The 52,878-nt window shown below is 40.4% G+C and overlaps 2 protein-coding genes across 3 annotated transcripts in view; one reads left to right on the top strand and one right to left on the bottom strand.

Annotated features, from left to right (window-relative positions):
• The first annotated feature begins 7,800 nt into the window (after positions 1–7,800).
• On the top strand, positions 7,801–19,898 carry tm2d1 (TM2 domain containing 1). Its single transcript, XM_044362586.1, has 7 exons — positions 7,801–7,978; positions 11,014–11,092; positions 11,597–11,705; positions 11,996–12,087; positions 15,105–15,178; positions 18,151–18,271; positions 19,828–19,898. The coding sequence occupies exons 1-6, from the start codon at positions 7,829–7,831 to the stop codon at positions 18,259–18,261; spliced, it is 615 nt and encodes a 204-aa protein (XP_044218521.1). The 5' UTR covers positions 7,801–7,828; the 3' UTR covers positions 18,262–18,271; positions 19,828–19,898.
• A 31,106-nt stretch (positions 19,899–51,004) lies between these two features.
• Positions 51,005–52,878, bottom strand: part of nfia (nuclear factor I/A) — a gene marked incomplete at its 5' end in the record, with an annotated part of 48,613 nt that continues 46,739 nt past the window's right edge. For both annotated transcript variants that reach the window (XM_044360920.1, XM_044360919.1), the window contains 1 exon segment: positions 51,005–51,943. In XM_044360920.1, coding sequence (XP_044216855.1) covers positions 51,929–51,943 — 15 coding nt within the window.

Here is a 52,878-nt window from a genome sequence, read left to right as displayed (position 1 = left end):
TGTTCTTGTTTAGTGAGATTCTTAGTTTTATTTTATAAATTTGTCTCTATAGTTGTGTTCAAACTAAATGTTAAATTGTAGAAGCAACATGATTGATGAAATTTCACTCTGAGCTTCACAGAATGAGACAAAAACTCAAATGTTTCGACTGTTCGGCCTCAAATAAAACTCAATGTTCAGATTTCTGTGGTTGTAAATCACTTTTTGCAAACCAGTGAAAAAAAACTTTGCACAAGAAATTAAAAGTTTGAGAATCTGTAGAAAAGTTGAGAACGTTTAAATAACGTTTGTGTATAAATGATATGAACAGCTGAGGTTCTTCTTCTCTGGACGCAGCAGATCCTCTCTGCTTTATATCATCGTTATAACTCAACATCACTAAAAAGATCAGATCCAGCTGTTCACAGGAAGTCGGTCATAATCTCTTCCTGTTAAAAAAAAAACTTAGAGCAGCTTCAGGTTGAAGCAACAGAAACAAAGATCCAACAGTGATGAAGAGACAGATGGATAGAAAGAGAGAGAGAGAGAGAGAGAAAGGGGGGGGGGGGCGCCCTTATATACAAGGACGTTGTCGACAAAAAGAAAGACGTGGAGGGGAGAACGGAGCGTAGAGGCCGGGGGGTAAGTGGGGAGGAGAGAGGAAGAAAAAAAAAAAAAATCAATAGATTCCTCTGCAGGCTCTCTCTCTCTCTCTCTCTCTCTCTCTCTCTCTCTCTCTCTCTGAACAGGTAATGTATTAATGACCTTTACACTCATATTGTGGAAACTTATCAGTCTGCGGCTTATTTAGGCCAGGCTGACGGAGCAGGATCCCGAGCCATTTCATCAATACCGCCTCGACAAGGCCGTTACTCAAACCAAGACACTAGATATTAAAGCTTGATAGATCCGCAGAGAGCCCAGAGGAGGGAGGGAGGGAAAAGTCCCTGCTTCATATACCCTCCAACAGCTTCCCCCCCCCACCGACGCATTCATAGACTCAGCTCTGACCTTCGCAGCACTTAGAATATGAAGCCCGCCGTTGGTTATTGCCATTATCTTAATTTGGCCTGCAGATTGTTTATTGTAAAGGCTCCACGTCAGAAGGAGCTGGAGCTGCATACAGATAGGCGATGCAGTCCCCCCCCCCCCCCCCCCCCCCCCCCCCCCCCCCCAACCCAGCTGACAGGTCGGTTCGGACGGGAGGAGGCAGCGGCGGCGGCGTATCGATACCTGATAGGCTGTCAACACCTGGGGGGGCGGAGTCACACATGTCACAGATGAAGAGCTGCTGCGGGCTGATGGGAAACATTCCTCAGATGTTTGATACACTGATAAACACTGAGAGCAGACCAGAAGAAACTGGAAATATTCTGTTTACTAGACTCTAAAGACATGATTCATATTAATATTCTCCTCATCTCATCCAGATGTTCCTCAACTTACAATTTAATTTAACTGAGACGCTTTTTATCCAAACCGACGTTCATCTGAGAGCAGAATCTAATCAGAGAACACGAGTAAGTGATGTAATGATATCAGCTGATAATACGCAGCCCTAAACCTGTTTGTCTTGCTGTAATCATCAGAAGATCCCTTCATAACGACCTTACAGTGGAAGTGATGGATTTAAAAGTTGATCTGAAGCTAATATGAAGCTTCAAGTAGATATCTTTCAACGTTACAATCTTTTTGTTACTATACTCTGGTGTTTTGCTTTCTGACATCAACCTCTCTAAATGATTATTGAGTATATCTGGGCTGGAAGCTGGTTTTACATGTCTGAGACCATTAAAGCAGCTATAATCAATATTTATAAAGGAGCGAGTGAAAAAAATTCTTATATTCATAAATGCAAAGAATCAATTTTTGTGATGAAGCTTGTTAATTAAAAGGTGTGAAAAACAACTGTGAGGTCAGTGCAGCGACACGCTGGAGTTTATTGTCGTCCTGAGAGACCTGAACGCGGCAGGTGAAGCTGTTTCCTCTAGAATTTGTTTCAGGCTCGGCGGTACGACGAGACACTCCCAAACGCAAATGATTATTGATTTCTGAATGAATGGATATTTGGCATCAAAGAAAAGATTCTTTTGGCCCTGTGGTGCACCAGGCCTGCACAATTACAGGAGAAACACTGGACTTTATAAAAAAATGGACGTAGCCACCGTGAGCCGTCGTGACGTCACTCGTTGGTTTGTGGACTTGTGTCTTGAAGCCTCGAGTTTGATATTTTGATCGTCACCATCTTGGATTTTTGAAGCCAGAAGCTGACCCTGACGCTAGCTGCTAGCTTGGTTAGCACGGTGCATTTACAGCATGGATGTATGAAGAGAACTGGATACAGCGTCGGAGGCCCCGTTCATTCCTATGAAAGTTGCTCAGTGGCGCATGAAGCAAAAAAAAAAAAAAAAAAAATCGACTTCCCGGTATGAAAGTACCCGGATCTTCTGCATAGAGCGAGCGCACTAGTGACTTCCACTGGTCGAGTCGGCTACTTCCGTCTATGGTTAACTGTGATAATGCTAATGCTAATTTTCACTAGAGAAAAACAGGCTTAAAACCATTAAAACAAAATGAACTTACTGGAAAAACTGAACATCGACTCCTCAGAGGATCTTTAGTTCAACCAAACACTGAACAAGAACAATTAACTTTAATGAACTGAAAACACACTGAAACAGCAGCCATGTTTATATTATCTAACCAATGCTGTCGCCGTGGCAGCAACCTGTCAGTAACAACGTAGCCACGCCCTAAAGCATACACCGCTTTATCGTCTGATTTAAATTAAATGGGACCATAATTCACAAAATGAACATCAAGCTGTGTTGAAGAAGACGTGAAACTAGTGACTGAGACCATAAAACTCACCAGGAAACTGTTTACTGAGGTAATAAATCAAGAGAGAAGTAGGGTCATTTTCTAATAAACGTCAATACAATCAGCCTTCTTTGTGCAGCCGGTGGAGTCGCCCCCTGCTGGCCGTTAGAGAGGACGCAGGTTCCACACCGGCTTCACCTCTCAGACCCGGAGCTTCCTGCCTGGTTTCTCACCTGGTGTCGCAGCTGTTTGATGGAGTGCTGCAGGGTCAGGATGTGGGTGAATAAGGGACTCTGCAGGGTCTCTCTCAGGTTCCCCAGTGTGTCGCTGTGGGTCCATTCCTCCCTCTGCACCAGTTTGGCCTGGAGACGCTCCAGAGCTCCCAGTACCTGCTGACGCTCTGCGGAGGACACTGAGGACAAACACACACACACACAGAGAGGACGTGTTCGTACTGTAGAAGCAGCGACACACATGTAAACACACACAGCGTACATGTAGCGTCTGTACAAACAGCTGAGAGGATTTACCTGTCGGGACATTTTCAAACATTGTCGTCCCTCCTCCTCCTCTTCTTCTTCTGTCTTCTTCGTCTGTCGTTCTGGATCAAACTGAACATAAAAATAACATGATTTCATATTTATTTCAAACACCCACAAACTAAAAGAGCAGCTGCTGATAAAGGCTGAGAAACAAGAAGGAAAATTAGATATATAAATATATAAAATCTGTTCCTGGCAAGAGTCTCCAGCAGCCAAACATCACACTGAGCCAAATGTTACTTACATTTAGACTCCATTCAATACTCGCTTGCTGTTCACATTGATAAACAATAACATCAGCAGCCGACGTCTTTTTAACTTTTACAAAACGTTTGTTTTGATAATTCAGCACACAAAGAGATCCATAAAAGCACCAATTTATTACAATTAAATCTCTAATTAAAAACCTGGTTTACATTGACTGTTGTTGGACAAAGTTTATTAGAATTACAGGAATTAGACTCTTCAATTAGAGCTTTTTGTTGAATCAGATGTTGTTGCTGTAAAATCAAGTTGTTAACAGCTCCACCAAATAGTGATTTTTCCCTCTAAACTTCTCACATGCTTTCATTTCAATAAATGTTCAAATGATCCAATATTTCAGCAAAAATCAAAGATTAGAGAAAAAGTCCAAAAACTGAAAACAGATTTGTGTATCAGAACTTTGTTTTTTCTTCTTTCCTCTCCCATTAATCATCTCACCACCCCTCAGATTTATCTGCTGACCCTTTGGAGGGGCCCGACCCCTAGGTTGGGAACCACTGGACTAAACTAGCTAACTGTATATAAAGTAGTGTAAACTAGCTCCACCTCCAGCAGCTACAACAGTAACATGCTGCTCTAACACTGATGCTTCACTATTAATAATCTAATGATGTCATATATAATAATATATCAGTCAGAGGGACCAAACCACTACTTTTACTGCAATACTTTAACTACATCAAGCTCATAATACTTATGTACTTTTACTGTAGTAGGATTTTTACTTGTAATAAAGAATTTGTACATTAGTATATTAGTACTTTTACTGCAGTAAAGTATCTGAGTACTTCTTCCATCACTGGTTTTACCTGCAGGTAGTTCACCTACTGATTTATGTGACATTTGAAAAAGAAATAAATGAAGTTGAACTGACAGAAACCTTCTCAGGTGTGTTTCTGCGCTTCAGGTGAAACTCATCTTATCAGACTGTTGTTAGCTTAGCATGTAGCTCGGCAGAAGCGGGCGGGGTCAGACGGACCTTATCAGCACACGCAGGTGGACAAAACAAACAAAAACGCAACATTCCCGAAGTTTTCCATCAACCAGGAAAGACAGAAACTAAACTTTAATCTCATTAACAGGCTGAAATCTGCGAGTGTGCGTAGGGGCGGCTCACCTGTACACTCACCTGTGACACCAGGAAGTGAAACTGGGCAGCTTTAGAGGGGAGGGGGGGGGCACAATAAACTGAATTTAATCAAGAAAAACATCCACGAAGTGTGTTTATTTCATACAGAAGCGATTAGACCCTTAAATAAGTGAGAGATTAACGGCAGGTTCAACTCGCAACAGGTGCATCAAACTTTAAAAACAGGAGAAAACGCTTCAACCAGCTGGAAACACGCAATATTCACTCCGTCTCAACAGTAAACTGAGCTTCACTGTGTTTTTATGAGTGTTAACAAGAGTTTAAGTAACATTTAACAACTTTTTTCCTCCGTCAGCTTCACAACTTTCACAGCAACACAGCCGCTAGCCGTTAGCATGCTAACTGCTGTTAAAACGCGTCTTTAAACGAGTCGTTTCATCAAGTTTCAAACAGACAAACAGTCGCACAGTTTGTCGGCATGTCAGTGATGAATTCATGCAGCACAGAGACATAAAAACACAGTTTAACTGGTGTAAAACTCACATGAACTGGATCCAGTCTGGCACCAGTGTCGCTTTAATGGTGCGTTCGAGCGCTGTCGGAAATATTAACAACAACTGAATAGTGATTTTGAGGCGCATTCACGTGCTCTTAGGGAATGTTTTAACCGTAATATCAGTGGTTGCCAACCTTTTTGACCTGTGAAAATAAAGCGAAGTCTACCTGGGATGTAGTGTCTATCAGTTAAGTTACTGATCATTGTCTTGATTAATCGGTTAATCATTTTTGTCCATAAATTGAATGAAAAAAAATAGTGAAAAATATCCGTTAAAGTTTCCCACAGTCCAAGGTTACATCTTCAAATGTCTGTTTTTTCATCTAACAGCCCAAAACCCAAAGATATTCAGTTTATCATCATGTTCAACAAAGAAAAGCAATAAATCATCACTTTTGGGGAGCTGAAACCATCTTATTTTTTTACATTTTTGCTTAAAAAAATGACAAAAACGATTATTCAGTTATCAAAATAGTTGCTGATTAATCGTCTGCCGATCAACTAATCAATTACTCGACTAACTTGCAGCTCTAGAAAGAGGATTTTTTGTTTCATTTGAATAACATTTAGAGTTTTGAGGAGGTAAAACACAGAAATCCACGAGAAATAAAACAGAAACTAGAAGAAAAATCAGTTTTGTGTCCAAAATGTTTTTTTCTGTATCACATCCTGTCCAATCATCCAGCGACCCCTCTGAATAATACAGTGACCCTTTGCGGGGATCCTGACCCTCAGGTTGAGAACCACTGCCTTACATTTTTACATTTGCTGTAAAAACTGTAAACACTTTTAATGTGACCCAGAACACACAAACATGGAAACATTTCAGCTTTTACACATTTATTTCTGTAGAGAATGTTTGACTCATATTTATTCACAAATTAAAAAAAAAAAACATTCAAAAATATTGTTGCTATCTTCACATTTAATATAATCAAAATAAAATTGTTTTGTTCTCCTGTTTTATGTGACATTAGATCATTATATTGTGTGATTGTAAATGTAAGGACTAATCACATTTATCTGTGATTGATGAGATATTCAATATGTGCTTCAGATATTTGATATAGAGATTAATGATGAAGGAAACTGTCAGAATATGAACAGAGTTTAAAAAGCAGCAGAAATAATATGAACATGCAGAGTGAGACACTGCAGACCTGCTGCTGTTAAACACTGACGAACATCAGATGATTATTAAAACTGTGTCGGAGTTTAATCAGTTTGTTTTGAGGCTGAAATATTGGTAGTTTCTAAGATATAGTTTCATCCATTTTTCATCCAACAATTCAGTTTTTTCCACTGTGTAATAAACATTAATACACAGAATATTATCTTGTTTGCACAACTTCTCATCCTGTGGAAACAAGATCATTTAGAAAATTCCGATTCGGTTCACTGTGAATATCAAGCTGTGAGATTCTTGCTCCTTCAGTCTGGGGAATGTTTAACTGGAAGTTCATGAAATGTAAGAAAATGGCCTCAAAATTTAAAATAATTCTGAATAAAAAGAGAAAAAGAAGAGTCACATTATCTGAGGTGGATCCTTATTTCTCTTCACAGAATCACATCACATCTGTGCACGATGACTCGTATTAAAACCTTTCGGTGTTTGAACTCAAGAGTTTTTATTGGCAGCTTCAATGATTCTTTCAAAAATTGCTTATTTAATCAATCTTGTCCCATCGTATTTTGTATTAATGGTTTAGCCCATTGTTATTATGTTCCAGTCATATTTTTATCTTTTTATTTGCACAAACATGAGACTGCATGAAATCCAATAGAAATAATGAAAAAAAAGATTTGACTCTATTTTTTAAAAGAAACCTCAATCTTCAGTCAACAATAGTGCACGGAACTGAAAAGGAGGTTTTTTTGGATTTAAAAAACACTCACAAGAAGATTTAAAACTATGATATGTTTAATTATAGTAATAAAACATGAAGAAACATACATAACACACACATACACACAGTTTCTCTCCCTCTCTTTGTTACACACTTACTCACCCCACCAAACACACACACACGCTCCTCACTATTAGACAATATTTATATTTTTATCAGAAGTATTTATCACTTACGTGCAACACTGCTCCTCAATTTGCAATATAATGTATATTTGAATATATTTTAATTTGTTTCTCTCTTCTGTTTCTCTTCTCTCCTTTTTATAAAAGAAAAATAATTGTACATATTTTATCATATTGTCTAATAGCAACTAGAGCTCGAAGAAGCCGAATTTCACCGCAGTTGCATCTGCTGTGTTGCTGCTGTGTGACAATAAAACCTCTTCAGTCTCTTGAAAGCAATAAATAAATAAGGGGGAAAAATCCCCTGCAGCTTTGTCTAACACATTTTTATCCTTTTAAAATCCAATAAAGGCAACATTGCAAACACCAAAAAGTGATAAAATTTGTCTTCAATTGTATTTATTTGGTAAATCTTTATTTACATTATTTCTACTTTTTTTTTTTTTTTTATCTTATTATTATTTTTAAAATAGCAACATGACTTCTGAGTTACTATTTTCCGGTCGGTCTTGAACGCAGCAGTGAGTCACGTGACAGAAGCAGACATGGCGGCCTCCCGGAGATGGCTGGTCTGTTTACGTTCCGGGATCTGGAGCATCTTATTTTACTGTATTTACTCTCATTTAAAGGTGGTTCTGGCGGACGATGTGGAAAGCTGCGAGAACTTAAGACTCGGACAGTATCCTTTAAATCAAGTTTATTCACGTATTTGACATTTAAAGGCAAAAAACGCGCCTGATGACGCCGGTTAGCTGCGGCTAACGTTAGCTTTACGATGTTATTATGAGCTGAAACGTTTCATATATAAATATTAGTGATAGTTTGATATGAAATAATGCAGCTGTTATATCTTAAACATGTTTATGTGGATTATAATGGGCTACTGTTAAGATCAGAAGCTGTCTGTGTTCATAATGTTAGATTAGAAACTGCACAGCGTAATGAAGTCTGTCGATAAACAAACTGTTTCTCACATATTTATACATTAATAGTTACAATCAAAAGTTAAGGATCTGAATGTTTCTTTCACTGCTTTTCAATTGATTCTGTAGGTTTAGTTACAGGTTGTCTGTGTGAACAGAGGAAGACAAGAGACTTTATTACAGGACAAAGAGAATTAAAAACTACCAACACTTCACTTTTAATGCTTTTACATTAAAGGAACAATTCAGTCTTCAGATCCAGTGAACAAAAAAAACACAACTCAGCATTTAATAAATATTCATAGATAGTAAATAGTTTATTTTGAATTTAAAATATAATTGTAATGGTTATTTTTTTATTTTTGTTATAAGTCACATAATAGTAGAAAAAAACAATTATAAAAATGCAAATTTCAGTATCAACCTTTTACCACCACAAACAGGCTTTATGTGTGAACAGCTGTTTATTAATGTTGAAAAGATTCATGAATTGAGTTACAGTCTGTTTGTCTCCATATTCACAAGGATGCACCAACCTGACTTTTGTCAGCTGAAATGAATATCTGATATTTAGATAGAAGCGTATCAGCCAGTGTCCTCTCTGACATCCACAATATTTATAACATTAATCTATAATTTGCCTCTGAGAGATGAGTTTGCTGTTGTTTGGTGGCAGCGTGAAACCCCAACAGATCAGAGACTAATAAAAACTACACCGTGGAGCTCATTTAGCTCCATCAGACATATTTAAACCAGCTGTTGCTGTTCTCTGAAACTACATAACGTTTGTATAAACAGGCAGTATGACAAAGATAGGAGGAGTACCTGCACACTGAATTAGAACTTCTTTCACTTTATTTGTGACGTTTAGATCAACTGCAGCAGACAGACTCTGTTACTGTGATTCAGTGTTTATTGTCCTCGTATCTACTTCAGTTGTGTCTTGTGTCCAGCAGCTTCTGCACTGAGGTTTAGTGACTCAATACATAATAAACATAAAATACACTGTCAGTACCTAAAAAAAGTGACAAAAATAACCAAAAATATAGTATTTTAATAATTTTTTTATTATTTTCTGTAAAAAAATATATGTTCCTGACAAATAGAGGTGCAGCATAATACAGCAACACTGTACAGAAGGTAATATTTATATGTTTTTTGGGGTATTTTATGCCTTCAGTATCTGGTGACAGTAAAGAAGAGAAGACAGAGATATCGACCTGCTCCCAGAATCAGACTCCAGTTATTGTGGTTATGTTGCTTTCATCTTAACCAGTCGGCTACTGAAGCGTCAAATACACAAAATTTAATAGAATCCACTGACTGGAAGGAGGAATGAACGCACCGTTACATAAAGATCAACCAGCCACAACACAGAACGAGAAAACACATCAAATCTAAACGTCTGTGAAGGTTTCAGGATGTTTAAACGTTTACAAGAAAAGCTTCACATCAAAATCCTCATGAAGACCAGAGATGATACGTTTCAGTTAAATAACAAACCTGATAGTGAACTAACAGACCTGACAGTGAACTACAGACCTGATAGTGAACTAACAGACCTGATGGTGAACTAACAGACCTGATAGTGAACCAACAGACCTGATAGTGAACTAACAGACCTGATAGTGAACTAACAGACCTGATGGTGAACTACAGACCTGATAGTGAACTAACAGACCTGACAGTGAACTACAGACCTGATAGTGAACTAACAGACCTGATGGTGAACTACAGACCTGATAGTGAACTAACAGACCTGATGGTGAACTACAGACCTGATAGTGAACTAACAGACCTGACAGTGAACCAACAGATCTGATAGTGAACTACAGTCCTGATAGTGAACTACAGTCCTGATAGTGAACTAACAGACCCGATAGTGAACTCCAGACCTGATAGTGAACTAACAGTCCTGATAGTGAACTAACAGACCTGATAGTGAACCAACAGACCTGATAGTGAACTAACAGACCTGACGGTGAACTAACAGACCTGATGGTGAACTAACAGACCTGATAGTGAACTACAGACCTGATAGTGAACTAACAGACCTGACGGTGAACTTACAGTCCTGATAGTGAACTTACAGTCCTGATAGTGAACTTACAGACCTGATAGTGAACTAACAGTCCTGATAGTGAACTAACAGTCCTGATAGTGAACTTACAGACCTGATAGTGAACTTACAGTCCTGATAGTGAACTAACAGACCTGATAGTGAACTTACAGTCCTAATAGTAAACTAACAGACCTGATAGTGAACTTACAGTCCTGATAGTGAACTAACAGACCTGACGGTGAACTTACAGTCCTGATAGTGAACTTACAGTCCTGATAGTGAACTTACAGACCTGATAGTGAACTAACAGTCCTGATAGTGAACTAACAGTCCTGATAGTGAACTTACAGACCTGATAGTGAACTTACAGTCCTGATAGTGAACTAACAGACCTGATAGTGAACTTACAGTCCTAATAGTAAACTAACAGACCTGATAGTGAACTTACAGTCCTGATAGTGAACTAACAGACCTGATAGTGAACTAACAGACCTGATAGTGAACTAACAGTCCTGATAGTGAACTTACAGTCCTGATAGTGAACTAATAGACCTGACGGTGAACTAACAGACCTGACAGTGAACTGACAGACCTGATAGTGAACTTACAGTCCTGATAGTGAACTAACAGACCTGATAGTGAACTAACAGACCTGATAGTGAACTAACAGACCTGATAGTGAACCAACAGACTGTTAGTTTCCTCTGTTCTTGTCGGCTCAGACACTTTGGACTCCTTCACTCAGCTCATGTATCTCTGTAAACGTCCAAAGATAGATGAAGCCACTCAGGAGCCGGAGAACTGCAGGGACATGACGGCCTGGGGTGAGTACGTCATGTGACAGGATATGAAGCCTTTTTGGTGATTCTGGTGATTTTCACGTTGTCATAAGTTCAGCTGAAGCGTCCGACGGCTGTTTGTGACCAGAGAACGTTTGCAGAAAGAAACATTTCAGTGACTCGTGTTGGAAAAACTGAAAAACTCACTTCAACTAACTGACAGCTGAGAAGCTGATGAGCGGTTAAATGTAGTGTTAGATGTCTTTGTGTTTTATGTATCTAACATTCTGGTTGATGCATGTGATGACCTTTGACCTTCATGGTTTGAAATTTGACTGATTAAATAGATAAATGGAAATATTGATCAGAAATCTGTCTGCAAACCAACTTCTGTTCTCTCGATAATCAGACAATCAGACAGCTTCAGTAGTCTGCCTCATACAACGAATGTGTGTGTGTGTGTGTGTGTGTGTGTGTGTGTGTGTGTGTGTGTGTGTGTGTGTGTGTGTGTGTGTGTGTGTGTGTGTGCGTGTGTTTGTGTGTGTGTAGTGGAGTGCCTCCCAGCTGAGAACATCATCTGTCGACTCTCCAACGGGACGGAGTTCACGTTCAGCGGGAAGGAGGTGGGCTTCAACAAAACCATCCCCTGCAGGAACGTGTGAGTGCTCACAACACACACACACACACACACACACACACACACACACACACATACACACACACACACCCCAGCAGAGAGGATGTGAAGAGGATGAACAGCTGCATGGTTGAATTATCACATTTTTGTGACTTTATTTAAGAGGCTTTTGACTGTGTTTTGATAAATGTTAAAAATTATGCTTGTTATGGTTATTTCGATTGATTATAATTCTGATTTTTTTTTTTGATAATAATTGTGATAATAATTCCTTTTACCAATGAAAATAATAATTCTGTGTTTCCTCTCAGGAGCGGTTATTCCTACAAAGTAGCCGTGGCTTTATCTCTGTTCCTCGGCTGGCTGGGAGCCGACCGCTTCTACCTGGGATACCCTGCTCTAGGTACACACACACACGCACACACACACACACACACGCACGCACGCACGCACACACACACACACACACACACACACACACACACACACACACACACACACACACACAGGTCATACTGTCTGTGTGGACGCCTGTAGTCGTCACACTGTACTGGTGGGACGACAAACATTCCCTAAAACACCACTTTAAGGTTTATGTTTATATTCAGTTTTTCTCATCAAACCACTGCGTTTACATCACGGACGTTTTAACTGGACGCCACATTAAAAGATGGCGTCACACTCATTCCTGCGACTGAAAAAAAGAATCTGACACGTAGAGCTGCTTCCTAAAAGTCTCTGAGTCGATGCTTCAGTCGATAAACACGAGTCAACTCACATTTAGTCAGTTGAATCGCTGCTTTTTAATTTATTCACTGTTTAACAGCAGCAGGAAAAATGTATTTTGGGCATCATGTGACGGACAGGAAGTTGAAATTAGACTGTGTTAGGTTAGTTTACAGCCCGGCGCTGCTTCTGCAGGGCAGTTATTAGAGCTGATACAGCACCGCTGAGCCTCGCGGACAGTTACTCCCAGTGGTCACTGCAGTATTGCAGCAAATAATCGCCCTGCAGCCCAAAAAGCATTTTCCACACAGACCACCTCTGTAAAAGAGACGTCAGGAAACCTTCAACTGTAAACAAAGTCAGTAATGACTCTTTCTATTATGAAGTTTTGATCCATGGAGGTTTTATATTTGTAAAACTTTCCTCGAGCCGAGAAAAGCGATTTAAAGATTAGTGACGTCATCACGATGTAAAGTCTGTGGACCGGCGGGAGAAACACTACTGAGCCAGCTGCTTTGTTTCTCGGCTCGTTAGCGCCACCTGTAGATCAGTGGAACAGTGCGAGTCCATCGGCGGGAACGTTCAGTAGTTTGTGATGCTGTTGAACTGTTTCTGTTTATAATATTCACCTTAATTCATATAAATATAACACCTGCTAGTTTAATAATAAACCAACAGAACAATAAACAGCCTCCAAAATGAAAACGAATAAAATCACCTTTGTAAAATATATTAAATAAAAACTGAACATAATAACAATCAGAAGGGAGGATTTATAACAGGATGCTGCTTTAGTTTTATCTAAGTGTCTCTGTTCAACTGGTAAGTGATTCATATTAATAACATCTCTCATTTAGAGAATTAAGCAAACTCTAAATACTAAATACAAGAGCTGCCGTGATTAATCAATTAGATGATTGACAGAAAATTAATGGACAACCCATTTTGATAAGTGAATCATGACTGAGGCATTTTTTTTTACACACAAACAGTAAAGATGAACAGTTTCCAGCTCATGTGTGAATATTTTCTGGTTTTTCATCCTGTTGTACAATAATAAACTGATTATATTTGGATTTTGGACTCTGGGAAACCTTTTGGGTAATTTGCAGATATTTAACGGATATTTTTTTTGGATATTTTATAGAGACGTTGGTGCAATTTGGTACAAATTATAAGAAAAAACTGAACACAGTGTTAAGTTGGTTTAGTAAGTACCTGCTCATTATATTTAGGTTATAGGTAGTTGTTAATTTGCAAAAATTCTCAATAAATTAGATTCTTAATTCTTTAACTGACTGAAGTTTTGTGTATCAAACAATAAATTATCATATTAGTTTTCTTCATTTCATTTCATAGCTGCTGTGTAGCTGTTTATATTCAGGACATTTATTTTGAAGGGTTAAATAATCTGGTAGTGAACAGGAAATGTGCTCATTATAGAGTTTTAATAAACATGCTAATAAGCTAATATGCTAACATGTAATCTGACACACAAAACTACACAGAAAACTGAGTATTTTCTGTCAGTTAAAGAATTGTTAACAACTACATATGAACCCAAATATAATGAATAGTAATAATACCAATTAAACCAACTTAACACTTTTTACATGTTTTTTCTTATAATTTCTACCAAACTGCTCAACTGTCTCTGTAAAATGAACCGTTAGATTCCTGCAAACTAGTATGAAAATATTTAATATATTTTTATATTAAAAGAAGTGAAGTTATCAGTAGTTTTTTGGAAAGTATATATTTGTATTTAGAAGTTTGTTTCTTGGGTTTCTGTTTGAGGAAAGTGACGCCAGCTGAACACACTCAGCTCTGACTTCAGGACGTCTGAACGCTCTGATGAAAATAGGCGGCGTCGCCCTTTAACTGTTTCCACATTCTGCGGTTTTCAAATTGAACTGAATTAGTTTTTGTTTGTCACTGATCTGCACACAATGAGCCATAATAACCCAAAGAATAACAGTTATGATTAACACAACAAGGACGAGTTATTATCAGCAGCCTGAGCTCTCATCCTTCTCTTAATGAGACACCTGCAGCCACACAAAGGCTGAGTGTGTCTTTGTGTGTGTGTGTGTGTGTGTGTGTGTGTGTGTGTGTGCCAGAGGGTTTTTGGATGGACGACAGCTGCACTGACGAACACCTGGACTGACTTGGCACAGTTCGGTCCGGGTCGAGCCAAGCTGAGCCGAGCCAAGTCAGATTTATTTCTAAAAAAAATGATTTTACAGGCGAGACTGTTAACGAGCTTCACAGAACAAACAAACAACCAGATCATAAGATTTAACATTAGTTAGTTTTGTTTATTATCTTTTCTGGAAATGAATTATGTGTCCGTGAAAAATATAACAGCTGCAAAAGACATAACAGTTAAATATTTAACATATATAAAGTATCATCTCTCAATGATTTCCAGTGTTAATTACATCCACAATAACAACAAACATCATCTTTACTGTCAGTGTTTGTTTGTCTGGAGGATGACGTCAGAGGAAAAGTCATCATCATGTATGTTAATGGGGTGGACAAAATATTAGGAACACGACGACCTCAGTAATAAATATAAAGTAGAATTATTTCTGACAACGTCAACAACAACAACAACAACGTGTTTATTCATGCGAGTTCAGCATCGTTTTAAAATGTCTTTATTAAATATCGACTGTCTGTCTCTTTCAGGACTGTTGAAGTTCTGCACTGTTGGTTTCTGTGGAATCGGCACTCTGATCGACTTCATATTGATCGCCATGCAGGTGAGTCACACACACACACACTCATCGAGCCTGAGTCAGTCGGGTTGTTTCATCTCTGATCGCTCAACGTTTCCTCATAAAGAAATCTTTCAACCAATAGATGATGATCCCTTAAATATTTTAGCAATTAATTGATTTAATTGTTTAATCTATGAATGTCAGAAAAAAGTGAAAAGTGTCCATCACAGGGTTCCTTTACACGTCTTGTTTTTTCCAACCAACAGTCAGAAAAACCCAAAAACATCCAGATTACAGAGATTTAAAACAGAGAAGAAGAACAGCAAACAGATAATGATATTTTTGCTTGTTAAAGCTATAATATGTAACTATTCTGCATTAAAATGTCTAAAAACAACTAGACCTATATTATAAACTTTGTTGAGTTGTGTACTTACATTAAACTAAATGTTTCCAACAATTTTCAAATGCAGAGAAATCTGTAAATTTAATCACGGTAACGATCTGTTTCATTTGGTCGCCTGTCAGTGGCGTCGTACCTCCTCTACCTCCAAGAGTAAACATGCACTAGATAATACATCAGCGCTGTGGTTGTTCAACAGAAACTGTTATAAATTGACTTTTATTCTGTTTTAAGCCACATTTTTATGATAAACAAGATCTTGGTCGTTTTTAAATATATCTTTTAAGTTGTCAGAGAAACAAGTTGAGCAATCGTTAGCAGCAGCTACGTGAAACTGCTTTATTCAGTGTTCATATGGTTTTAATCCCCGTGTCTGTTTGAGACCTCCCAGTAAAAACATCCTGAACATTGAACACTGAAGGAATCCTAACCTGAAGACGCTGGTTGTTTAACAATGAAGACAACAACTCCCATGATCCCTTGCTGCTTAGACTGAGACCCCTAGAAATTACATATTGTACATTTAAAGGAATAGTTAGACATTTTGAGAAATATGCTTATTCACTGTCTTGATGAGAGTGAGATAAGAGGATCGATGTGTCTCATGTCTGTACGTATTTGACGCTACAGCTAACAGCTGGTTAGCGTAGCTTAGCATAAAGACTGTAAACAGCTGTCCTGCCTCCTGCCAGCATCTCTAAAGCTCACTGATTAACACGTTATATCTAAAAGTGTAAAAGCAGCAGTTGGCTGGTTGACGGAGGGTGATGTGTGTCCAACTATTCAGAAACATCCTCCGATAGTCAAGACAAAGTCTCTCAGCGGACGTTTCAACCACGTCTTCCTCTGTGGAGCGAACACGCTGTGATGTCATAGAGACATCCAAGTCACATGACTGAACATCCCATCAACTAATCAAACTCTATCTGCTGATGAAGACTGTGATGTGTGGTTGAAAGTTCCTGAAAAAAATAGTGAGCGGAACTTTAGCGAATCGTGTGTCAATTAATTTTCCGTCATTCAACTAACAGAATAATTTGAGCAGTTTGTGTCGATGAAACATTTTTTAATATATTTACAAAATAAAAATATAAATCTCAGTAAAAGCCGTGATGAAGATGAAGAAGAGGAGGAGATTCAGCGACGGCTTCCTCACACAGACACACTCAGGTTCTTGTTTCATGTCCTCTTTAAAAGTGACACCTGTGATGAAGAGTTCCTTGTTTCCCGGAGGATCCATTTCAGCGTGGCAGGCGGCGGCGGAGCCTCATATTTTAGCAGCTAACTGCTCGGCCGGGGGGGGGGCGGAGGGGGGGGGCGGCGAGGCTGATGAATAAACAGGCGTCGGCCTTCCTATTATTATTTACGCCCATCCATCCGGCAGCGGCGCGTCTCTCTGAGGTCTTCAGGATGAAGGATGTTTCTAGAAGTTTCTAATGGACTCTGAGAGCGCAGGAGACAGACGGATGGAGCGAAGGGAACCGGGAGGTGAAGGGACGAATCACTCCTTCCTGTTGAGGTGTTTTAGATAATAGAGGCCGGATATCCATCACAGGAAGGTGTGAAGGGGACCAGCGGGGACGGACGGACTGACGGACGGACTAATGATCCGTTAAAACCTGAACATGACGCGAGTCGTCAGTCGTGACTGACGGATCGGATTTTAAAACGTCTCTGTTCACAAGAATAAACTTGTCAGAAGAAACTAAACAAAAAAACTAATTATAACCAAAAATATGAAACAAATTAATTGCTTGAGTCACAATTCTACATCTTCTGACTGGAATATGAATATTTCCTGGTTGTGTCGTCCTGCAGCTTTAATGTTTTTGGACTGTTGGTCGAACAAAACAAAACGATTTCTCTGTTTTCTGACATTTGATCAATTAAACAAGAAAATTATTGGCAGATTATTCAATAATGAAAGTTTCAGTCCTACATAATATTATGTTTATAAGTTATTTACAGGTGTTTGAGTTTAATCTGGAAACAGTTTCAGTTTTGTGAAGATTGTGAGACGCAGATTAAAAAACTCAGTTAAGATTCTGTTGTTAAATTCAGCTCAAATAATTTTCTGCGAGAAGATAAAAACGGATAAATTCACAAACCGGAAGGTGTTGAGTCACAGCACCAAACATGACGACGGGTTTCAGATAATTCTGCTTTATTGTTTTGATTTTTAACAACATTTTCTTACATTTCATGAACAGTTTAAACTTTCACAGACTGTAAATTCATGTTTTTATGCTGGAGAAGCAAGAATTTCACAGCTTGACTTTCCCCCAAGAGGAAATAAATTAAAAAGGAATTTATTCTTAATTATCTTGTTTCCACAGGATCAGAACTTGTGCAAACAACATAATATTCAGCTTATTAAAACTCATTATTACACAGAGGAGACATCAGAAACCTGCATTCACAATATGAAACTATATTTTAGAAACTACCAGTTTTATTTGATGTTTGAGGTGTTTAAAACCAGATTACTGGATGTAAATGAAGTGTTAAAGTGTTAAAGTCTCTTTGTGTTTATCATCTTCATCCTGTCAGTGTGTGTTTGGCTGTTGATACTTTAACATCATCTTCATCATGATATTGTTTCCTCCTGCAGATCGTGGGTCCAGCCGACGGCTCCAACTACATCGTGGATTATTACGGCGCCCGACTGACCCGTCTGTCCATCACCAACCAGACGTTCAGGAAGCCTCACCTGCCTCAGTGAGCTGATCAACGTACGTCCAGAAAACACACATCTAACATCTGGACGTCATTCTGGAGACGCAGTTTGACTCCTGAAAGTCCTGAAAATCCCTCCTAAACATTCGTAGTTTGACTTTTTCTGGTAGTTTCTTAGCAGCAGGAGGCTGAGACATTAATCCTGAACATATTTACTGAAAATGTGTTTAATGAGGTGTCTGCTGTAAAGATAATTACTCTGATTGCAACCGAAAAAGGAATATAATGTAATAATAATTAGTTATTTATTGCAAATCTGTTTGTCAAAACCAGAGAAATGATGCTTCACTTCCTGAAACATGCTGGGACTTTATTTAAATATTCCACCTTCTATCAGTTTTCCATCAATTTTCTCACAGATTATTTCCTGAACTGCATGCTGGGTAAAAAAAAAAAAAAAAATCACCTGCAGTCAACAGTGTAACGTCCAGTTCACAGCACCAGTTCCACCAGTATAAGACCAGTCTCACAGAAAGGATGTTTTCATTCTCAGCTGTTTCTTCTTCGCTGTTCTGCTGCTCAGTAACACTTCCTGCTAGTTTTTCACATTAAAAGGGAAAACTGCAAGAATTTAAATGTGAAATTCTGGAGGAAGTGTTTCATTCATGGCAGTTTAACATGGAAATAATCTCAAATATAACATTGTCCCAAATCACTGATGTATATAAAAGACCTGGATACTATTTGAGAATTTATGATGTTTATTATTATTATTATTATTATTATTATTATTATAAAACTCCAGACAGACAGCTGCTGTTTCTACTTCCAGAACCATGAAATACTTCAAAATGTAAACAAATGAATAAAAGTATGAGAAAATATTATTTTACCAGCAAAGACTGGATCCAGAACAGTTGAGATGAGAGTTTATATCTCAGCAGCTGCGTCTCATCACACATATTATAAATCAATACTAGTGTTTATGTGTGTAAAATGTCCCAAACACTAAATATCTCACTGTTTAATAACCTGATTTAAATGATTCTTATCAAAATATGTTGTTAAAAGATTAATAATGATATTGTCAGTTTCAGGCTTATAGGCAAGTCAAGACAGAATATAAAAACAACACCAGTAAAAAGACGTTTAAATACAATTAAAAACTGTTAAATTTGGAAATAAAAAGAAGCTAAAATAGAATTAGATGTCTGATAAAAGAGGAGAATAAAAGTTACAGTTTAAAATATTCATCCTCAAATCTGGTTTAATGAAACGCTTTGATTTAAAAGAACTGAGAGTTACAGATGACTTTAACTTTACAGTTCAAGGTCACACACACTCACACACACTCACACTCACACTCACACACACACTCACACACACTCACACACACTCACACTCACACACTCACACACACACACACACACACTCTCTCCTCACTGGGGACGGACCAGTTAAATATCAGAGTAAAGTCAACGTTTGTCGGGTTTCTCTCTGAGGTTAAAGGGTCGTTTCCTCTCTGGTGGTTCCCGTCAGATGGTTTTTAGGTTTTGGAAGTAATTTTATTTATTTTATTTTGATGTTTTGTTCTCTTCCTGTTTCTCTTCAGGTCTCATTAAAACACAAAGACGACTTGTCGGAGCCGCTGAAGTTACATCGTCGATCATCAGCTGCTTCCATTTATTCAGTTAAAACATGTATAATAAAATATTTCACACCTTTCACATTCCTGCTGATCACTTTATAAATCAGGTTTTACACTGATTTCAGCAGTTACGGTTTCACTTTACTTTTATCTAAAGCTACTTTTGTTTCAGAGGATTTTTTTTGTTTTTGCAGATGTTAAGATGAAATTAATCTGACTAGTTCAGTCAGATTATTCACCAGTTTCCTGTGTGAGCTGTTTTTTGTTGTATTTAATGTCATTTTAATGTAATATATTATTATGATGTTTCACTGCTGCTGCTGTGTCTTTTAAGTTATGACGTTTTTTCCATGAAAAATTGACTTTGTAAATAAAGTTTTGTTTTTGTGTTTATCCACACGTGACTGTCGTTCTTCAACGTCACGGAGGAAGTGACGTGTTGTTTGTCTTCTGGACTTTTTGCACGATTTACAAACGTTTCACCATCAGTAACCTGTAACCTCCATCAGCTGTATACCCCCCCAATATGTCAATTATTGGGGTTAAAAATCACTTTTTCTGTTATCAGACAGGAACAGAAACAGTGTCTGATCCATCTCATGTTGAGTTTCAGCTTTTATCTTCTGTGGAAGATTCGATCCGAACTGTTATAAACATTCATCAAGCTTCTCGACACTAACGTGATGTAGATGTCGGCCATGACGGTTGTGAGATATGCCGCCATTGTCAGTAGGTGTGAATGTGTATATGTGTGGAAGCCAAGTGCTGTTAAGATGTTGACGTATTTTCTGTTATTATTCAGTATTTGAGGAGTCTAGAACAAATCTGCCTTCAGAGACATTAAAGTATATTTTATCTGCCTTTTTTTTCTTCAGAAACAACATTTAAGTTGGTTTCCTGTTTTAGGAAAACATTATAAATCTTTTTTTTAATCCAGATGGACAGAAGAGATTCTGTGTTGTTAAATGACCTGCTGGGGTTGCTTTGTTCTATGAGAGGAGTCTAATAATAAAATATGAGACATAACTGAGTTTGGTAAAATTCTGCCGCTGAACCAAAACACAGATGAATCATTTCACTCCTGTAACGCTGTCAGATGAGAATCGATGCAGCAGAACCAGAGATGTCGTCTTTTTTTATTCCTCACATTCTTCTTCCTTGTCAAAACCGGGGATCCTACATTACCCACAATGCACCTGTACAGATTGTGTTGTGTTATGCTAGTAATGGCTAATGTAGCCTGGAGCCGCTAGCCGCCGGCAGAGACGAGGAGCTGCAGACGTCACTGCTTTCTAACTCCACACCTCCACATTTCTTTACTTTTCAAACTTGTAGTCTTCATCCCCAACCGACGCTGTGACGTCATCAGTGACGTCATCAGTGACATCATCAGCTCTCTCTGGAGACACACAGGCTTTATATGACTTTTTACACAGAAACACCTGGAAAGCCAGTAAAAACTTTAAAGATGTGTTTTTCAAATTAAACGACAAAGTATGTTGTTGGTCCATAAACTCCAGAACATGTCAGTGTTTCCTGATCTGACAGCGATCAGCAGGAACACGTCACCGTTCACAACAATAGATCTGTATGATGTGACTGTTGTTAGGATGGTTAGGTTATAGGAACAGATCATTGTTTGGGTTGCAATCAATACTCTGATAAAGGTTTACTATGCAGGACTAAAAAATAACGTACAGACTCATACAAAAATAATCACTCTTTATCATCATTTATGACCCACAGGAAGTGTGTGTGTGTATCTGCAGAGACTGCCTGTATTTGGTTTGTTTCTGGCAGCGGGTGTGTAGCCACCAGCCAATCACAACACAAGATGTGAGGTCGGGACTCGTAGCGTAGCGACCAGGTAACATCTCTCCTCTGCTCTGCTCTCTGTCTGTGTGTCCTGGATGTATAAAGAGCAGCAGGTCTGTGTGTCTGTTGTGCCTCAGAGTGAAACCGCCACGAAACAATCAGAAAATGTATTGATCTGAGTCACTGCTTTGTTCTTGCCGGTACTGCTCGCTTTTTACATTCACTCTCTAGCTCGCTTGACCACCACTGCTCTCTCTCTCTCTCTCTCTCTCTCTCTCTCTCTCTAGGGGGGGAGGCAACTTTGAATGCTGTGTTTACGAACACCAACCTGACAAATCCTGCATAGTACACCTTTAAGGTTAGGGGACCTTCGTCAACATGGTTACCATAACAACCACTTAGTTACAGTAAAGATGCCTTTACATGGTTACCATAACAACCACTTGGTTATAGTAAAGATGCCTTTATAAAGTGTAAATTCATTACATTTCACACTGTGATATGACAGATGGCTCCAATAAAATCTGTGTCAGACTGAACGACATCAGACTGTGAGATGAATGTTGGTGAATCGATGGAAATAGAAAAGAGGAGATGAGAGCAGAAACTTCTTCTTTACTTTGGTTTGTGTGTGGATGTATTCAGGAGAACCAAGCAGCAACCTCCGGGGCTGAACAATGAAGCCAATGCGGAAGAGCCAAAAACCTGCATTCTCTCTAACGGCCAGCAGGGGGCGACTCCACTGTCTGCGAAAAGAAGTCTGATTATATGGAAGTCTATGAGAAAATGACCCCACTTCTCTCTTGATTTATTACCTCAGTGAACTGTTTCCTAACGAGTTCATGGTCTCAATCACTAGTTTCATGTCTTCTTCAATACAGCATGGTGTTCATTTTGTAAATTATGGCCCCATTTAGAGTAAAAAAGACGATAAAACAGCGTATGCTTTAGGGCGTGGCTACGTTGTGACTGACAAGTCGCTACCATGGCGACAATGTTGATTACGTAACGTAACCATTACGTATAGGCGAAGGTGCTGCTTGTTCAGCATTTGGAGTACATTTTGTTTTAACAGTTTTAGGCCTGTTTTTTGCTAGTTAGCATTAGCATGATCACTGTTAACCATTGATTGTAAATGCACCGTGCTAACAGAGTTAGCTAGCTAACGCTATGGTCAGCTACACCTTCTCGTCCAAATATGGTCACTTCTGGCCCAAAAATCAAACATGGCGACGGTCAAATTGCTACACGCCAGGCTTCAAAACAGCAGTTCACAAACCAACGGGTGACGACACGGTGACGACACGGTGACGACGTCCATATTTTTTACAGTCTATGAGGAGAACACAGGTTTTTTTCCTTTAAACTTTATTGCAAAACTGCGCTGCGACAAAATGTCACGCTGGCCAGTATATTTCATTTTATGTTGTATTCTGATTGGTTGGTTTGTTGATGTCACATTGTGAGAATTTGGTCTTAAATTTCTGACTCTGTGAGAGTTTTGACTCACGTTGTCTTTGGTCTCCAAACCTCCAAATCGTCCGTCGGTGGTCGAGTCTCACAGCGAGAGACGACCAAAGATTTCACCACGTTCCTCTCACGACTGTGTGTGATCCAGTGACCGTTGCTAAGTTTGGCGTGCGTCTCTTGTGTTGGTCAACTTTCATCTCAGAAAGAATAAAATCTAAAAATAAAGTGAACCTTTAGGAGCCGACGGGTTCAGACACTGAAGTGGCTGTTTGTTCTCGGTGGATGAGACTCGTTATTCCTGCGGCCGCTAGAGGGCGCCGTCACGTAAAAACTCATGTTGTTCTTGTGTTTTTTTGCTGAAACGACACGCTGTCGTCTCTCAGTCTCAGTTCTTCACCGGTTCAATCAGTGGTTGTTTTGTAATGTTTTTAACTTCCGCTGAGGTGGAGTTGAGAACAGTCGTGAGCAGCGAGCGTTTCCTTTGTTTAATTATTATTCAGAAACACTGAGAACCAGATACTGACTGTGTGTGTGTGTGTGTGTGTGTGTGTGTGTGTGTGTGTGTGTGTACTGTGTCTCTGTATTTTCATGTGGAGTTAGCAGCCATGTGGCTTTCATCAAAATTCAATTATCATACTGTACCACGCTTCACAGGACACACACACACACACACACACACACACACACACACTCACACACATTTTCTTTTGGAAATCATCTACAGTACATCCTGTCTCTCTCTCTCTCTCTCTCTCTCGTCTCTGTTCTTTTATTCCTCTCAGGAATAACTAATAATAAATAAAATTTAAATAAATCTTATTTCCATCAAACATGTCGGCGTGTTCATGTTTGTGTTTCTACTGCAGAAACTCAAGTACATCTATTCAAATACTGCACTTAACTGTAGTACAATTACCTCAAGATTGTACCTGAGTATTTCCATGTGATGCTACTTTCTACATCTCAGAGGGAAATATTGTACTTTCTACTCCACTACATTTATTTGACAGCTTTAGTTACTTTTCAGATGAAGATTTGACACAATGGATAATATAACAAGCTTTTAAAATACAACACATTGTTAAAGATGAAACCAGTGGTTTCCAACCTTTTTGGCTTTTGACGTCTTACAAAAAGCAGTGTGTAGTCGGGGTCACATTTCACATGTCTATGAGTTGTTAACAGCTCCACCAAATAGTGATTTTTCCCTCTAAACTTCTCACATGCTTTCATTTCAATAAATGTTCAAATGATCCAATATTTCAGCAAAAATCAAAGATTAGAGAAAAAGTCCAAAAACTGAAAACAGATTTGAAAACAGATAAACAGCAGGCGGCGCTAATTCTCTAGTTGATGCCGTTAAACTGCTGCAGAAGAAGAGAAACAACAAGATGACGTCATCAAAAGAGCGACAGTCAAAGCTCAAACGATGGAAAACGTGATGGAAATATGATATTTCTGTTAGTTTCATGTATTGATGTGAGGAAGGTTACAGTCTCCTCATCATCATCGCTCCACACAGATCTGATGTTTTCCAGCTGTTTACATTTGCTTTTTATCCACACATTATATATTAGCTATTTAGAGACTTTTTCTATTTTCTAGCATTTCCACTCAGGTTTTTTAATGCACAAATTAAAAATGTGAATAGAAACATGTGGATGGAAACACAGCTAGAGATATATTTGTAATCATGTTCTCATCAGGAGAAAGGAAATTATCTCCTGAGAGCTAAATGTGTTTTATAAAAAACTGTGGCTGAAGTTGGTGGTTTTCCAGCTCACTTCAACACATCTGGTGAACTTTAGAGGAACTGCAGCTGAACACACTTAAAACACCACTGAGGAGGCTGCTGATTGGTGGAAACAGTGAGAGTCGTGTTTACACATCAGACCTTCACACCTGAAATTAATATTTTTTGTCAAGTGTTTTTAAAAAGAAAAAAAAACAAAACAAAACATCACATTTCCTTGTCATGTTTTTTTTGTCATGTAGGTGCGTTCAGACAAAACATGTGAATAATAATCAATCCAGTTTACATTCAGGGAGGTTGATAGGAGGCTAAAACCCAACCACACACACACACACACACACACACACACACACACAGTGTCTGCGTGGGAAACACAGAGGGCATGAAATTACAGTTGCGTCGGTCGGAACGGAGTGCAGCAGGAAACTTTACCGATAAGGTGGAGGCTTCACGCAAACCTTCATCGAACTGTGTGTGTGTGTGTGTGTGTGTGTGTGTGTGTGTGTGTGTGTTGGAGGGGGGTCTACTAAATAAAGAAATCCCGGGGCTCTCTCTCTCTCTCTCTATAATCCCTGTATGTGTGTGTGTGTGTGTGTGTGTGTGTGTGTGTGTTAATTTGGACAGTCAGGCCTGGTGTGTCACCAGATAAGTCAGTTCAATATTCACACTCGGTCTGTCACTGGGTGGCACTCTGAGCTCAGTGTGTGTGTGTGTGTGTGTGTGTGTGTGTGGTTTAATTTTTACACATCATTTAAAAATTCTAATATTTGAAAATAAACAGTGATTCTGCTCTCACCAAATGATGAAAACTATTTTAAAAGGATTAGTCTGGTGATATTCTCTTATTTTCTTACTATCAATAAAAACACCCAAACCATATATCTTATTCCTCCGTTGTTCCAAAAACTATTAAAAACATGTCAGTGAGCCTCATCGCTGCACTGGGTGACATGCTCCTTCATCACCATGAACACACACTCTAGTTTATTTAGACTCAGTCACACACACACACACACACACACACCGTCCTGCTGCTAGAAACACTCACTAAAGAACCAAATGTGGATTCATCCGCCGCTGAAAATAGTCCCCAAGAAATGTTCTATTTCCTCCTGTTTGAGTAACTTTTTTCCTTTTTTTTTTTTAAAAGAAACATAAACACTGACACATTGTTGGTTTGGGTCTGCACATGGAATTTGTTGACAATAACAAAAATACAACCAAACTTAAAGGACACGTTCACAATGTTTCCAGTGTGTGTTAAACTAGCAGTCAGGTGTCCGTATGAACAGTGAAAGAGGTTTTCCTCACTGTAATCATTCCTCCTGTTCATACTGGATATTAAATGATCCAAAAATCCACAGTGTGTCCACACAGTCATTTAAAAGTCTCTGTGAAGCTTCTATTCAGCTTCATCAGTCTGAGTTAGTCATATCAAGTGGATATCTGACACATTTACAGTCTTTTTAGCATCAAATTCCCTCTTTGTGTTTCCTCGGACAGTGTTTCCCTGTTGAGCTGCAGGTGGAAGTATAGTAACAAAAAGAGGAACTTTGGCACTAAAAAGACTGTAACATTGAAAGATATCTACTTGATTTGACTCATTTGGACGCTGAAGCTTCATATTAGCTTCAGATAAACTTTTGTGGATTTTGTCCTCCATCACTTCCATTGTAAGGTCATTATGAAGGGATCTTCTAATGGTCAGTATGAACAGGAGGAATGATTACAGCAAGAAAAACAGCTTTAATGTTCATTTAGACTCCTGACCTTTAATATTTGTTATTGACTGAACATTCAAGAAGAAACCCTGTGTGTCTTTGAGTACATGCAGCACAAACGCATGTTTGAGTTTAATCTAGATACATTTTGATATATTTATATATTTTTGCTTGTATCTGTTCATGCAGTGACGTGATTTTCTGTTTGAATTCATGTATCACACCAACAAAAAGGAAAGAGAGAAATAAAGAAATAAGACAATAAAAGAAACATAAAGAAAGAAATAGGAAGAAAATAAAAGAGACTTTATTAGGTACATCCTACCAGGTTAGACCTTCAGAAATGCTTTAATTCTTCGTGGCATCGATTCAACAAGGTGCTGAAACATCTCCTGTTCCACCACATCCCAACGCTGCTCTACTGGACTGACATCTGGTGACTGTGGAGCCCATTTGAGTCTCATTGTCATGTTTAGGAAATCAGTTTAAGATGATTTGAGCTTTGTGATACGGTGCTTTATCCTCCTGAAAGCAGCCACGAGGAGACAGATACACTGAGGTCATAAGGGGACGGACATGGTCAACAACGATACTCAGGTAGACTGCGGTGTTGAAATGATGCTCAGGTGGTACTAAGGAGCCTAAAATTTGCCTAGAAAATATCCCCCACACCATTACACCATTACACCATTACACCACCATCACCACCATCACCAGCAGCACCAGCAGCAGCAGCAGCAGCAGCAGCAGCCTGAATCATTGATACATTGCAGTACGGATCCAGGCGTTCATGTTCTGACCCGACCATCTGAATGTTGCAGCAGAAATCAGGACTCATCAGAACGGTGACGTTTTTACATCTTCTATTGTCCAGTTTTGGTGAGTCTGTGCCGACTGTAGCCTCAGTTTTCCCGCTCTGGTCTTCTGCTGCTTCGAGGCTCCACGTGTCGCGTGTTCAGAGATGCTCTTCATGCGTACGTCTGTTGTAACGAGCGGTTATTTGAGTGACTGTTGTCTTTCTATCAGCGTGAACCAGTCTGGTTTTTGACCTCCTCTGACCTCTACCATCAACGAGGCATTTTCACCCAGAGAACTGCTGCTCTCCAGATATTTTCTCTTAAACCCCAGAGATGGTTGTGTGTGAAAATCCCAGTAGATCAGCAGTTTCTGAAACACTGAGACCAGCCCATCTGGCACCGACAACCAATCCCTCGGTCAAAGTCACTTAAATCACCTTTATTCCCCCATTCTGACGCTCGGTTTGAACATCAGCAGATCGTCTTGACAACGTCTACGTGCCTAAATGCATTGAGTTGCTGCCACGTGATTGGCTGATTAGATATTTGTGTTAATGAGCAGTTGAACAGGTGTAGCTAATAAAGCGGCTGTTACTGTATTTGTGTATGTGTGAGTTTGTTTGCTGTGTTTTTGTGGGAGACGTATTTAAAACCTTTGAACAGATAAAGTAAAAACTCTGATCAGCAGCGTTTGACAGATTACGTTTGGACGAACTGATCCGAAGTCTGTCGGCTGACAGACTCAGCGAGTCAGCCGGCTGTAAATCACAGGAAGTATAAAAGGATTCAGAGGAGAAATGAGGTGAGGAGAAAGAGAGGAGAGGAGAGGAGATGAAGAGAGATGAGAGGATGTTGAGGAGAGAGAGATGACACGAGATAACAAGAGAGAAGGAGGAGGAGGAGTGTAAGCTTCCTCCTCAGGGGAGACGTCGACCTGTCAGAGTAAATGTCTCCTCTGCAGGGAGATAAAATCATATTTAAAGATCAGAGCAGCTCTCTGTTTGAAGAACCTTGAAGGAGACGAAGGAGGAGGAGGAGGAGGAATGATTAGCTCTTCATCAGCAAACTCCTCCTGACATGTTCTGGACTTTTGAACAGCTCATCATGTCTCACATGAACGAGCTGTAATCAGAGTACAGCGAGGATTATATCAGGTACAAGTTACTGAGTCAGTGTTCAGTTTCCTCAGTGTGACGTTCTCAGTTTAACAGGTTTACATACCGGCAGGATCTGTGACATCACAACCAGTTTGGAGCCAGTCGTGGTCCAGTATGCAGCTTAGCCTCCAGTGAACAAACACTGAGGAAGAACTTTACAGTGAAGGAAAAAACATCCTGAAAACTTTAGAAATCAGCAATATTTATAGATTCAGAGATTCTGGATTCTTACATGAGAGAGACGCTCCTAAACTGTGTTACAGACGACCAGCAGACCTCAGTAGCGTCCTAAGCTAAGTTAAAACCAAGCAGCAACCTCTGGAGCTGTAAAATGAAGCCAAAAACTGCAGTTCCTTGAACGGCCAGCGAGTCAATCCCCATAGACCCCCATGTTAAAATACCAACTTTACAGCAGAAATAAACATGTTTACAGTCTGGTACAAACAACGGTTTTGGTCTCTGTAGCTAATTTCCTCTTTCATGACAACTGTACGGGGGGTGAATTTTATTATAACTCACCCGTTTAAGTTTTATTAAGCCGTAAAGTTCTGCATAATGAAGGACATGGCTGCTTTGAGTGACAGGTCCGCCAGCCGCTAGGTGGCTTGTTTCAGCCGTTCGGCCCCGCCTCTTTGCCTGTTTTTGATTGGCTGGGAGTTAGGCAGCGTCACGCACTGCCAAGATGGCGACGGCTGGAGCGGCTCGCTTTGAGCTTCAAAACCGCTCTTCAGAAACCAACGAGTGACGTCACGGTAACTACGTCCATATTTTTATACAGTCTATGGTTAAAACTAGCTTTTTAGCTTAGTTTTTAATTAACACAGCAGTTTTTGTTTTCTTTTTAATTGCTTTTTTAAATTTAATAACTTAATCAAGTGTTTAGCTTGTTTTTATTATTATACATGAATCTGTGTTGTTATTATTCTATTTTTTCTCTTGATTTTTAACTTATTCCTGTATTTTATTAGTGTATTAATCTTTGTTTTTATGTTAAGTACTTTGAATAGCTTCCACTGCATTAACTGTGATATGTAAATAAAATTTGGCAGATTTTTGATTGATCTTTTTCTCAAGGAAGAACACAGAACGAGTGATTTACTGAGCAGACGTGTTGCTGTAGGAGACAAAAACTTTACAACTCTTTAAAACTCAGTGTTTTGTCTCTGAGTTGATTCTGTGTGAGCAGAATCTCCTGGTAGTTATTATTATTACTGCAAAAAACAGCTGACACACTGATCAATCACCAACAAACATACAAACTGTCCCTCACACGCACGCACACACACACACACACACACACACACACACACACCTGCTGGAAGCCTGCTCCCATTGGCTGAGCCCTGCGGTGGGTGTGGTATTGATCAGAAACACCAGCAGCAATTATACGACTTCACACTGAGCCTGGAGCTCATCACTATTCACCGTGGAGAACACACACACACACACACACACACACACACAGTTTGTGCAGCTATCCTTGTTAGGACGTTGCATTGACTTCCATTCTTTGTGGACAGTCTAAACCAAACCTTAACCAGGACCTCAGAAATGATGTTTTGCCTCATTAGGACCGAGCTTTGGTCCCCATGACGACTACTGGTCCCGCCAAGGTCGGTGTTTATACTGGAAATGGTCCCAGTGAGGTAACACACACACACACACACACACACACACACACACACACACACACACACCACAGTGACTCTTTGATTAATGCTAATTTGTGTGTGGACGTGGAGCGCCTTAATCCTCTTCTCTAATTGGTCTTTCATTATGGCTGAGGGGGAATTGGGGGGGTGGAGTGGGGGAGGGTGTGTGGAGGGGGGGGGCGTGTCTGTGGCCCTTCGTTAAGGTGGTGTCACCGTGGTTACCGTGGCTCAGTGTGAATGGATGAGGCAGTCGGTAGGACGCCGAAACAGTCGACTAAATACAAACTAGGTAAAGTTACTGAGTGCAGGAAGTTGTGTGTCATAGTCGATCCGACCACCGGATGGCGCCACTGCGGAAAAAACATTAGTTCAACTCTAAGACATTTTACTCTGTTCTTTAGTGTAGATCTTTCATTTTTATTTCTTCTATCTTTCTGATGCTGCAGCCGTCGCCATCTTTTATGTGTACAGTTACCATGGTTACAGGTGTTGTAGATTGAGACAAGCAGCTAAAATGTCAGATAACTGCCAAATTTTAGACCAGATCCCGAGGTTATATAGCCACAGGTTTAGAGATGATACACATCACAGTAACTTCCAGCAATGATCTGATTCGCTGGTTAGTAGATGATGCAGCTGATAAACATCTTTCCCAACAGCCCAAAACGCTTATAATCCACAACAGAACGGCCCGATCCCGACCCGACACAGAACCCGACAGGTTCCAGTCACGTTACTAAACGCTGGTCAGATAACGTTAATGCAACATTAATATTTCTTTCACAAACATCTGCAGGGAGATTTACACCTTTCATGCATAGTGGTCGATACAGTGGACAGTGGACAGCCAACACAGTGGACTCTAGCGCGTCATCCCATACGCTGCCATCCACTGGCCAGCCTTTGTAAGTGCAACACAAATTTCTCAAAACCAAGATGGCCGCCCGCTGCCCGGAAATACTCAACAGCGCAGGAACATCTTGCCAATCCTTCTATAGTAACAGACCCTTGCAGGTAAATAAAATTTTGTAACATCAAGTAACAACTAAGGAGTAATACAATTGTTAAAATTTCCAAGCATTGATTTTATGTTGGGAGAAAATGACAATTAATCATCTGTCCACTGAGTTGGACAAAAAAAAATTAAGTTCAAATATTTTTTTTCATGCTTAAAGAGGAAAAAAATCCTGACTGAGGTTATCATAATTCATGCATGAAAGGGTTAAATGATTGACTTTAATCCTTCTGATTGTTCGCCTATAAACACAAAGACAAGCTAACGCTAACATCCACACAGCTCTTGATAACGTTACATTAACGTTAGCTTACCTTCAGATAAACGTCCATGTGTTGACAGCATGTTTGCACACTTTGTTCCAGCTGTTATATTCGCTGCTTCTTGTCTAATTTTCAGACAAATTGTGGATGAATTTATTTCCCTCCAAGAACTGCTAACATTAGCTTAGCTTTCTAGCAGAGACATATTTTCTCAAGTCATGTCAGTTTATTTATAGAGCACATTTAAAAACAACAAATGTTGACCAAAGTGTTTACAGAGAGACATGAGATGACTTTGTTACTGAAATATAAGATGCAGCTGATTGGTGCAACAGGTCAAACAGCTACGTCAGGTTGTGATGCTGCAGATGTCTGCAGGTCGATCTGCATTAAAACAGTAATTAGTTTCATCCATCTTTCATATTATCGTTTGTTTTTTTAGTTTTTTGATAAAAATGCTCATTTTCAGAAGTTACTTTTTATGAAGTTTTCATCTCGTTTTCATCATGGAAGATTTAACAATGACAGGAAGTTTGTTATTTCTTTATGAAAAAGGTGTTGAAACAAACGTTGACCTGCTTGTTTGAACCTGTGTGAGGATCATACAGATGCTCTGATCTGTTTTGCCTGCATATTCCTGCCTGTGTGAGTCTGTATATGTGTGTTTTCCTCTTAATGCCCCCCCCCCCTCTCCTCTATAATTTCCACAGCTCGCAGCACCGCCTGCAGCCATGTGTCCGTCAGGCGTGTCGTCACCTGGGGCCGATCGTTTCCCAGCAGCCTCAGGTTTCTCATTAACCCTGTACGTCCCGCCCCGCTCCGTCCCAGCGGCTCGTTATTCAGCGGCTGGTCCTGATTGTGGTGTTTACAGATGCCACCACTTAGAGGTTAACAGTGTTTCCTCACAGCAACAAGGAACAGAAGCTATTTGAGAAATGTGTAATATAGAGTAAAGTCAAGAGGTTGTGATCTGTAGCACAACAAGTTAGCGACGCTGTAAACAGAACCTCGTTCCTGCACATGCTCAGTAGCGTCTGCCTTACACAGAACTACTCTCCAGAGACTGAAAACGTGATGCTGTTATTAGTCTTTGGAGCCGTTTCTAAACAAACTAACATGACCAAACTCTTCATGATGAAGGAACTTGTGACCCAGTGCAGCGGTGAGACTCACTGACGGGTTTTTAATAAGATTTATCAGCTTTGATACAAACACAGTACTTGTTAGTAGATCAGTTCATTGTTGGTTTGGATCCAAACATGAAGACAAATATACAAATATAGAAAATCACCAGAATGATCCTTTAAAATCTACATTTACAGGGGAAACAATTCAATGACCTTGATGTGTTTTGTTATTTATTTTCCAGAGTTTCTCATTTAGCTTCCGTTGCTGTTTGATGCTGTTACATCAGACACGTTTCTTCTCCTCCGTGTCATGTTCTTTCATTTCTGCTTCTCCCCTCATCAAATTAATTCACAAATTCTGATCAATCGATCAGAATGAGGAGGCAGCTGCCGAGGAAAACCTCATTAAAACACTGATCAGTAAAATGTGTGCATGTGTGTGGTCATGCATGAGGGCCTGGTCTGCTGTGTGTGTTTGTGTGTTTGTGTGTGTGCTGATATTTTACTGAAGATTTAACAAGTTTCCCAAACGAGAGTCGATCCTGCGTCCAAACGTCCGTCCGTTTCAAACTCTTAAAGGAATATTACACTGAAAATCTTTCTTTCGAGTATCAAATCTCCTTAAACTCCTGCTTACGCTTCAACTGCTTTTAGTGCTTCTAATTATTTCAGCTGAAATGTTTACACCTTTCAGTGAATACAATACAACTGACACTTTACTCAACTGACGTGTTACGGTATCTCCTTTCAGCAAGTACACACCGACACTTCAACTACTTTCAGCTGACTTCCTGAAGCTGTTTTCTCATATGAACTCCTGCAGTTTCACACATGTAGCACACAGCAGGACATTGTCTGTGTCAGACCAAGCTGCAACCTCCGCGGCTGAAAAGTGAAGCCAAAAACCTGCATTCTCTCTAACGGCCAGCAGGGGGCGACTCCACTGTCTGCGGAAAGAAGTCTGATTGTATGGAAGTCTATGAGAAAATGCTCACTTGATTAATTACCTCAGTGAACTGTTTCCTGATGAGTTTATTGTCTAAATTGCTAGTTTCAAGTCTTCTTCAATACAGCATGATGTTCATCTTGTAATTTATGGTCCCATTTAGAGTAAAATAGACGATAAAGCAGCGTCTGCTTTAGGGCGTGGCTACGTTGTGACTGACAAGTCGCTACAACAGTGACAATGTCGCTTAAGTGAAGTAACCATTGCGTAGGGGCGTAGCTATTTCACAGTGTGTTTTCAATTTACTAAAGTTAACTGTAACATTGCTGTCGCCTAAAAACAGTCTTGCTTAGCGTTTGGTTGTAATAAAAGACCCATCAATGAGTCAGATGATCGTTTTTTCCGGTGAGTACATTTTGTTTTAACGGTTTTAGGCTTGTTTTTCGCTAGTGAAAATTAGCATTAGCATTAGCATTATCACTGTTAACCATAGATTGTAAATGCACCATGCTAACCAAGCTAGCAGCTAGCGCTATGGTCAGCTACACCCTCTTGTCCAAATATGGTCACTTCTGGCTCCAAAAATCAAACATGGTGACAGCCAAATCAAACACGGCGATGGTCAAATTGCTACACTCGTGGCTTCAAAATGGCAGTTCGCAAACCAATGGGTGACATCACGGTGACAACGTCCATATTCAGGTCATGATGCAAAAAATACGCTGCAGTTGTAATTCAGCGTTTTTAAGCTTTTCACCAGAAATTACACGGCTTTTATTTTAACGAGAAATCACAGGAAGTTGTCTCCGCCGTTAGCGCTAGCTTCACAGCAGAGCGTTCAGGTCCAGTCACACAATGCAGCTTAACTGGCCGCATAATAGCGACATCATCAACACGCCCACTCGCTCGCTGGGAATTCTCCCAGAAAATGACCTGCTGTATTCACACACGGGCTCGATCGGCTTTGTACCGTCGGCAGATAAAGTCTGTTTAATGTCCGGACGACTCATTTGGACGTTTGCGTTCTCACATTCAGCTCCTCTGGGTAATTTCAGGGTTGCAGAGCATGAATGAAAGATGCATAATACTGCTTTAAGACATCACACTACAACTGCTTGAAGTGCTTTAATGACCTTTCGGTTGCTTTCAGACATTTTACAGTATATTCTTTGAGTATTTACACTTCATCTGACACTTTCATACTGACACTTCCTTTCAGTGTGTACACTTCAGCTGTTATTTTTTACTGTTTTAAGTACTTCAACTGCTGTAAGTGCATCAACATCAACTGATAATTCAACTCCTTCAGGACATCTCACAGTATTTCCTTTCACCACTTACGCTTCAACTTCTATCAGTGCTTATACATAAACTGAGTTTGACTACTGTAAGTTCTTACACCTTAACTGCTTTTAATGCTCACATTTCATCTGATACTTCAACTACTTTCAACTGACATTCTACTTCTTTAAGAACTTACACTTCAACTGCTTTAAGCGCTTTTAGATCTAAAGACTTTCAGTGTCTTTCATCTTGCCGTATATTCTTTCAGCATTTACTCTTCATTGGAATCTTAAACTCATTTCAAGCATCAACACTTCAATAGCTTTTAATACATAGACTAATCTACTAATATTTTAACTTCTTTTAGACATTATTCAGAACTTACACAGCTTTCAGCACATACACTTCAACTGACTTCAACTGCTAATGCTTTTTTTTAGCTGAAATGTCCACATTTCAGTGCATTGACTGCAACCGACACTTTAACTCCTTTCAGTGCACACATTTCACTTTAACTGCTTTAAGTGCACAGAAATCAACTGATAATTCACTTCTTTTCAGACACGTCACATCATCTCCTTTCAGCACTTAAAATTCAACTGCATGAAGCGTGAAAACATCTAATGATCTTTCAATTCCTTTCAGGCATTTTACAGTTTATTCTTTGAGCACTTACACTTCAACTGATACTTAAACTCCTTTCAAGCCTCACAAATCAGCTACTTTAAGCGTTTTATATACTTAAGTATACGCATATATACTTCATCTGATAATTAAACTCATTTCAAGGCTTACACTTCAATAGCTTTTAGTGATATTTAAACTCTAAAGTGCTTTAACTTCAACTGTTGCTCCCTAACAATCATTATTATTATTATTATTATCATTATTATTATTATTATTATGACTTTCTGTCTGAGTTGCTGGGTGTGATCTTCTCTGAAGTTCAGAGTCTGACCTCCTGACCTTTAGCATGTTTGCTGCGGGGGCGTATCAGGTCACAGCTGTGTGTGTGTGTGTGTGTGTGTGTGTGTGTGTGTGTTGTGGAAAGCCGATGCTCGGTGTTTGGCGGCTGGCTGAATTATTCACGCTCCTCTGCGGTCGTCTCCCTCTCTGAAACCTGAGATGAGAAGGTGAGGCGGCTCCCACCCTCCACCCAGCACCCGGGGGAGAATCTGAGCTCAGCCGACAACAACACAACAGATACTGGGGGGGGGGGGGGGGGGGGGGGGGGGGTAGGAGGAGGGAGGTGTGAAAACTCACCAGGAGAGAGTTTTGAACCACTTTTATGAGGGACTTTAGATCACAAACAGGTGCAGAGTTACACTGACATCAGTCTGCTAATACAGGATGTTCAGCTGTCACCAGTCAGCTGCGTCTCTGTATGTTAGTTCATGAATCTCCGTCAGGCTGGAAACACAAACGCTTCAGTCTGAAGAACCTTCAAGTGACGGCCGCTAGATTCAAGAAGCCTTCACTTCTCTCTACAAACACTGAGTCAGTCACTGTTCTCAACGAGTCCTTGCTGGTCTCAATCTCTAAATTCAGGCCCTCTAATAAGTGTGCTGATGGTCATTTTGGAAATTATTGCTCTGTTAATAAGATTTTTATACTTATAGCAGCTTTAATGTCGGCCATGTGGGCGTTGATTGACAGCTGTCATTGACAGTTGGCTCCAGGACTCACACTGAGTCGGACTATTGTCGCATTATTTCACTAAGTTTAATGTTTCTGAATTACGATAGCTGGCCTGTTAGCACGTTACGTCCATCTATATATATATATATATATATATATATATATATATATATATATATATAGATGGACTATTGATCAGACTGATTTGTTTCCTAACAGGTGGAAAATGACCCACATACACATTCCAGACTGGATTAAAGTCACAGACCAGCACAGGTACCATAATAATATACAACTAATCAAAGAGGACGCTGTACTGCTGCTGAACAGAATTACGTTCGGGACAGTTTTTTAAAAAAAAGCATAACTACAATCGTCCCCTAACCTTAACCTTGTGGTTATTTTAATTTTAGAAAATTAAAAGTGTTACAATAAGTGTTCATGAATAAACTACCTTATGAAGGAGGTCTCCACACCGGGTCTCTAACTGGAGTCAGATCATAGACGACTGCGCTGACTACTGAGATAAAACTTTACTCATCACCTCACTGCAGACAGACCTTTGTGGAAAGGAAGAAGGGGATCAACAGGTGACGGAGAGTCTATTTAGGACCCCTGATAGATGTAACAGTGGAGCAGAGGAGAGATACTGAGATAACGATGTCACCGACCTGCAAACTGGTATCTGACATGTGTTTTTTTACTTGTTAAAATATTTGTATGAAACAAATATTGGTATAAAAGCCACTGTTTGTGCTTTGCTGAATAATGTATTTGTATTCGGGGCACACCGCTAGTCTCTAACCTTAACAAAGTGATCATTTTAACCCAAACCATCATCTTTAAACCTAACCAGACCTGAACCGCAGCGCCGTCACATCATTAAACATCATTCTTGTTTAACAGTGATGTGTGTGACGGTTTTATAAAACACAGACAGATGATGTCATCCGGCTGATTACAGCTGATAGGTGTTTTTGGGATCGATCTCCAGCTGTTCTTGTTGTCCTCCAGACCTCCTCGACTCGCTCCTGACATGGAATGTGCTTCAGTCTGTGTTTATCTGCTGTGTTGTAGAAATGGAGGAGGGAAAAACGCGTTCCAGAGATTTCCTCCGAGAGATCCTGAGAGGAGCGAGCTGCTGCTAATAGCTGTCAGAACGGACATAGTATATACAGTTCAGTAGAAGAGGGGCTGTGAGAAAATGTCAGAGGCTGAGCTGAAAACAGCTGATGAGGCGGTCAGTGTAAATAAACACATGTATGATTTATTATATGCAAAATCTATATGCGACTTGTAGAATGTCTCCGTCCTCCGTCGCAGGTCAGCGAGGAGACGCTCCACAGAAACAAAAAGAGGAGATCTGCTTCTAAACAGACTGTTAATCTGGAAGATATCAGCATGGAGAGAAGGATCGTTACAGTGACCCATGTCCACGTATATATAACAGCTCGTTAGTATTGTTATAAGACTTTTCCTTTAAGTACGTCATCATTTATTCACTCAGTCTGTTCACTTTTACTCACACAACAACTTTTACATCTCAGAAAACACAACACTTATTACAGGTATTTTGACTCGGTGGATGGAAACACACTCACTAAGATCCCAGAAGTCCTGGTGCTGTAGGAAGACACACACACACACACACACACACGTTTACTTAGGTCACTTTTGGGGATGTTAAATAGACTTTCATTCATTTCCTGGACCTACTCTAACTATAACCACTGACCCAAAAATTGGCTTTTTCCAAATTGGGGACACAGATTCTGTCCCAGCCGTCCCCAGTTAACTGACCTTTAGTTTGAAATTTGTCCCTGAAAATAGCCTATGACAGACACACACACACACACACACACACACACACACACACACACACACACACTTTGTGTCTTTGTGCTGACTTCAGCACTCTGAGCGCTGAGCGGCCGGATTAGACTGAGAGTGTTTCTGTTACACAGATCACACACACAGATTGAACAGTGGAAACTGCCAGATGCAGAGGTCTCACTCTGCCGGGGTTACAGGGAACATCACACAGCGGCAGACTTTGTTCACACAGGAGGTGGTGGGGGGGGGGGGTTTATTGGAGTTATATTGACAACATAAAGCTTACAGCAGCTCCTGACTTTCTGCTTTGAGAGGATCTCACACAAACAGAGGACAAATCAGTTCTGACATGAAGATGTCTGAGAGTATAACTCACAAACCAGCTCTTCAATCTGTAAAAATAAAAGACTTGTCTGAAAGAACATCATTATTAAGACCATATTCCTGTCCTTCAAGTGTTACTGATGGATGCTAACTGCATTTAGTTTTTCTGGTAACCACAGTACTGTGTGTAATATCAATGAAGTTCTATCTCATTTAAATTTAAATGAATATATATACATATACACACACACACACACACATATATATATATATATATATATATAAATAACGTTTGGATGAGTTATATAGAAAAATACAACTGTATATAGATTTTTGGGGGCATTTTATGCCTTTATTGGACAGTTTTTTAGATGACAGGTGACGACGTGCAACAAGGGTCAGCTGACAAAACTGCGATTAAACCACCAATCTAATTTAATCTAATCCTGTCCTCTCTAAACCCAACATCACCTGACTATTAATATCAAAGGTTTTGTTGCATATTAGGTAGAAATATGTAGAAAAAGGTAGAAAAAGGCTAACGTTAGCTGGGAGGCTAACTGGTTGTGCTTCCCGCCGGTCATGCTGCGGCTAACGCTCCGATATAATATATTATAATAAAATAACAATATTTTATTATTCATATCTTGTGCGCACAAGCCTACAGGATGTTAGAACCATGTTGTTCTTATGAGTTATTATCTTATGTGCAAAGAAAGATAACTTTAAAAATATATCATCTTTCAGGACTTCAGGGGCTCCGTATTGATCGCAGGCACCTGTCATCCAGAGTTTCACCTGTTGAATTTACCAATTAACAGATTTTTCTTTGTTCTGGAAATAAATATTGTTATATTAGAATAAAGGTTTTAGTTGGATAAATCTCACAACCACAATTTTGATTATTTTTGTACTTTTTCTCTGAGGCGGATGATTGAACCTGCAGCCTGGTGGAAAAACAACAAAAACACTCAACAGCTGAGTTTCACCACATTAACCGTGTTGTGGAGGGAAATGTGAGGATTTGGGATAAAACACAAATAAAATAAAAGCTTTTCAAATGTTTCTGAATAATCTCCCTTCACAGACATAAAAACATGAATACGACAGAAAAACAGCCACAGAGACGGTCGATAGAGCATTAGCGTCTTTATTTTTTTTTGTCGTTGTTGCATAGGAAATGCACATCTTTGCTTCCAGTAAATTGAGTCTGCGTGGACATGGAGTCACTAATGGGGCCGAGAGGGATGGGCCTACAGTTCACCAGTTAAACAGAAACAACAGTCGGAAAGGGAAGAAACAGAAAGAAAAAAAAAAAACAACAGAATGACAACAGAGTAAACTGACAGCAGTAAGTCAGAGAGGACAACAGAGACGTCAGTGCGAACTCACAGCGTCAGAACACAGAGGATGGACAACAGTGGCACCAGACACAACTAATGGAAACTAGTTAACATTGAACAGAAGTGTAACGCCAGTCGTGGACCGGTGGCGGCTCGGTGGCGGCGGCGGCGGCGGCAGCAGAAAACACCGCCCTGTTCCATAAAAGAGTTGTAGAGGCACAAGGTTTAAGTCAGTTCTGGGTGAGGATGGAGGTGAGAGGAGGTGATGATGATGATGATGATGACGGAGGAACCGAACAGGATGTGAGGGTGTGATATTTCGGGCAGTGAGGCAGGGGATTCTGGGATATGCGAGGGGCGGGCGTGATGATGTCAATGTGTGACTCAGACTGCAGCGGGAACGCGGCCCGCTCGGCGGCGCTCGGGACGGGGGGATAAAGATAAAGATAAAGCTCTCCTTCCTCGAGATTGTCTTGGGTTAGCTACAGTTAGCATCGCCTCCAGACGGCTGGGCGAAAGGCAACGAGAAACGCCTCCAGAAAGCTAATCGAGCTGATTGATTATCTATAACGGTGATCAGCTCCACTATTCAGAACATCGACAGGCTAGAAAACAAGTGGATGAGGGCAGTTCTGGGCCGTGTGTGTTATTAAAAAACGTATCCCTGGTTTGTTTCTTTATTTTAAACACAGTGATGTTAATATCTGATGCTTCCACTGTTCCTGCACGTCTGTTCACTACAGGTCATGAACATTAACGACCATTTTTCAAAGCACACTGTTGAGTTTTATACTTTTAAGCACAGTTATTTTATCCTCTTGGAATTATTATGAATTTAAATGACGACATGACAAAGAACTTCACGTCTCTTTTTACCTGTTAACGCGTCTATAAATGTTATTAAAGCATCATAATGGATTATTGAACTTCAGCGAGTTTCACATCTCTGAAATTAGTTAAAGAAATGTGAACAAATGGAATCAGACTTCATACTCGTCAGTAGAGACTGAACTCGTCTCCTAGAAATCACAAGTTACATTTTGAGAGAAGCGTCATGGCTGCCTGGATTATTAGAGCTGTATGTATCACAGGGAGGCGGTCGAAGTAGACGACACCAGAGACCAGAGTTCACGTCCTGCGTGTTTGTTTTAGCCAACAGAAGAAGCCTTTTGGTTGAGATTTTGCTAAAATGTAAAATAATATAAACTCGTCTCAGCTGGCGAGATCGCCATCTTTACCGAACCCTGACTGAAGGTTGAACGTTCCTCAGTATAAACATAAAAAAGTTGACTCATGCTTTAGTTGCTGTAAGTGTGTTTATCTAGTTAAACAAACTGTCTGATGTCACTTTGATTAAACCCAAATTAAATCGACAGTGTTATGTTGTCTTCATACCGTCTTCATTTGTCTGATAACGTGAACGTCCAGTTTGTCTCAGAACGTATTTGCTGTCACAGATTAGCAGCATATAAACCTCATTTCTAGGTGACAGAGTCATAAATGCATCTATAGCCAGAATATTAAAATGGCATCAAAAGTCTGATCAGCTTTTTCATTTTATAACTAATGTTTTGTTCAGATTGTTCCTGATTTTAATTAAAATGTTTTACAACTGCTTGTGTTTAGATAAGATTTAACATCTGAGGAGTTTTTCTTCTTTTGTTAAATTAAATTCTGTAGTTCTGATATATCGTATTATATCAGAACTAGTATTAAAACATTTTGAACCCGACCAGGGAGACGTGAAAACCACATGTGCAGCGTTTAAAACACCACAGCGTGCCTTGAAAAACGTTTAGCAGTGATGGAAAGGAGACAAAAAAAAAAAAAAATCATTGGCTGTGTCCTTTCAACAAAACAGTCTGCTCATCAACAAAGTTTGTCAACCCAAAGTTTTCTGCCCTAAAAGAGATGCACAAGTCGAAGAAGCTGTTTAGTTTCAAAGAGGCGAGCTGCATCGACAGGCCCGCGAGTCGAAAACAGAGAGAGAGGAGCCACTGGAGGTGAGCTAGACAAGCCAATCGACCCCAGCTGGCCTGGGACTGGGAGGGGGGGGGGGGGGGGCTGAGTCTCAGGTGCTGGCTACCTCTTTTTCTTTCTAGACCTTTCTCATCCTGGAGGAGCGGCGGCTCGTTTGAAGTCCTGCCGTGGGGAGACGCAGCGGAGCTCAATGAGGAAGAAGGAGGAGGAGGGGGGGGGGATTCTGTCCAGGATAGTGCTGAGCGCTGCAGAAAGACGCCATCGATTCAGTCTCCTGCAGGAAACCGCCAGGGGAGGAGGAGGAGGATTCACCCAGAGCCACGCAGAGATTTCTCAGCCTGCCGGTCAATGGATGCGAGGGGAGGGAGGTGGGGAGGTGAGGGGGGGCGGAGGGGGGGGTGCAGGCCAGCCAGGTGTTTGCTGATGTTAAAAGTTAGCCGGAGATTGTCGGATTGAAACCCCTGCGAGGCTGCGGCAGTCCGCTGAACCGCCCCGGGGGGGGGGGGGGGGGGGGGGGGGCAGTCATCATGGTGGCACACCCATCAGATCAATGACAATAAAACTGACACACAGTAGAAAACCCGCGGATGAGGTGCACGATGGCTGTTTTCATGTCGGGATGAAAGAGTCCCACGTGTGAGTGAGTATATGAGGAGATGGAGATGAAGATGGAGATGAAAGGGTTAAATAGAGGAAAAGGAAGTGAGCAGAAAAAGGTTTGAGGCGTACAGGGAGAGGTGAGAATCAGAAGAGAACCAAAACAGGGAACAGAACAATCTGGTTTTTGTAATTTTTTTTTTTTTTCTCATTTGTTGTCTTCGTAACAGCTTACTAGGCGATTATGGAGGAGCATGCAATTATATCTTATGATTATTGTACATTAGCTATAATCAGAGGGGCCTGACAGACAGCAAAGGCTACTGGTGTTCAGAAATTTCAACAATTACAAACAAGTATTGTATTCAGTATTCAGAAGAGCATTATAATACAGGTTTTCACAGGCACTACATTTGATCTTTTTCAATATATCATGTAATATGCTGGTTTGTTTTTATTTTTCATTTCTTTTTCAGGTTTTTCGTATAACTCGTTCGGTCCTTAAGAAGCTGGGATCTGGAAAACGGAAGGATTGACCGTAAAAGAAGGCAGAGGCTTGAAATTTCACAAAGTTAGATACCAGAGGTCCACGTGTGGGCGCGCGCGTGCGCCACGCCGTGCGCACACGTGGACGTTTTTGTTTTTAGTCAGTGCATAGTTCTCATGCAGATTAGACTGCTATGCTTTGATACGCCGTCAGGAAGCATGATAGTAAATTCAAATTGTCACATTTTCCAGATTACCTCCCCTTCACTGGCTTGATTTAACACTTAGCACCATGTAATGGTTTTGCAACAGGATAAATAAATATCTTTGCAAAGGAGCAGTGACACTGTAATTCATTACAGTTGAGCGCTGGAGAGCAGCTTCAGTGTTACCTGCCTCCTCGTCCAATGACTTTCCTTCATCTCTCTAAAGTGGTGCCATTTATACTCATTTCCCCCACCGGCTGGGGCAGGAAGAAGGATGTCTTCCTTCTGCTCTGTTCTCTGCCCGGATTTCATGCCGAATACAACAACAACAACAACAACGAGGGGAAACGGCGGCGCTTTTTTGTAGAGCGGATAAAAGCCGTTCCGAGGTGGATTTTCAGGTGTCACTGAAGCTCTCCTCGTCCCTCGTACGATTGTTCTATGAGTATCGTGTACTGCTATAATTCACATACTCAGGTCTCTAAAGTGATTGAAAGTACTTTATCTTGGGTGGATTAAAAATACCCTGGTCTAAGCCTGAAGAATTCTGCCCCTCTTCATGTCAAAGCCGGTCAAATTCGATTATTCCCGACCCCTTCCGAACCGCAGACTTGCACAGCGGTCCGGTCTGATGGATTTGTTTCACTGGGCTGGGATAATCGCTGCCCAGGAGAATTTGGACAAACATGAAGACAACAAAGGCGTTAGCCGTGAAAAGCCCAGCCTTCATTCAACCCTGTTTCCTGATGAAGCGGCAGAATTCCTTCAAGTCAAAATCCAAAAATCAACTTGTGGAGAGGAGGGTGGGGGGGGCGAGGGGGGCAGGGGGAGGGGAGGGAGGGGAGAGAGGAGAGGCGGATGTAAATACTTCTCTTCTGGAGTTTTTAGGACAGTCTTTGACTCCAGCTCTCTCTTTTTTTTTTTTTTTTCCTGCAGGATTCAGCAGCCGGTTAGAAGCTCAGAGGGGTTCGTTGGATTCATGATAAAATGTGAGAAAATGTCCCTGCTGGTGTGTGTTAGCATGTTGGTTCAGCTGGTTGGATGCAGCCTCTGGCCTTATGGGCTCATCGCTCGCTCTCTCAGCCTCAGCTTTGATTTGTGTGTCTGTGGTTTAGTTATGTGGAGGAGGAGAAGATGGTGTAATGAGCTTCACATTCAGCCTCCACCACCGCTTTCCAACACCCGGTGACCTTTGAAATCACACCACATCCTCCCTTCAAGGACTCCAGTTCCAGTGTGATTTGAGTCGATGCTGCTTCTCACATTCTTCCACCACTTTAATGTTCATTTTGACAGTTTTTATGCACATAAAATCCTCTCCGATGTTCCTCCTCTCAATCAAGAGCTTTTTCTCTGACATTATATGTTTTTCTCTGCTTTGTTGTTGCGCTGCAATGATTAGTCGATCGGCAGAAAATTAATCTGCAACTGTTTTGATTATCAAATAATCATTTTAGTCGTTTTTTTTTAAGCGACAATGACAAATATTTTCTGGTTGCAGCTTCTCAGATGCAAGGATTTGAAGCTTTGCTGCATCATAGTAAGTAAATTAAACATCTTTGGATTTTGGACTGTTGATTGGACATTTTAAAGGCAGACTCATGTATTCGATGGCTACATCATTCCACTAAATGGAAATATTCAAGATTCCTTTTCGTGATCTGGCATATTTAATATGTTTGGATCACCGCTAGAATTTAAAAACTAAATCTTTGGGTTTTGAACGATGTCCAGACAAACAGCTGTTTCCTGCTGTTCATCTCACGGGCTGACATTTGCTTCTCCGGGTTACAGGGAAGCAAACATACAAGAGTGTTCAGAGACTTGTACAGATTTTAAATATACAACCTTTTACGTGTCCAAACCCACCTCCCAACAGGGGTCGGACCAACCAATCAGCTTGCTTTATGCTCTGGTTGTTGTTATTTACATGGAGCACAGATCTATTTGCATTTATCCTCTCATGTCTAACACACATCTGACAGAACAGATCAATACAACTTTGATCAGTTTATTGGTAGAAAGATAATTGGCAACTGTTTTGATCAATTATTGATTGTTTAAGTCAAATTGCTTAACATTAGCTGGTTTCAGCCTCTGAAATGTGAGAATTTTCTGCTTTTCTTTCTTACCTAATAAATGTTGAGTTTATGACCGAGAACGACTTTTATCAGACGTTTTCAGGCCAAATAATCAATTAATCAATTAAACCAGAAAATCATCACCAGATTAATTGATAATGAAAACAGCCGTCTCCACTGGCTGCAGTTATGTGTGTCACTCTTAACGTCATTGATTGTGTATCGGGTCGTGAGTTCACAGCAGCGCACACAGACACCGCCGATTCGCTGATGATGTGCTGCTTTCTGTTGGAGATTTAATTGGTTTTTTCCTTGTACGCGTCATAACATTCAGCTCAGAATATTTATAGATTTAAAAAATACTAATATTATTTATGCTAAATTTAGTAAAACTGGGAGGAACATCATAAACAAGCAGAAACTCTGATCACACTGGAACCGTCCTGCATCCCGGTGACTCGTCGTTCCTCGGCTGATTATCTGCTGCATGTATGCGATGCTGTGATGAGCAGCAGTGGATGTGTGGATGGACGGAGATCAGAGTTGACCTCCAGGCTCAGGGAGTGCTGGGTGAGGAGGAGGAGGAAGAGGAGGAGGAGGAGGAGGAGGAAGAGGAGGAGGAGGAGGTGATCTTGTGGGGCCAGTGAAGAAAGAAACAGATGGAAAAGAAAAAGAATCATGTTGCATAATCAAGCTGTTTATTTTCCTGCATGGAATGGTGAACACAAAAAAAGATGCCTAGATGCATTTATAGTAGGGGCATCCTTTGGCTGGCTATGTCATTGTCTCCTGCCTAAAACTAAATTTTAAAATGCATAAAAAACGCTCACTTTTCTTACCAATTTTCCTCAGAATTACCTAGATTTAGCTTCATCAACACTGATGCAACAAATAACCTTCAAAACATACAGCATACTGTAACATCCATTTACAATGGTCTTATCACCACAGCGCCCTATACTTTTTAAGTACAGGAATATGCTATACCATCAACAGAGGAAATGTCCTTAAATACATACAAAAAAGGAAAGCAAATAAAGAAAAAAAATAAAGAAAATAAAGGAAACAGGAAAGTTTTCAACTTAAATCCAGTTCCCAGAAAACAAACCAAACCAGTTCTAGTAATGTGGCCTCGATACAAACAATCAGAAAATTCACAACACTAGTTTTTCCTCATTTAATCAATGTTACAAAAGTCCTGCATTATAAAATAGGGCAGCTTTAAAATCAGTGTAATTAATAAAACTATACAACATACAAACACGTCTCCCAGCTGCTCTGCCCGCCCGTCCTGAAAGAGCTAACTCTTCTCTGCGTCTCTTCGGCTGCTGTACCAGAACTAAATTACACACACAACACAAGAACAAAAAAACACACTGCCCAAACTATTGCTTTTATATTCTTTTTCATTTTTTCTTTCTTTAAAAAGGGTGCAATTTTGTCGTTATCTTACACACACACAGCCAAAAGTCGCTGATTAGATGCTAGGCTGTTTCACATTTGTGATTTGTGATTTGTGACACTTAAAAAAATGTCCGTGCAATTTTTTTTTTTTTATTCCCTTCGCTCATTTTTAAGCCCTGGAAGCTGTATTTTTTTTTTTTTTTTTTAAATATTTCATACTTTTTCACTATTGTCATTTATTTCATATTTAGTGCAGATAATTAATGAAGTAATGCCCAACTCATGGCTAAAGGGTAAGCAAGAACAGAGACAAAACAAACACTAAGAGGAAACACACAACCCACACAAGTGGAACTACTAAACCATCACAGCCGACGGCGTCGCATCGCTGTCCGTTAAATTTAATAGACGGACTGAACACAGAACGGGTAAACAATTTATTCACTAAAACCTCTGCCAAGCAGGGCGGGGCATGGTTAAAATTTTGGACGTCATTAAAAATGTGTTTTTGATAAACTGTTCTCTGTGCGATGGAGAAGAAGTTGGACTTGTTTAAGGCTTGCTTGTGACCAAAGAAATAGAAATCCATTAGGAAAGAGAGACCCGAATGTAGTATTGCGGCCGTCTGGTAATATCAAAAAACAGGAAGATAGGAAGGAAGGAAGTAGAGTTTCCCCGAGCGACGGCAGCTCAGCTTGGCTAGAACGTCCCTGCGGGGCTGGCTTCACCATTTTTAGGGACCGACCACGGAGCACGGCGCCAGTCACGTGCACGCCAACTTTGGTTGAAAAGTAAAGAAGAAAGAAAACTAAATAAACAATATAAGACAAAATAAGTCTAAGTGAGTGCAAGCAGGTATTGCATATTTTATGTCCTCATTATTCATTTCTGGCAACAAAAGTAGCACAATGAACAAACGGAAAAAATTAAAAACAGGAAGACTTGAAAAGAAAAAAGGTTTTGTTGTTCGGAGATTTGCAGCAACAGATGTGAATATCATCCCAGCAGACGAAGGTCGGGATGAAGGGGGCGGGTGGGGGGTGGGGGGGGGGGTCAACATGGTTAACTGAACTAACCTACCAGGTAGTGAGCAGCTATGAGCTCTGCTCCATCAAGATACTGGTATCACGAAATTTAGTGAAATGAGCACAACGTCTTGTGACAGTGACAGAGCGTTTCCCTCTATTTATTGTAGAGAATCATCTATAAAGTTATAAAGATATAAACCAGACGATGAAGCAAAGCACAGGATGATGGGATGATGATGATGTCATCGCATCACTACTAATTTATAATGTCAAAAAAAGTGTGAATTTACTCTTTTAGTGAAGTTTTAATGCTTAATATCTGGTTTAATTTGTTTATGATAGGCTAACCGCTAATTTAGCCCACTTTTCCATTCATGTTGACAACAAGGACAGCAATGTGGGCAAACATCTTGGAGAAATGTGCTGATGATCGACTGTCATAAAAACAATAATATCATTTTCTTGTTCTTCTCATTTAAGTCAAGCTGATGTGAATAACACAACTCAGACCAAACTTTTAACTGCTGAAATGCACCGTTAACTTAACTAAAAGTAACATGTTGGCTACAGTTAGCTAGTAAACTAAACAGTTAGCTATTAAACTGATCCATTACTGTAGCTAACCTGATTTCAACAGTTCTGAATCTTTATCTAACTAGAACCAAACTATTTTATCTGCTAAACTGAAGTATTAGCTAACTTGATTCAGATTGTTTTAGCTGCTAAACTGAGTATTTATCTAACCAGAACCAAACTATTTTACCTAAATCGTTAGCTAATCTTAGCTTAGATGCTAAACTCAACTGGTAGCAAACTTGACTTTTTTTGTTGATAAAACAATTTGGATAAAAGTAAGTGTTAGCTAACCAGAACCAAACTGTTTTAGCTGCTGAACTGAACTGTTGGGGACTAGTAAGTATTGTAATAATCTGGCCTTGAACATATTTCCATTTTAAACCAAACATTTTTAGCTAATAAACTGGATTGTTAGCTAACATTATACAAGGTGGTTTTGTTGCTATTGAACCGTTAACTAACTTGAATCAAATCCTTTTAGTTACTACACTGTTTGACTTAACTGTGAAATAGGACTATAAGATAATTTCAACCAAATTGTTAGCTAACTGTTTCATGTTCCTTATGTTTTTTTTTTTCATATGAGACTTTCATTGATAAACATCACATTTCTCCTGCAAACATTACATAACTTCAGACTTGGTGCTCACTTCACAAAATTTCACCAGACCGTGTTGCCATCTGTTAGCGGAGATCTGGAGGTGACTGACCTGATTGTAGCTGGTGTAGATTCACCTGTGAGGTCTCTGCTCAGCACTGCAGGTATATGGGGGGGTGGGGTGGGGGGGCAGAAAGTAGTGCAGCACAGGCCTGAGACCTCATAATACTGAGAGGTTATCAGTGAGTAATTCTGAAAATCACAGCGTTCCTCCTCGGCTTTTAACGTTTTGACGTTAATTGCTCCAGTTACTCACAAAATCGGAGGTGTGGAGGAAAATTAAGAAAAAAATAATATATATAAGGAAGAAAACAAGACTCTCCACATTGGATCTTGTGCAACCTCTCAGGACTGGACCGTAGCTCAAGGCACATTGATGAGGAACAATTGCTGTCGTGCAATTTCATAACATACTGATGATAAAAGAACATCTTGGAACTGAAAAGCGGAATTGCGGAATCTGTTGTTGGAGGAAAAGGAAGGAAGGAAGGAAGGAAGGAAGGAAGGAAGGAAGGAGAAATAAAAAGAATGGAGAGATGCCGAGAAGCGAAGAGAGCTGGTTGTTTGTGAAGGAGAGCGATAGAAAAAAGGCCTCAACAGGGCCAAACTAATAGACGGCTGCTGGCAAGTGCCCGATGTTGGGTTTACAATATAGTGTCTTTATCTCACTAACTACATCATCTATGGAAAAATTTGTCACTAACACTAGGAACATGCAGATTTTTTTGTTCTTTTTTTTGTAGCTTTTTCACTTAAATTCACTTTTGTTCGACGCTGGATGGTCGTAAGAGTGTGTATGTGTGTGTGTGTGTGTGTGCGTGCGTGCGTGTGTGTGTGTGTATATATATTTACTGTATATATATAGTATAGGAAAGGAAAAACAAAACTAAAGTTCAATAAAATGGTAAGTTGCATGTGAAGCGCTCGGCTGTCTATTTGTGGACGAAAGCTTCCAGAAAGTTACCCTCTGCTCTGCCTCTTTATAGCTAAACCACACCCCCTGATTACACACTCGCGGCCCATTGGCCAACTGCAGGAATAAGTGCTTTTGATTGGACGGAGCCTCTATGAGACCCCAGCCAATCATAGGGCAGCCCGTTAGCTGGGCGACACCCGTTAAAGATTATCTCGCCAACAGAAACCGGAGAAAACATGATTACGTTTCAGCTTAAATTCACTCAGTATATTTTCTCCTGATTTTGCCTCATGAGAAATTCAATTTGCTATTTTTCTTCTTTTAAGTAAAACAATGTGCTCATTAAAATAAGTTAATCGCTTAGCGTTTTTTTTTTTTTCTTCTTTCAAACAAAATGAAAAGCAGACTTAAGCTGCAAGAAATGCTTTAAAAAATTGATTGTTTAAAATGATATTCTTTTAAAGGGATTCTCGTTCTACCATGCTAACAGATTTACAAGATGAACAAACAACAAATAATAAACAATAAAAGTGAATACAGCTCCCCTTATTTCTCACAAGGCTATGGATTCTAGTTCAACGCTGTGTTGTTGTCTTTTGTACCCCAATATTTTAGAGTCCAAGAGGTGTGAGCGGACTAGGAAGAAAAATATATATTTATATATACTTTTCAACAACTGTTCTCAATGAGCTATCTTACAAAGATATTTAACTATCCAACAGCTAGCCAACAAAATTGCACTTTCCTCATGATCAATATTCCACTGGTAAAGTTTTAGTCTGTCTCCTGTCTGCCTGCTTCATTTCGGACACCAGAGTTTTCTGCCCATCCTTAGCATGCTGTAGCTTCACCCAGACTGGTGGATGGATAGAGGAGGAAGAGGAGGGGACCAGCTGAAATGACGGCTAAGAGAGAAAAATCAATGAGCCATGAAGCCAAAGTCTCCCAGATAAACGAGCTTGGATCCACCAGCGTCTGGTCGCAACACTTCGCATCAACAAACCCCTGCTTCCCCACGATTAAAACTCCCCCTCCACCTGACCCCCCCACCCCCTCCCCCCTCCCCTATCATAACCCACACCCCCACCCCTTGCATGAGTAGTTCATGTTATTACTGTGAAACAGGCAGGGCGTCTGTTTGTGCCCACACCACCTCCCTGTCAGGTCGGCTCTTTCCATTAAGCACTGGTCCATGTCCTTGGAAAGAGCCGTGTCGTCTTCCTCCATCCCCAAACTGCCACCAGCCAGGCGGGGGGGCGGGGGTCAAGTGGTGGGGGTGGAGTCCATCCCAGGAGGTGTGTGAGGGCTAAGGTGTGTGGGGGGGGGGGGGGTGGAGGGGTGTCAGCTGGTGGTATCTGAGCCAGGTAACACCTCCCCTCCCCCCCCCCCTCCCCTACTACGGCACATCCCGTCCTGTCCCACCACCCAAACCAACTCCATTAGGATCAACTGGGAGCGGTGGTGGGGTGGTGGGCACGGTGAGGGTGGGGCTTTGTACCGCTGCAAGTCCACTGGATACACACACTGCAAAGGATGATGGGAGAGTTTGTATGTAGGAAAGCTCTGTGATTCAGTCTTGCTGCATTCCCAAAAATTGAAGACTCAATCCCCCGACGAATTTCTGAATATCTCCGCCTGGTCTGGTTTGAGGGGGGGGGGGGGGGGGTGACAGGGTCTGGCACTAAATATGGACATGGACATATGAACCATATGTCTACAGAGAAGTCTATGACATACAGTTCACAGAGTGGGTGTTGAACACCGGCGTCGGGGTGCGTTTGATCCGCTGTAGCCATGCTGATGCTGCGGAGTCTGTGTATGGCGCTGGTGGGGGCAGAGTCAGGCGCAGAGTGGGAGGAAGGGGGGGGGGGGCTGTAGGGGCGGGGCAAGACAGGACTCTCTGTTGCAGCTGGCGCCAAAGGTCAAAGGTCGAGGAAGGGGCTGCAGCGATCTGTCGTATAGGTGGGTGGAGGGGGGGAGGGGCCTCTGGAGTCCTTATCCCAGGTACCACTGTGGAGAGAGACAGAAACAGATGTTAAGACGGACCAATCAGAGGACGTGACCGGACCCCAACCGGGTCTCCGGTCCAACCTGTTTAGTCCACCTTCAGGTCCAGGTCACGATGGGAGGAGACTACATGATAACACCTCGACCACGGACCTTTTTTAACACAGGTTACAAAGTGCTTTACAGTGACGTTGGGACACAAAACCATGAAAAGACACATTCAAGAACACATACAGACATCTGACACAGCGAGCATACAGTCATCACCCAGAGCACACACTTGAATTTATCAAATGTTATGAGAAAGTCGTGAATGAGAAGCGACTTTATAGTAAGTTCCTCTGAGTCTGGTATCCAGTTCTTATCATCCATTGATCACCTCGACTCGACATCAGGAATGAAGACGAGTTTTGTATCATAGTGGAAGACAGGAAACGCATCATGACACCCCGACAAAAAGATTCACATCTCATAACTTTTTTTGCCTTCCCTTGCCGAGTTTCCGACGTACTCATCACCTTTATACGTCACACCAACCGTGAAAGATGGAGAGCTATGATTGGTCAGGATCCCAAACGTTGTTGCTTTGACTCTCACCCAACTAATGGCAAGAATTTATGACTCTGTGATGAATTAATCTGACATGTTGACCATCAAGAAAGGCAAAAAATATATAACGTAGTGTGATTGTGGATTAAAGACTCTAAAAGCTTCTTTAGTTTCTGTCATGTGACGTATTTCTGGATGATTTGAGGGATTCGGGAGTTTATGAGTTCACTTTCTATTATCTCCACAGCATCACCAAACTCTGTGTGTGTGTGTGTGTGTGTGTGTGTGTGTGTGTGTGTGTGTGTGTAATCCATCTCTGATCGTCCCTTATCGATCGCCAACAGGTGCATCGCTCTCGTTTCAAGAATCTCTCTCCCCTCCTCTTCCTC

The sequence above is a fragment of the Thunnus albacares genome, chromosome 9 (genome assembly GCF_914725855.1).
Source record: "Thunnus albacares chromosome 9, fThuAlb1.1, whole genome shotgun sequence".
NCBI classification, from domain to species: domain Eukaryota; kingdom Metazoa; phylum Chordata; class Actinopteri; order Scombriformes; family Scombridae; genus Thunnus; species Thunnus albacares.
The sequence above is the reverse complement of the archived record's forward strand: the minus strand, read 5'-3'. Positions and strand labels throughout refer to the sequence as shown.

What these genes read in the sequence shown, in the direction of transcription:
- tm2d1 (XM_044362586.1), top strand. Translation starts at nt 7,829, where the DNA reads ATGGCGGCCTCCCGGAGATGGCTGGTCTGTTTACGTTCCGGGATCTGG. An exon ending in ACCATCCCCTGCAGGAACGT is followed by an intron (nt 11,706 to 11,995) that starts GTGAGTGCTCAC and finishes GTTTCCTCTCAG; the next exon opens with GAGCGGTTATTCCTACAAAG. An exon ending in CCTGGGATACCCTGCTCTAG is followed by an intron (nt 12,088 to 15,104) that starts GTACACACACAC and finishes TGTCTCTTTCAG; the next exon opens with GACTGTTGAAGTTCTGCACT.